The sequence below is a fragment of the Emys orbicularis genome, chromosome 1 (assembly GCF_028017835.1).
Source record: "Emys orbicularis isolate rEmyOrb1 chromosome 1, rEmyOrb1.hap1, whole genome shotgun sequence".
In the NCBI taxonomy this organism is placed as follows: Eukaryota; Metazoa; Chordata; order Testudines; family Emydidae; genus Emys; species Emys orbicularis.
The window spans coordinates 95,259,228-95,330,116 of record NC_088683.1 but is presented as its reverse complement, the minus strand read 5'-3'; the positions used below and the strand labels follow the sequence as shown (position 1 = coordinate 95,330,116).

Sequence of the window (70,889 nt, the reverse complement as noted above, 5' to 3'; positions counted from 1 at the left end):
GTTTCGCCCCGCCCATGAGAGGGAGGCGGGGCCGCGGCCCGCAGGGTGCCTCGCAGGTTGATGGACTAGGGGTAGCCGCGGGGGGCCGGCGCGCGTCGCTCTCACGCGCTCTGCTCCGCCTGTCCCGCCCCTCTCTCCCTCCCCTCGGTCCTGACACGCGCAGCGGTGTCACGCGCGAGGGGCGCCCCCGGGGTCTCGAGGACCAGAGGATCGTCCGCGCGGTGCCCGAAGCCCCCGCGCGACCCACGCTCGTGGAGCCCGGTAGGTGGCGCGTGCCGGACCCTTAGGCGGGGCGGGCGAGCTGCGCCCCCTGGCCAGCCCCGTACCCCCGTCCCAGGTTTGGCTGGAGCCTCTCTGTGTCCGGACGTCTCCAGCAGCACCCGAAGGGCGCGCTGCGGCGGGGAGGACTCGGGTTTCCGTCTCGGAACCACAGCTCGACATCTTCCCTCCCAGACCTGGCAGGGGAAGAATCCCGCTGCTGAACATCTGTGCCCCGGCCAGGGCCCCTAGTGAGCCAGCAGCCCTCTGCGTATCTCGCTAGCACGCCTTCACTTGGCCAGTGGAAGGAGGCTCACTGGCAGGTGTCGGGCGGCCCTTGCAAGCTCTCACCGGTTCTCTGCTCCCCGCCTCCTGCCCAAGTGGATTTTGCTCAGTCCCTTGGGACTGGTGCTCAAATTCCTGGGAGGCCCAGTATGCCATCATAGCTATTTCCACAACACCTCCAGCCAGCCTGGTGTCCAGCACAAATGATCAATCTGAAGAGGTGCTGCTGCAGGGGGTTGTGGAGGGTGGGGTGCATCATGGGTTTTTAAAAGGAGGAGGGATCCCCTTGAACTTAGTTAACTGAAATCTCAGCTCAAATGTAGATGATGTTTTTTACCTTTAAAAAGGCATGAACCTAAGTGAAAAAAAACACTGAAATGTTAGCACAATGGGGGTTAAAGCCTGCTTAAGGTCAGCAAACCCACGGTGTAAAACCGACACATTCTCTAGTCTGAATATCTGCTCTTGAGTCAAAACAGCTCATTTCACTGACCAAAACAAGAGCTGACTGCAGAGCTAGAGTATCGCTGTGGGAGAGCGAGGTGGGTTCTAATATGCCTCACAGTATGTCCAGCCAAGATCTGATTGCAAAATTCTTCATTTGGGATGTCGAAGGCAGAGGGAGTAGAAGGACTGGCAAAGCCAAGGTGGAGTTTCAGTTGGAAGCAAATAGAAAAATCATCTTTTGACTGGTGAACTGCGGATAGATGGGAATCTGCAGGTCACAGGGGGAGTATAAATAGAGAACTCGTGGTGCTATTTTTGCTGTCACTTTTTGGACTATAACTTCACTTTCAGATTTTGAAAGTGGACGAAATGTGGGAGGGAAATTACTCATGCAGTCAGCCTTCCCCCCACCACCTGTGGTAGCTTAGCAATGGTAAGTTACCTGTTCATTTTCCCTCCCTCTCCCCATTGGTGTCACTTCAGGCATCCATTACATTAGCTGTGACTTTATGTAATTTCCTCTGACACCTTTGGAAGTTGGTCCTGGCAACTTTGGTCCCCACTCAGATAGCTCAGTAAGTGCCAAGGTGAAGAATGCAGGGTCATTTGTTGTCCATGGGTAATATGGAAATTTCACTGGCATAATTAGCCTTTGAAGAAGTAGGTTCCACTGGTAGAGAATGGATAAACAGGCATCTAGATTGAAGGATCTTCTACCATATTTCAAATCCCAACCTGATCGGTGTTTCCTGACATGGGGGACTGGTTCCTTTTCCACCACTTATCTCTCTGCCACCCTTCATTACAAGACTGGGAGTGAATGACATTCCATTTTTAGATGTAAATTTCCCCCCTTCCCACACAAAACTACTGTTGTCCCAATGTGGAGGTTTTTAAAGTTATTTATATAAGATGTCTAGAAATGAAGCTGAGGTAGAGACTACCTGTTTAATTCCAGGGTATGAGGAGGAAGTCATATCTCCTGTCACTGAGAGGTTCCCTCCCTCTAGCTGATTAAGGGGGATGTTGGGAAGCTCAGTGAGGAGGATAGTGGACAGGACAAGATGGGAGCCTGCAATCAAGTCAGAGGAACAGAAGAATGCTCAAGGTCTTAACAAGGAGATGGGGATACCAGGGAGGTTGCAGAAATGTTGAGTTGTAGGAACATGACCGAAAAAGGCATGCAGGAATGAAATCTACCAATGCATCCCTCAGCATGTAGGATAAACCCACCTGATCCCTCCCCCTCAAGGCTTTAGAAAATGGATAAACTTCCAAGATCCCTGTGAATAAGACTGGGGAAGGGAGATTCCTTCCCAGCCTCAGATCTGACAGTTTGTTGTTTATCCCTGTGCATGTGAGTGAGAATCACTGGTGGTTTGATATCTAGTCCTGTGAATCTGAGGCGATAGAAAATGCGATTGATAGGGTTGAAATGAACATCATGTTCACTCTTACACTTCCTGCTGACTTGCTCTGTACTAGCGGGAGGGGAGGGGGATCTTGGTAACTGAGGGAAATCAGCTGACAGGTTAGGTAGGGGAAAAACAGTCCCACACATGCACTCTTATGCAAATTTGATTTGGTTGATTGCTCCAGTATTAAAAATCAACAAGAACTGTATGAAATCAGTCACTATGGTACCAAATTAGCTAAAACACTTAACGTGTCATAAAAAATCAGAGATGGAAGCAATCTGTCAGGTCACATCCTGTCCATTCCTCCACTGTGGTTTATGCAGAATTGTTCAGTACAGCACATTTTCCAGGACATTGTCCAATTTTGAATAATATCTGAGTGATGGAGTTTTCATCACTTTGCTTGGAAAATGGTGCTGTAGTCCAATGCCACAGAGGTCCCTGTTACAAAAAGGTGTATTGATCTCCATCTTAAATTTCCCCTTTGCTCAGATACTTCCTGTTGCTCTTTGTCGTATTCCTGGATCATCCTTAATAATTTTTCTCCCTGCTTACTGTTTACACCCTTCACATTTCATTTTCTCGCAGTCTCCTCATCCTTAAGAAGGCATTTGGCTTAGTTAATTTTATGCTATATAATATTTTAATTAGATATATTCCTGGGTGACTGGCAGTCAGATCCAGCTGAGCTAGCAATTTGGGGATATCCCTAAGGGATTTTCAGAAACTCTTTGATGAGATCCCAGTAGCAATGATACACCATCTGCTTTTAAATATACTGCCCTTCATGTATAAGATCACTGAATACATCTAGAGAGAGATTTAAAAGGAAATTGTGGAACAGCACAAGAGAAGGAGTGATTCCCATCCACTTATCAGTTAGGGAGGATGTTGGGAAGGTTTGACTGCTAACTTCCTGGATTTGTTACACAGAACAAGCTAAGTGTATCATGTGGCGTCTCTATAATCCAAGTATTATGTTCCTTTGTGGTACAATCATGCTGCAACATAGTATCACGGGGGCATGACATACATCTGCTTTGCCCATAGGACAGATATGTAAGAATATTATTGGCTGGGAAGAGAGGAGAATGTGTCTCACCTGGTTTGGAGGTAGGAATGGGACAGAGATAGATGGGCAGTAGTAGCAGCAGAAGTTAGTGTGACAAATCTCCCCCCCTCCCTACCCTTGACTAACTCTGGAAAGGCCCGAGGAGTGGGACAGAGATAAGCAGCTAATAGTGTAGTAATAAAGCCCAAAAAATAATCAGGCTCTCTCTTTGATGCAACTGTCACAGTTTGTAGGTAACTGTACCTGTATTCTCTGCTCTGTGGTCCACTCCAGGAGTGCCCAGTCAGGTCTTCAGCCATCAACTGTCTCTGGCAGGAATCCTTGTCCCACTCCCATCTGACTGGGGGATTTAAGGCTGCACAGCTTCCTGCCTTACACTGTGATAGCCCCAGCAAGCCAGTCTGCCTGACAGCCGGAACCTATGCATTGCTCTCAGTCTCTGAAGGTTATGACCAGTGTGCAGCCAGCAGTAACAAGTTAATACACTGTTATTTCTAAGCAAGCACAACTATTCTTGAAGTAGAAGCAGTACAGAGAAAACATAAGAAACTAATAAACAGATTTAAACACACACTAAACATACCAAGAGTCACCCATCAGTCTTAAGGGGTCCTAGTTGGCCAAAGTGTTTCCAACTCTTGGACAAAAGGTCCTGTCTGTTTGCTGGATCATAAAGAAGGCCCTGTGTCAGTTCAAGATCATCGTCTCATAACAAAAAAACCCTTTGTCTGCTAGTCCCTAGAAAACACAGCTTGAACCAGTATATGCAAACCATTCCAGGGAGTGGTACTCTGCAGAGCTGTTTAGACTCAGTGACTTGCCTTAATCACCCCCACTGTTTTTAGCTCCAGGAGACACTGTGGTAACCTTCCCCCATGGAGTGGAACACAGTCTTACATAAACCATTCATAAATGTAATACAGTGGCCCCCAAAGATACTGCAGTGTCTGTCACAGTGTCATTTTCACATACTCAACATTGGCCTAACTCTGCTCCCGTTGAAGTAAATGGTCATTTTACCATTGACTTTAGAGGGAGAAGAGTTAGGGCAATGCTGAGTGCTTTTGAAAATCCAACCCTAAATAGGTCTCCATTGTGACTTCCGTCTAACTGCAGATGCTTTCTATGCTTGTCTTGCTTTCCAAGCCTTTTCTCTTGTGCTTGAGGATTTTTGTTTTGGTCACCAAAACGTATGGTGGTCAGAAATTAAAATTAAACCAAAAATCCCCCGCACAACATTCAGAGCTGTCTTCGGTGGTGGTTGGTCCTGCTTGGGAAAGGGCTGACTTTGGTCTCCTTATTCTACCCCTGCTTGCGAAACACTTAGGGCAGTGTTTTGGTAAGAGCAGGGGACTGGGAGTCCAAAAACCTGGTTCTGTCCCTGGCTCTGACATAGATGTCCTGTGTGACCTTGACCAAATCACCTCTCTATAAACTTGCTTTAAATAGGGAGACTAATACTTCCTTGCCTTGTAGGGGGCCCCTGGGAATGGATTTGTTACTGTTGGTAAAATGCTTTGTGTTATGAATGGTGAAAGTTGCAGGAATGATAGTGCTGGAGGATGGGTCCCCTATTTATGTAAAGATCAGTAAGGTTACGATTTTGTCATGGATATTTTTATTAAAAGTCACCGATAATAATGAAAAATTAACAGAAGCCCGTGACCCGTCCCGGGGGGAGAGGGGGCAGGGAGAGAGCTGGGAGCTCCAAGGGTCCGTCCCCACCCATGGGGTCTCGGAGCTCCAGGATCCCCGCCCTTGGCGGCTCCCAGTGCGGCGGGGAGCTGCGGGGTTCCCCACGGCTTTCTGTGGCCACTGGGAGCTCTGGGGGTTCCCACACACACACACTGCCTGTGGTGGCTGGGAGCTCCAGGTGTCCCCCTGGCTGCCTGCGGAGGCAAAGAGTTCCAGGGGTACCCCTGCCACCCATGGCGACCAGGAGCAGCAAGGGTCCCTCTTGCCGCCAGTGGTGGCCAGGAGCAGCGATGGTTCCCTGCCACCTGCAGGGGCCGGGAGCGGCGGGGATCCCCCTTGCCGCCTGCGGCAGCTGGGAGCAATGGGGATCCCCCCCCGTCGCCCGCGGCGGCTGGGAGTGGTGGAGGGCTCCCACCGCTTGGGGCAGCTGGAGTACCCCACAATTCCCAGCCTCCGCAGGCAGCAGGGGACCCTGCAGCTCCCAGCTGGTGCTGGCTGAAGTCACAGAGGTCTTTGGAAGTCACGGACTCCATGACCTCCGTGACTAAATCGCAGCCTTACAGGTCAGACATCCTACAAGCAGCGGCCATGCAAACTTCCACACCCTCTTTCTCCAAGTGCCTCATCTCTGATGTGAATGTAGCTGCTCTGGGAGATTTTGGTCTCTATAACCCATTCAGCTCTTGGCCTCTCTGTTGAGACTAACAAGGCAGATAGTTAACGCCAGTGGTGATGGGTTTTGTGTCTGGGTAAGTTGAGTGCTTGTTGTTTTGCCTTTCTTAGGGGTATATTGGTTTGAAAAGGGAACATCACAAGCAACCCAAGAGTGAAGTCTGATAAGAAAAATCAGCTGTTGGAGGTAAGTCACTTTTTAGGCCCACTTAAGCTACCGGGCATTCTATGAACATTTCACATCAGTTTAGATGCATTGCAGCCAGCAAATGATCTGAAGTCAGAGACCGAGTCAAATGAAAACCAGAAGTTAAAAACATGAATATGTTAATGAGAATTAAAAAAAAAAAATCCAACCCCGCAACCATTGCAGTCTAAATGCCTTTGTTTGTACACACTGGGAGACTAGAGAACATGCCAGTGCAATCTGAGGGCGAAGATGCTGCTTAACCAGGGCAGAGTGGGGCATAATTGGTGCTGAACCTTACAAAGTAGAGTGCCAAACTGGGGCAAAGCAGGGTACTAAAGGGCAGAACTAGGCATTAAAATAGGGCAAAGCTATGTTCTAAACTGGATGCAGATGGGTTGTAAACGAGGATGGAGTGGCCTGGGTACTTTTAGTTAGGTAATCTCTGCCACGTCTCCTTATGTCTGATCAGTTTCATGTTGTCGCTCACCTTAATCCATCTACATCTGCTTCCCTCCCCCTTCTCCAGCAGCCATGCCCCACTTCTTGGATTGGTTCGTGCCAGTGTATCTGATGATCTCCATTCTCATCTTGGTGGGCTTCGGAGCTTGCATATACTACTTTGAGCCGGGCCTACAGGAGGCCCACAAGTGGCGGACGCAAAGGCCGATCATGGAACGAGATCTTCGGAAAACACTGATGATACGGGATAACCTTGCCTTTGGGGTGCCTGAGGTCTAGTATTCTGCGTGTGGGGTGTTTCTAGAGCCAAACAGAGCCTTTTCTGGATGGGCCCTGGCTAACAAGATTCGGTCTGGATGCACGTTTCTCCTCACTCAGGAGAGAATCTTCTACTGTCTAGTGACTGAAGAAGGGTAGTTTTACTCTTTGCTGACACGGGTCTCGGTTAATCACCAGAGTTACCTCTTTTTTCCCCCCATCTTCTTCTCCCTTTCTAAGGCAAGGTTTGTGCGCCTCTATTAACTCAAGGCTTTCAGGTCTACCCTAGACAAGATATTCATCACTCAGCAAAGGATCTCCTACACCACTCCATGACCTGGATTTTTGGATCCACCAAAGGTAAAGGTCTCTGTTATTCATTATCCAATGGAGGATACCTGCACCTATACATTACCTTTAAAAAAAAATTCTTATGGGCACCAGATCATAACAGATAGACTTGATATGGGACATAGATCCTTTTACTGCTAGGTCACTGGTTTAAATCTAGCCCAATTTGCTAGGGTCTGAAAGGTGTTATCATCGAATGCCTCTTTGGTGACTTACGTAAAATGAATTTGGTGGGTCTCAGGCCAGTTCTTCGTGGATAACTGCATATCACAGAAATCACCAATGCCACTGAATTGCCACCTGTGCTGGGAGTCTCATTAGGGAGGCCACAGATTGAATGAGCCATGGAGAGTGAATTCCCTACTCATCCCTAGAGGTGATCTTCCCAGCTCAGGAGTGAGACACACAGGAGGGGCAATGGGAGTAAAGATTGCTTTATTGGTGCCCATGTTGTACCTGTTTCGGGGATAGAGGACTTCAGTCTCCAGGGCTGTCAATCTGGTACTTTTATAGAATCATAGAAGATTAGGATTGGAAGAGACCTCAGGAGGTCATCTAGTCCAACCCCCTGCTCAAAGCAGGACCAACTTTCATGAGCACTAAATTCACACACAATTTTCAGCTAAGGAGGTCTGTGTGGATCCTGCCAGGAAATCTCTTGCACCTCTCCTTGCCCCAGGGCTCTGGATTTATCGCATAGGCCTCAACAGATTCATTACTAGACATTGGATCTTCTGCACCTGTCCATGACCCAGGGATCAAGGGTCCTTTATTATGAATAGATTTGCACTCGTTCAGTCCTCTGGTCTACAGCATTTTTTGAAATGGATCCCTTAGTGCATCAGTTCTGGTGCTGCACCCTCTTGACTGTCATCCACACTGAAAACTGTGAAATGCTCCTTGGAGAACCCTTCACTGTGAATCTCCGGTAAGGGACGCTGAGCCAGACAGGTGGAGATGGGGCACTACTAATGACTGTGCTTTCTAGATCCCACCTGTATACCATATAATGTGTATATGTACACTGTTTTTGCACTTTCCTCCACGCTTCCCTAGGGCTGATTTGCTAACAAAGTACTGTAAGAAAATGTGACTCCATGGGAGTGTGGGAATCCAGCACCTTTTTCTTCATTGCGAACAATGTGCAAATCATAGCAGATAACGTTGGCCCAACTCAGAGCCTATGACTTAAGGTATTCCACAACAAGTACTACTGTGCCACACCTGCTTAGAAATCTAGTAAGACACTGGCTCCTGTTCCATGGTGCTCTGTATCTCTGCTGATCCATCATGCCCCTGACTGTTTCTCACTTACTCTGCTAACATGCCCCTGCTACCCCATTGTCCTCATTTCTATACATTATATATTATAAAACTCCACTCTTGACCAGTCATGCCCAGTTATCTACATTCCATACAGTACCACTGTCATATGGCACCGCTGTGCCATTGTCAGTGCATTCCATACCAGTGCAGCACAGCCATGGCCACCTTTTGATATACCCTGCTGCATATTTGATGATATTATTACACAGCCATTGTTGCCCTATCGGCCACCCTTCTGTACATTCTATATCATTGTAACACAGTCCCTGCTGCCCTACTGTGCACATGTCTGTACATTCCATACCATATGCACACACAAAGTGTTGCTGTTTTGTACATACTTCAGTACATTCCATACCATCAGACTGCTCTTGGTGCTGGTTCAGTGCCACGTTCCCTGATGGCTCCACAGTGCAGCAGGAGCCATTAGATGCAAGGGTGCAGACAGGCTCCTCCCCTCATCATGGCTGCTGGATCAGCTCACAACATAGAGTCCCTAGGATGAGAGTTTTGGAGCCAGTGATAATTCTCACTGGAAACAGTTGACAGCTTTTTCATCCATTACTGAATGAAGGATGGAGAACATCTTATGTCGATTTAAGCGGGTGACTTGTCATTGGGGGTTGCTTGGGGAATAACATTTGTTAGCAGTGATGGCTGTGGTACAAATGGAAACTGTCCTCAACACCTGGCAAATGTCGTTGGCCTTTTCATCTGCCCAGGTCAGATAAGGCATCATCACCCACACCAAGGTCCCAACTGATGGGACCTTCTTGGGTCTGTCAGTGCGGGACAGTTGAGTCCCTACATTCAGACTGGAACATGGTGATCTTGATGCAGATAGCATAACATGGGATCTGATTCAGCAAGGTACTGAAGCATGTGCCTAAATGTACGCACACGAGTTGTCCTACATGCTTCAGTACCTTGCTGAATCAAGGCTGTGAAAGTGCAAATGTCACAGTGCAGCATCACCGTATCATCCGGTGATGATTTTGTTCCTCAGTATGAATACAGATAAATGGCAGCCCTCAATCACATTGACAATATCTATTGCCCAAAGGTCACTCAAATTAATAAAGCCATAGTCTCTGAGTGTCAATTTAGAGACCTGCTTCTTGGGCCTTTGACTGTTGTAACCTGGTGGCTAGGCCACCAATGCAAATGGACCCCAGGTTGAGCAACGGGGTAGCAATAAAAACCCTTTTCACTAGAGGTCAGGAGCTCAGAGATGTCAGGGACAGGTTAAAATATCCCCATAAGATTGAGGTTCCATGTTTTGAAAAGACTCTAGATAAGGAAATCTCTCTCTCTCTGGTGATCCCAGTTTCTTTCTCTATGAAAGAATCCCTATTACTGTGTGTATGGCAGTCATCCCACAGGTGCAGTCTGCCCTCCAGAAATGGCTGGGAGCCAATTCAACCACCCACTTACAGTCAGAGGTCTAACAGTTCCTATGGAAAGGGTCAGGGAGGACCCAACCACAGAGACTGACCTCTCGTCTCCACCACAGGCGATCCCTCCAGCCCTGGATGGATGTATGTTGTCAGGAAGTGATGGGGAGTTTGTACTGTGCTCCAACTGTCCATGGGCGGGAGAGGGGGGGGGGAGGGGAGAGGTGTGGGATGGAGGATTTCAGTCTCCATGAATGTCACCAGCATGAACTCCACAATCGCTCTTGTATTTCACCAGCAGAAAATTCACCTTCATAAACTAAGTCAAAAGAAGGGGGAAAAAAAAAAAAAGGAAATGAGTGATTGAGTCTTGTGCCAATGCTCTGTGGGATGTGGCAGGCAGAATGACTGTCTGGAACAGCCCCCACCTTCAGTGTGTGTGGGAAGCCCTATCCGTGTGCACCTATTCTGGCTCGCAAAGGAATCCCCACAGACCCCCCTCTCTAGGAAACAGAGTTACAAAGTCCTGCTGGAGTAGGGGCTGGACCAATTGGTCTGTTATTTCTCTCCCTGTATCCTCTGGGCCTCTTTCCTGTTCTGTGCCATTCTCTGTGTGTAGTCTCAAGTGTTTTAACCCCACCTCCCCCAGGCCCTGGATTAACTGGATGAAATTGACCAGAAAGAAATTTAATTGTCAGAAATGGAAGAGAAAACATTTCCCAACAGTGGGATCCATTAGGTCTTGGAATAGTCTCCCAAGGGAAGTGGTGGAAGCCCTGTCACTTGGGACTTGTTAAAGCTAGACTGGACAAGGCCTTGGAGATTCTAGGGAACAATCCTTCATGGGCAGGGGGATGGCCTACTTGTGATATAGCAAGTATCTGCCATCTTTAACTTGTATGATACCTCTCTCTATTCATCTGTCTGATACACCAGTACTGTGAACACCCCACCTTTAACCTAAGAGCTAAAATAGACACAACCTCCAAAGCTGTTAAATGTTTTTTTTTGCAGCATGTGTTTTGCACTGTCTGGTCCTGATGAAATTATCATTAACCGTCAGGAGTTTTATTCTCATTAGAGTCAAAAGTCTATATAATAAATGTATGTAATAAAATATCTATAGAGACATGAGTTTTCTGGTGCTTTATTGTCCTTGGGGTTTATTTTTAACATCATATTTTGGGGTGTTTTTTATTCTCTCTGGGATTAAACAGGTTACCAAATATGAAGGTACTGGAGCGGGGGGAGTGGGGAAATGTTATCCCACCCTCTCCCTTAGAGGTCTGTTAGCAGGGAGCTTGGTGATGGTTTTTTTTACCTTCCTTCAGTACAAGGCCTATGCACCACTTAAGCCCCTATGGGCCTTAAGAGGGACTTAGGTGGTGCATAGGCTTTGTAGTGGCCCCTTGCACAAGGGGGACTTTCATCCATAGAGCTCAGAGCAGGGATCACTCAGAGTAGGTGTTTTGAATCCCTCATGATCATTCTCTCATGACTTCAGGTGTGGGAACTGGTAGAATTCAGTCCTTTATCTTCTATGCCTCTGTCACCATTTGCACATCTCCCAATGATGCTAATGGTGAAGATATGTGCCTTAGGCAGGAGGAGAGAACCCATATAACTGAGCATCCCAGTTAACTAAGCAGGTATGAGAGGCACAGGTGATATAAGAGGCTAAAGTATGGGACAGGGAATTGGGAGATTCCTAGCTCTGACTCCTGTATGGCCTTGGACAAGTCACTTAACGTCTCATTTTCATCTTCTAGACTGATAGGATTAGTTGATGGCTGTGCCATATGTCATTGGAAAGGTAATTTTCTCGACTGTGCAATTGCATCTCAGAGTTGACCCATAGCCTTGATGTTACAATATTTTGGCCATTCTTAATGTACTAGCTCCTAGAACAGGTGTCTCCAGAGGTAATTGACAGGTGGCAGCAATATTTGAATAATATTCCTGGGGGAGAAAGAAAAGGAAGCTGTAATTTCTCCTCTAACATCAGGCAGTCACAGCCTACTCAAGACATCAGGTAAGGATGTTTGTAGTTAATGCAGGCCAATTCTTTATCTCAATGGTTTCAGTAATGGATGGTCTGAGTATATCTTGGAGTAATTAAGCAGAAGGAAAATTGCTGACTGTCAGGAAATATTTCCTCCCTGTGAGAGAGAGCCAACTGTGGATGATTCTCTCAAGGGAAGGGGGAGTAGCCCCAGTGCTTGGAACATTTATAACTACACTGGAAAAAGCTCTAGAGAAAAATACTACAGGACTGGGAATAGTGCTGCACTGGCCACAAGAGAGGGGTGGACTAGATCAGTGGCTTTCAAACTTTTTTTCTGGCGATCCAGTTGAAGAAAAATTGTTGATGCCCGCAATCCAATGGAGCTGGGAATGAGGGATTCAGGGTATGGGAGGGGGCTCTGGGCTGGGGCAGGGGGTTGGGGTGTGGGAGGGGGCCAGGGCTCTGGGCTGGGGGCAGGCTCTGGAGTGGAGTTGGGGATGAGGGGTTTGGGGTGCAGGAGGGGGCTCCAGGGTTGGGGGGCTCTGGGCTGGGGCAGGGAGTTGGGGTGCAGGAGGAGGGCAGGGTTCTGGGCTGGGGGTGCAGGCTCTGGGGTCAGGCCGGGGATGAGGGGTTTGGGGTCCAGGAAAGGGCTTCAGGTTGGGGGGGGGGCTGGGGCAGGGGACTGGGGTGTGGGGTTGGGGCGTGGGCTTACCGCGGGCGGCTCCCGGTCAGCAGCGCAGGGGGGGTGCTAAGGCAGGCTTCCTGCCTGTCCTGGCACCGAGGACCGCGCTGTGCCCCAGAAGCGGCCAGCAGCAGGTCCAGCTCCTAGGCGGATGCGCGCAAGCAGCTCTGCGCAGCTCTCACTTGCAGACACTGCCCCCCCAGCTCCCATTGTCCGGGAACTGGCCAATGGGAGTGCGGAGCCGATGCTCAGGGTGGGGGCAGCCCGCAGAGCCCTGTTCGCCTCCACATCCCGCCTAGGAGCCGTACCTGCTACTGGCCGCTTCTGGGGCACAGCGCGGTGTCAGAATAGGTAGGAACTAGCCTGCCTGAGCCGGGCAGCACCGCCGATGGGACTTTTAACGGCCCAGTCGGCAGTGTTGACCAGAGCCGCTGAGACCCAGTGCCTGACATTCCGTGACCCAGTACTGCGTTGCGACCCACAGTTTGAAAACCACTGGACTAGATTATCTAATAGTTCTATTTCCATCTCAATTTTTTTCTCATGGGACCATAGAAATTAATCAACCTAATAAATTATTCACTTAGAAAACCAGTGCATGGTAATATTTTATCTCTCCCCCTACCTCTGCATGTGCTGGTTTAGTGTAAATCCAGGCATTCAATAACTAGCAATCCAGTTATTTCCATTACAGTTGGTAATTGGTTGCACTACAAGGAGTACATTTCTCTCCTTATTTTCCATGTGCTGAATCCTGGTCCAGGGATCTAAAACTTCTCTTGTGCTGGAGTGTTTGAAAACAACCTCCAAGAATCTGAATCACCATAGCTTTAGATTGTGGGCCTATCTATTCAGAAGGGTCTGTCTGACTGTATATGACTGGGTTGCTGTGGTATACGTTTGCCTCCTCATTTTCTTTCCTTTTTGTTTGTATTTTTCTATGTATCTTGCTTTGTTTTGTCTTCTGGGTTGACCTTATGGAACACAAAAGATTAAATAAAAAGACTGCATTTAAAAAAGGACCTGCAGTTGTACCAGTGCAACAAACCACAATTGCACCAGTGAAGTAAGGCTGGGAGTGGCCAGTACTAGGATGACACACCTCCCAGGAAAACAAAGGTGCTGATGATTCAGCAGGTAGCATTGAACCAATGCTGCAGCAGGCTGCCAGGTGTGCTGTGCTGCTGAAAGTACTAAATTTCCATGGAGACATGGAATCAAACTCCAAGACACTTGGCACTTTTCATAAGGAAAGCGTTACTAGCTCTGATACTCTAGCCAAATTCCAGTGTGGGTAATTACATTCTGCCCACCTACAGTAACCCCAAGGCAGTTTCAGACAGAAAAGTTATTCTTCACTTCCCCTTCTAAAATACCTATTATGTTGTTTGTTAAACAGCTGTTAGGTTGCACACCAGCCATGGCTGCACTGGTAGGGAGAATGCATGATTCCTGTACAGTATATATCCTTGATAAAACACTTTGGGACCCTTCTGGATAAGAGATGCCACAATAATAACAATTAATAAAATCTGGTTGAAAATTGTATTTATTCATGAAAAGATACCCTTTTTAAAAACCCCAACTTTTCCACAATTAAAAAAAATATTTTTTTTTGCAGATTTTGGTTGATAGCAAAAATTTTGAAACTTTGCCATTTTTTATTTTCATTTCATTTCCCTCCCCTTCTCTTTCTCTCTTTATTCCTGTTTGCCACCAAATTCAGCAGAGTGAGTGCTCTCTACATTTTCCATTTTTTCATTTTGCCACATTACAATGTTTCAAAACTTCCTCAACTTTGGAAAAGTTACAGAATAGCATAATGAAACTCGGTAACTTTTCAAAAGTTGGAGAAATTTCAAAAAGTTACAAAGTAGCAAAAGGAAGAGAAAAAAGTGTGTGTGTAGAATACAAACCCTGGACATAATTAATTTCATTTGATTTTTTGCAAGGGGAGGGGAAAAGGGAAGAAAAGGAAAAAACAAAAAATTAAAATCTTAAAAATTTAAAACTTTTCAAAAATATTTGTACTAAATAAATAAATACATAAAATAAATTTTGTTCTGTTTTGGCCCGTGTGAAACAGAAACAACTGAAAATGTTCACAGAATTGGTCCTTTAATATAAATAATAAAAATTCTCATAGTGTGCCATCTCAGTAATACATGGAGTATATAGGTTATTGTATAGATACATAGAAGTGCAGCATGTTTTGATAATTTCATCTGTCTCTGAGGAATCCACACCTCTGGTTATGCCATGTGGATGGACTCAGCCTTGGCCGGGAATGACAGGGTTAGGGAGGCAAGAATGTGCTAGGGTCACAGGGCAGAAATGGCTGTAATGCTAAGATTCCAAGCCCTTCAGGCCCTCCACAAACAGCTCATTGTTCCACCCCCTGCTGCTCTTGTCTCCTGTCAATGCTGGGTGTGGGTAGGGGAGGGGATGATGATGATGGGGGTGATGTTCCTCTTCCTCCCAATTACTGTAAGTAGGTCAGAGGCTGGAGGTGGTCCAGGATGCTCCGCCGAGGCTTTGAAGCTTGATTCAGGCAAGGCACGCAGCTCGAACAGAGAAGCCAAGCCAAAGGGATCCAGAAAACCAAACAAGGGCAAAGCTGAACAGGAAGAGGCTTATACACATTGATAGGGAATATATTTAAAAGCACCCCCTGTACAGGGCTGTTAGGGCACTTGTAACCCAGCCAGCTGCACTCACTGCTATTCCAGTCTCAGGATCCCCTAACACAGCTCAATCAATGCACGTGAATCCAGCAGCTCCCCTTCTTATCAATCCAGTGCCCGGGACTCACAGCTCTGGTGATGCATCTCTTTGTAAACACCCAGTTCTGGCCCTTCTCATGGTGCTGCTTCATCCTGACCGGTTACACTCCATGTTACTCCATCCTGGGGACCCCCAGTTCACACAGCTCTGCCAGTGCACCTCTGTCCTGACCTACCACGCCTTATGCTTTGCCAGTCCCTCGCACAGCTCCTGACTTTGGAGAAAATTGGTGGGAGTTTTCAGGAATGCTGACAAACCAGATGGAAGCAAAGGTCTCACCATTCAGTACAGAAGCAGGATGGTAGAGAATGGAGGGGAATCCAGACACTTGCACGTTTCCTTCCAAACATCTTTCTCAGATTCACACACCATTCTGTTAATCTCCACAACTGGGGTGAAGATTGAGAAACCCACAGCCAAAAAGGGCATTGGGAGATCCAGAACCAAGATTAAGAGTCTCATTGTCCTTGCTAGAGCTTGGCTTGGATCAGGGAAGAGAACCATGGCACCTTGGCTTATGATTGTGTCAGAGTTCATAGATTAAGCAGGGCTGGGGCTGGACAGTGCTAAATTGGTGAGAAAATCCCCAATGAAAAACCAGGGGGCTGCAGGAAATGCCAGGAACTCAGCAGGTGACATAGTTCAATTTAGGTAGTATATTTGCAATGTCCCAGTGTGTTGCTAGGGGATGCTGTACTGAAGGAGGTGCAGTTTTTCAGATGAGATATAAAACCGAGGCACTGAAGCACTCATTCTCTTTAAAGATCTTATGGCAAAATTGTTAACCCTGACCTCCCAGATATAGTCTAACTTTGATCAATGCATTCTGCTGGTCTAAAAATCTTCCTTTGGTGTCAGGTGAACATGGTTATCCTCAAATTGTCATGCAGCATTGCTGGCTCAGAATGTCCGCAACATTCCTCCCCAGCATAAGGTAAGAGAGTGTTGGGTGGGAGGGATGTAGGGTGAAACACAGCTCCCCCTTCTCTCCTTGTCTTGGTGGAGCAGCATCCCCAGACTACTCCCTCTCCTTCTTGACTGGAGCTCCCCTTCCTGTTTCAATCTACTCTAACTGCTGCTCCCCAGAAGTGGCTGCACTGTAGCAGTAAGTAGCCTATGTATCTACTAGGCTGTACAGTGCTTTGCAATCCCGCAGATGAAAGATTGTATGTAGAAATGTCAGCCATGAATATTCCCATGTGCCTCAAGGCTTTTTTGATTCCCTTGTCCTTGTTTTTCAGTTCCTAGCCTGACTTTTTATGAGTGCTCTCATTCACTCTCTGCCCACTCCCTCTTGCTGTTGGGGCCAGCTGTGTTCCACCCCAAGCTCTCCAAGTCTCTTTCTCTCCCACTTACTTTTAACAAAGCTGGGGAAAACTTCCTACAATGAAGAGAGAGAAGGAGAGAGATCAGGAAGGATGGATGGCAGGAGGAAGGGCTCTGGTGCATTTTCTGTGGCTGCCTCAGCCAGGACAGAAGCCAGGAGATCTGAACATCTTGTGATCAACGCTCCTGCTAAGCACTGATGTGGTTAAAATCTCCCAGCTGGATCCAACACAGTCTGTGGGAGATTTGGTCACAGCTGCCCCCTCTCAGAAATGTGGAATATTCCTTTCACTGGCTGAGGGAACTGGGACATCAGCTGCTTGGTCCCAGCTGACAGTCTACCCTCAGTTGCTGCGGTCCAAGAGCCAGGTAAGCTCTTAAATTTCCCCTTCATTACACTAACCCCCAAATTCGAACTAAGGTACGCAACTTCAGCTACGTGAATAACGTAGCTGAAGTCGACATACCTTAGTTCGAACTTACCGCGGTTCAGACGCGGTCCACACGCGGCAGGCAGGCTCCCCGACGACTCCGCGGTACTCCTCTCGCCGAGCTGGAGTACCGCAGTCGACGGCGAGCGCTTCCGGGATCGATTTATCGCGTCCAGACCAGACGCGATAAATCGAACACGGAAGTTCGATTGCCAGCTGTCGAACTACCGCGGTAGTGTAGACCTGGGACTCTCCTCTGAGAGTCAGCTGAAGAGGACAAAGGGCTGGGTAAATCTGAGCCTTCCTTGAGCTGATTTTGACTTGACCTAAGAACTGCTGCACCTGATCAGTATCCAGGATGCAGGACACTGCAGAGAAAGGCAAGGTAACACTTCCTCCCCATAGTACAGTTATGGAGGGTGTGGGGGAAATTCTTCCTGGTCCCAGCTGGGGATTAGTGTGTGCCCAGAAGCATGTGGCTTGAAGCCGCTTGACAGCTCTTATATTTGCTATCTGCCAGGGCAGAGCTGAGGCACACTGGGCAGAGGACAGCACATGGGGGAACCTGTAATGTCACTGCCCGGCCAGTCCAAGCCCTTCTGCCAGCACTAAGCCTTGTAGGTGAAGACTGATGCTCCCTTTGAATTTGTTTATTTAGGAAGCATAAAGGTGCCAAGAGTTTAGGATGGACAAGGACTTCGCTCCTTCCCCTCACAGGGTCCGCAGATGTATTCCAACTCTGGGAGCCTGCTCCAGCCCCAGCCGCATCCCAGGTTTATCAGCCCGGCCGGTGGGAGGCGGGGGACTGGCGCCTCTCAGCCCCAAGCTGAGAAAGGAAACCCATCCTGACTCCTTCAGCCAGGACACCGCAGGGCAGAGTCGACTTGCAAAGGGGAGAGTGAGTGCCAGGCCTAACTCTAGGCTTGCAGGCCCAAGGGAGCTGAGTAGCACCGGGCTGCCCATCCCGTGCCCTCTTCCCCCTTCATCCAGGTCCCTTCCGTGGACTACTTCCAATGGTTTGGCACCACGGAAGCTGAGCTCCATCTCATTTACCCTCCGCCGGAGCGGCTGTGCACCTCCACCTGACCGGCAACTGCTCCCACCAGCCTCTGCAAGGAGAGAGCTCCACTGTCTACTGGGGAAGGAAGCACCAGGAGGGGAACTGCCCTTGTCGAATCTGCAGCCATTACCTGGAGTACAAGCCATGTCCCCAAGAGTGCCTCTTGGCTGCATGGAGGAGCAAACAAATATCTGGCATGATGGGCAAATCAGTGCTGCATATCCAGGGTCAGAGATGCCCACCACATTGCTTCCCTCAGGTCCAGATTTCCAGAGATGCTTGGCCCGTGCTACCCTACTTCCTCCTCTGCCACATCCCCAAGTCAAGGGGAAACATCCCATGAACTCATCCATGACAGCAGCTGGTCAAGAGGACCACATGGCTACCAAGAGATACAGTGACCCACTTGGCATGGGAATTCTCCAAGGGCCACTTGGATGTGGGAATACGCCAAGTCCCATTCCTGAGCTGTGTGCTCAGGGGCCGGCTCTGGGGGGCCGACTCTCTGCTGCAGATACCATGATGTCTCCTGTGATGAACACAACTGGGCCAGCATGTAAGTCCAAAGAGGGCAGCTAGACTGGGTTGAGTTTGGGGTCTTGTCCTGAAACATGCTGGGGCATGGAGGTAGAAACAGGCATGAGGGTTTAGCCCTGAGGTTTCATCTTTCATGGGGTCCCATTCTCCCATCATGGTGTTTCATGTGGTGAAGTCCCAGCTACCAGACAGTCCTGACGGAGCATTACATCAACCGGGAGTGGGGGTGGCAATTTTCCTTCTTCACATTTCCAGTCACACTGCATAATCTTAACGGTTCATCATTTATAAAAGTATATAAAGGGTTGATAGATGATTAATAGATGTTGTGAGCATGGTGCAGACACATCTGTACTGTGTGTAATAGATGGTTACCAGCACATCAGAAGAAGTTATTCTAGATGTTATTCTAGTTAATCTAGCTAGCAATTGTTTTTAAGCAACTTCTGAATGTTCCCTTAATAGAAAGTGACATCTAATTTTCTTTTTTCTTTTTACATTTTAAAAAAGGAGGTTTTCAAAAACCTCACAAAAGAACTAACCCTGCCAGCCCTGACTGGCATCTCCATGGGCCAGCCCTGTGCTCCCCCCGGATCGCACAGACTGGGAAGTTGCAGCAGCACAGGATCTCAGCCATTGTGACTGTGTGTGTGTGTGGGGGGGGGGACCTGAAGTGAAAATACAGTTGATTCTTTTTAGGCGGCAAAGCGCTGAATGCCCCCTTTAGCCAAACAGGGGAATGCTCTGTAGTCCTCACTGGGTTTTAGGCCCTAGCTATCTCAGAGATTCCTGTCTCACCACATCGAGACAGCTGCAACTGATGGAGACATTGTACCTGATGGAGCCCCAGGTGAGGTCTGGGGCATTCTCAGTGGAACGCCCTCCGCTGTGGAATTCCGTGCCACCGGAGATCAGGATGAGCCTTCATGGCCAGGTTTCATACACCTCTCTTTGAACAGACTATCCTCCAGGCACGGCGATGGCAGAGCAGCTTGGCAGTGCTTCTCTGGCAGATAAACAGCAGGATAATCCCACGTAAGAAAGTGGCACAGATCATGGGAGGAACGGAGGGTACGGCCTTGCCAGATGGACATTGGTTTTCTTAATCTTATCTGCGGTGCCTAGATACTGCGTTGCCAGGCACATCACAAATAGACGGACAGGCATCATATCCCGAAAGTGGAATGTAGAGATTTGATTTTCAGTTGGTCTCTAAATTCCCTCTCTTGGGCCACTATTTGGCAGACACAAGAGGCCTGATTTTTGTGCAGCTGTTTGCTGCTGGGCACAGTCAGTGTACAGTGCTGCCCTTGTGATCTGATAGTGTTTTAAACCCACTTTGCACTCCCTGGCCAGGGGCTATGCTCTTCCATCCCTGTGCTGGTCACAGAGCCACAGTACAGAGCAAAGCCACCTTTGCATTTCCTGATACGCTCTGTGACAGGTGGCCTGCTCCTTTAGGGGACAAGAAGCCTGGGCCAGCCAGGCCTGTTCAAAGAGCCCCACGTGTGCCTTAATTATCTGCCTACCAGCCTAAGGGGGCTGGACTAACTGGGGTCGGGTGACTGCCTTAAACACCTGGGCTTAAAACAATTGCTGAGAAAATTCCCTTTGGAGGAACCATAGGGAGTAAGTTGGGCTCCTGTGGCAGGGTCTAGAGAAGGTCTGTAGTAGCCTGGCCTTGGAGTCAGTGCCCTGGTGCAGGGCAGGGAAGAGAGAAAGATTGCTCAAAGGGGCTGAGACTGAGAGGAAGACTTTAGGGAAGGAGGCTGGGAGTCAGGGCTGTATCCCAGAGCCAGAGAGACTTAAAGGTAACTCAGAAGGGATGGGGAGCTGAGCCAGGCGGTGGGGTGAAGAGGAGCCCAAGAGGACGGAAGAACCTTTTGTTTGTTTGGGACTTTTGTTTGGATTTTTGTTTCCCCAGAAAGGGACTGAACTCTGAGAATGGCACAGTCCAAGGGCAGAACCATGTGAATCCCTGGGAGAGACAGAAAAACTGGATGAGGGGAAACTGAGGCATGGGTGTGCCTACAGCACTATGCTTGGCCACTAGGGGGTGCTAGTGTGCAGACACACCCTATGACTCTGTCCAAGCACCTGTGCAGCCCCCAGTGTAAACTAGAGCAGACTTGGGGCTATTCTAACTCCTATTTGGACTGCCCTTGGCCCTGCAATTGTGAACAAGTGGAAAGCAGTATTCTCAGGCTCCCTCCCACTTCATCTCCGCCCCTGGCATTTCCTTTATCAGAAGCTGCAAGGAAGGGTGGCATAGAATTGTTCTGCCAGCTGTATGCCAAACAGCTGACACCTGTCCTGACGGGGGGCAGTGGGTGTCAGTTTTTGGCCACTGGATGGCCTTGTGTATCACTGGAGCAGCATACAGACCACAGCAGAGTAGAGAATCAGGCCAGTTTTTCACAGGATTACACCAGGAGGAAGACAGCAGAGATCCAGACCCAACATCCCTCACAGAGATACACGCTAGTCACATCCACGTAGATACCCATCTTCAACCACATGCATATACTCACAGTGACATGTGCACAAAGACCCAGACAGACATAGATGCCTATAGGCACCTGGAGAGAGACAGTGTGTGCACAGTGACACAAAAACACGTGTCTCCTTGCCCTGGCTGACACACAGGCATTGGCCTACAGACACTGCTTCTCTCTTCCCTCCCGCCCCACAGAGGATGGCCCACTCTCTGCCTCTGGCCAACAACCAGACATTCACTTACTAGGCAAAAGGCTTTGAAAGCCCCCCAGCTGGAAGCCTGATTGGCTTCAACAGAGTGACCCCTGATTGTCCCTGGTGTAGGTGAGATTGGAGTCAGGCCTTGGGATTGACACTCCCCAAATGCTTAAAATCTCCCAACCTGTTCTCAGTCCTCTCTTTGCGAAACCCCTTCAGCAGCCCGGCGAAGGGTTAAATCTCTCTGCATAAACAAGTGACTGTGGCTAGAGATGCTCCACAGACAGAAGCATATGAAAACCGCCTGGGAATAGGGAAGGAGAGGAGGGAGGGAACGAGTTTGTGTATGGCGGGGGGAGCATATTCAGGGCACATCTAATCCATTCATCACAGCACCTCCCGTCCCCAGCAGCAAGCACACCCTCTTGTGCCCACCAATCCAGCCGGGGTCTTGCAGCAGCAGCTGGGATGAAGCTTTGGATCCTAGGAGAGGAGGGAGGGAGAGAGTGGGGGAGATTTTGCAGGGATGTTTAATATTCAGGTCACATGATATGACCATGGCAGCGGCAGCAGCAGCAGCATCCCTGCTTATCTGAAACATCTAGTGGAGGAGAGAAAAAAAGAGAGAGAGAAGGAGAAAGTGAGAAAGAAAAGCAGAACCTCTGAGGCAGCCACACTGCACCGGTGTCAGGAGAGAAAAGTGTGTGTCGGGGGGGAAGCCACCGCTCTGGAGCATATTCAGAGACAAAGAAAGATTCATGTTCAAAGGTAGGTGGTCCATGCTGATGCTTGCACACTGGCATGGTTTTGTCAGGGCTCAGGGATGCTGGAGGGATCCCCTGATGTTGCCGGCATATCGCTCCCTACACGCGCACACACACAGAATGGTGACTTGCCAGTGCTGCAGAGAGGAGAGAGAACGTTTTCTTTATGCCTTTTTCCTCTTGATGGCAAAATTCTGGTGTCCAGGAGAGAGCGGGGCGGTTGTGCTGGTGATGGTGAATAGCAGTCACCAAGGCTGCTCCGAAGGAGGGAAATAACCCCAGCAGCTGGCCCAGAGGTGGGAGAAACCGCAAGCTGCTTTGTAGCTGGCTTGGCCCTTGTCGATTGCAGATGGTTGCACTCTGGGCAATGGGAATGTCTTGTTCTAATCCCCAAGCATCCAAGTGGGACTCAGTGGACAGGCAAGGAAACCCAGACACGGATGCGGGCCCTTAGGCTGACATGGGATAGGAAACCCATGCTCCAGGGCAGAGCACTCTCCAGGCTGCCTCATGGCACAACTGTGCAACAAACCCTTTGGGGCATGAGGGTGGGAGACAGAGTGCAGCCAAGAGCTTGGGGGCTCTGGGGAGATTGGCAGCATGGCGAAGAGAGGTGTGTGCTGATGTGGGGCTGAGGGGCAGGCATGGGAGAGCATAGCTTCCTCCTGAGGACTGGCCCAGGGGTAGGACATGCTCGGGGGGAATGCCCCAATGGTGAGATCTTAGAGACACAAGGTGGGTGAGGTAATATCTTGTATTGGACCAACTTCAGTTGGTGAGAGAGACAAACACTGGCGCTTACACAGAGCTCTTCTTCAGGTCAGACCTGTCAGAGCATGGAACAGCTTTCCAAGGGAGCCCCGTCGCCTGAGCCATTTCAACCTAGAGAATCGAGAACCCTCTTACTGCAGCTGAGGTGGAGGGGGGGGGGGGTGACCTAATAGTTCTTCCTCCTTTCTAGTTTCTGTATTTTCAGTGAGGCTTCAGCATGCTAGATTTCACTGCAGATTGGAGAGAGATGGGCTACGGTCTGGCCCTGGTACACCAGGTGGTTATTAAAGGCATATTAAGGAAGGCTGGGTTTGGGGAGAATGTAGCAGCCCCAAAGAGCTGGAATAAGTCTCTCTGTCCTACTCAAGATACCCTTGTCCTTAGTGGGGGGGAAAAATGAACTGATTTGTGGCCTCCTAGTCTAATGATTTAGATTGGATTGTCCTGCACTATAAATTGTTTGTATTGTACGGACGTACATGCTGGAATAAATGACCCCCTGGTAACCCTGGGACCTAGATAAAAATGAAAGGCATCTCTTCTAAAGCTTAGACAAGCGAGAAAAAATGATTAACTATGACATTTCTCTAGGTCTGAATTAACGAATGTTAATGTCTGCAAACCACATGGAGATTTGGCTTAAACAATAGCCACTTGCTTTCTCAGGGGCATACACTAATGCGTGGAGGGCCAGATTCTGATTTGCACACTAAGAAGATCCCTTTATTCCACCCTGGCAGTGTAAAAAGGGCCTTAAAGTGTGTGTAGGTGTAATTACGTTGCCGGGGCAGTGTAAGGGAGCTGTAGTGTAAATGGGAATCTGGACTATTGGGAGCTTTGCTCTTGGCTTCAGTGTCAGGATCAGGCCCTTATTGAGTGGAAGGAGATATACTGTAAAGCTATAGATGTATTGCCTGAGTAATAAATAGCAGTTTGTTCCTAGAGGCTGGATTCTTTGTGGTTGAATGTTTCCACCCCTCACTCCTTTTGCCATTCAGACAAAGAACAGGAAGGCGGGGGGAGGGGATAAGGAGCCTTTCATATCTAGGTTACTGGTTCTAATCTTCCCCTGGGGCAGTGATGACTGAAAGTCCTTACCATCTGATCTCTGTTCAGCAGCCTATGTGTAATGAGTTTGTGGGGCTACATCCAGCTTTGGGTGGCTGCTGTAAATATAACAGTGATGGACATGCTAGATGAATGAATATTAATTATGTTGAATAGTAGCAGTCACTATTATTCATTATTCATTATTAGCACTTATGTAGTGCTTTTCATCCATAGATCTCAATGTGCTTTAAGTGTCACGGTCACAGGGCTAGCTGCACCTCAGTCCCCTTTCCGGTCTCTTTGAGTGCACCCCCTCAGTGTTCAGCCTTGTGCCCTTATCTATCCTTGAGTGGCATCTTGCAATTCTCCCTCTTGGACCGGGATCTGGGTACAACACCCCGTCACCGTGCAGGTCTGACTGGACACCTGCATCTCTTCCCTTGGGGAATCGGTGCTATAGTGACCAACAGCCTTCTTATAACAACTATGTTTATTAGGCCTCTCTCACCAACAGAAGTCTCACCCACCTTGTCTCTCTATGTTTATTAGCACATGGAACAAAGCATTAGAGAAAAGGATGTAAAACAAAGAGTCAGCATGTATATTTGGTCTCATCTAAGCCTATACTTTACTACCAATTGAATGCAAGAGGCTTCCCCCTTGAGTTCCAGAAAAGAACAGACCCAACTTCCATTTTGTTGGAAAACCAAGGAACTCTTGAAAGCCAGGCTGGTCCCAGCTTGTGTCTCAGGGCTTGTCTACACCGGGACAGCCAGGAAAGCTAAGGTGAACTAACATAAGGTATAAAGTTAAAGCACATTAGTTCAAGTGCATTTAGTTCCTGTGTGGATGCTCTCATTCAGAAGGAAAGTGGCCTTAGTCCTCTGTAGCTTAATCCACAGTGAACTAAAACCACTTTCCTACTCAAACTAGGACAATCCCAGTTAGCAGGGATGTCTAGTCCCCTGCTGCAGCTCAGGAACAAGGTGCAGTGGCAGCACTTTGTGGGCTTGGAGACAGCAACATGATATTGGGGAGCATCTGGGTGAGGACTGATGGGCATTGGCAGAGCTGCAGGGATGCCCATGACTGGGATATCAAGGAGAAGGAGTAGCAGGTTAAGCAAAGGGAGCAGGAGAGCTGGATGGTTGAGCTCTGCATGTTTCATCTGATATCTGGACTTTCCTGGCTGACAACAGCTTTGAGAAAGCTGGAAAAAGACAACAGCAGCCTTGAGGGATGCTTTGTCAGCATAAAAATCACAAACTAGTTGTGATGTGCAGAAGAGTGACTTCCAGCTGAGAAAATCTCAGCTCACCAGCTATTGCCTCAACCTTGGGGCTACTGCAGCCTCTCTTTTGTATAAAGAGATGAGAATTGCTAGGCTGCGTCAGACCAATGGTCCATCCAGTCTCCTGTCCACCCTGCACACCAGACTAATGTTGGATGCTCCAGAGGAAGGAGCAAATAACTTATAATGCACCTCCTCAGTTTAGAAAAGCAGGGAAGGTTGATTTCTTCCCGACAGCCCTTTCCCCTGCAGGCAAGGATTGGATGAAGGCTAAATGGATCTCGGATCCACCAAATGTTTGGGTTTCTCTTCCCCACCAAAGCTGTAGGAAGCTGTGTGGGCTGGAGTGCAGGACTAAGCATCAGGAATCCACGAGTCCTGATCTTGCCTTTGCCACTGACTCACTGGGTGGCCTTGGCAAGTCATGTGTGAGGGACTTTTCAAAGGGCTCCTATGAGTGCTCTGGAGAAGACTTGGGCCCTCAGACAAAAGGGATGTTTTCAAAGCAGAGTGTGGGCAGTGCCGGTTCCTTGAAAATCTGCTCTTGGTACTGGGGTGCCTAAACTACATTGGGTGCTCAGGTTCAGCCTGGTACTCAGCCACGCTGGGGTTATCGAAATCTCACTGCGATATGATGCCTGGCTCTCCGGGCACAGCTATTATCCCTGGCTCGGAATGTCCTTGCCTCCTTCCCCCGCCCCCCAGCTTCAAGGTTCACTCAAGACATTTCTGCAATCCTCTCATCAGGTGCCCATGGCTTGCTGTGACAGCACAATGACATCAGCAGTACTAGCCAATCAGGGCCCTAACTAGGCTCCCAGGTTGGGACTAGGCATAGAGCTGGTCAAAAGTTGGAATTTCTCATTTGCAGGAAATGTTGACATTTTGAAATGTCTTTTCTTCTGATCTGGAATCAAAACCAAATATTTCTGAAATTTCCCACAAGACAGAAAATCTGAAAAATGTCAGTTCTGGGAAATTTGAATTTTGTTTCCAAATTTCCTTTTTATTTTTATTTTATTTAAAGATTTTTTTCATTGTTATAGCTTTATTATTTATGCATTCAGTCATGCCATGTCGGTAGTAATATGCATTGCTACAGGCATGTTATAATATGACATCATAGCTGAAACTTTCAAAGTGTTGCACTGTTTCATTGCAACACAAAGAGGAGTCGCTTTGCTCGAGAAGAGCAGAGGTTCCAATCAGTACTAAGTAGCAGCTGCCCTTAATGAGTTTAAAAATAAAATAAAAATAGAATATTTAAACTATTCTATGATGTCATACCATGACACGTATATCCAGACACCTCTTTCACCATGTCAGCCTCAGTGTTTCTCCCTCTGGCAGGGGGATGGGATGAGGGAGCTGGAGTAGATCAGTCCTACTATGGAGGTTTTTAATTCTTAACTTTGGTTTATTCACAGTATTTACAAGGTGGGCCTCAGGGCTGGCCTGAGTAGTTCTCGTAAGCAAAAAACCCCACAACACAAAAGAAATACATCTCCTTGCCTCCGCCTGAGCACTGCTTCTTATGCTGGCTTCTGGTGGCCAGCACTTCCCAAAACAGAAGTACAGGGAGGAGAACAGTTCTTTTCTCCCTGCTGCCACTTGTTTCTTCTCTCTCTTCCCCATTTCACTGGAAAGGGGATGTTTATAAAGATCGCCAATGGGTCCTAATTGGACTCAGGTGTCTCTAACTAACCTGAGGTAACCTTTTTTCAGTTCCTAGGAACTTCACCATTCTAGGATGGATATATCTGCCTTCCACCACTCTTACAGTGGGGTTGGAGGGCAGGGTGTCTGAGCGGCTGTGGAGGTGGACGGGGCTACTCCGGTGCCTCTCCCTGTGAGGGAGGGCACTGGTTCTCAATCAGCTAGTCCTGTCCAGCATGGACAGGCATCGGCTCAACACCCTGGTCCCAGCCCCGGGATTCCTGACCGATATTCAGAAGCTGGTTCTGGAGTTCTTTTGGCCAGGACAGCACTGGGTCTCTGCAGGGGTTCTCCATCTCCCCCTGGAGGAGGGAGGACAGGGCCTGACATGTCTGCGCACTCAGGTCCATGTCTTCCGCCTCCAGGCTCTGCAGAGACTCCTCTGTGGTGCAGGTACTCCGGCTTGGAGCACGTTGGCGCATGCCTTCCTGCGCCGCTTCCAAGGGCTCCGATATGACTGGCAGCTCCTTTATCTCCATCCAAGAGGTCTTCCAGGAGACCTCTCCAGGCTGCCGGTCTTCTACAAGGACCTCCTCTGGACCTGGAAGCTGTTTTCAACGACCAGGTCCGTGGCGGCCACCGTGGGGGCTGATCTCCTCGCGGAGCCCCTGCTACACAACCCCCAGCTCCGTGTGCAGGTGGCAGAGTCCCCCGCGGTGCGCCAAAGGTTGGTCCTGGCAGAAGTCACCAGGGTCGGAGACCTCCTGGACTATGACCGGGGAGACTGGGTGTATCCCCTGATGCTCACTCAGCGCGTGGGACTCTCCACCCTTCATAGTCCCTGGCGCGTACTTCAGGAGGTGAGGGCAGCCTTACTGCCCGCTGCTCGGGTTTACCTCGACTGGGTCCTGTGGGAGGGTACTCCTCACCCACCCTGCACCCCGGGCCCTCTGGACCTTTCCATCAGGCCCCTGCCCCATGAGTCCCCCTGGCTGTCCCACCCATACACCGGGAGCCGGCTGCACGATTTGCAGCCGGTTCACTTCCAGACCACGCCAAGGAAACATCTGTACACGCTCGTGCTTCTCATCCTTCATTTCCTCACCCTCGTGTCCCACCCCGATACGAAGCGGCGGGACCTATTGCCACCTATTGAGAGTGAGGAACCCCGGTGGGCCAGACTATATTCCACCCTAGTCCCAAGGCCTGCCAGGGATATTAGTTGGTGGCTCCTCCATGGAGCCGTGAGCACGGGCATGTACTTGGAGCGGTTCACCCCCATCCCCGACATCTGCCCCTTTTGCGGCATGAGGGAGACCCTGGTGCACGTATATCTGGAGTGCGCCAGGTTGCAGCCCCTGTTCCGGCCCCTGTTCTGTAACATCCTTTTACATTTCTGGCTACACTTTTCCCCTCACCTTTTCATATACGCACACTCTATCTGTGGCCCCACAAAGTCACGGGACCTCCTCGTCAACCTCCTCCTGGCGATGGCCAAAGTGGCCATCTACAATACCAGGGAAAGGAGGTTGGCTGATGGGGTTCTTTGCAACTGTGGGGCCTATTTCCGGTCCTCCCTCCATTCATGTATCCAGCAGAGTTACTCTGGGAGGCACCCACTGGCTCCCTTGACATCTTCGAGGAGCAGTGGGTGCTGTCCGGGATTCTCTGCTCGGTGTCCCCTTCAGGTTCCCTTTCTTTGACCCTTTGACCTTCACATCTGCCCCTGTTACATTTTTGGTTTCCCCCCATAATTATTCGAGTTCCTGGACCTTGTGGATCCTCCCCTAAGGCTGCGGAACCCAATAGGACCACTCTTACAGCTGCCAGGTCTGACTTTGTCAGCAATAGTGCAAATTATTATATTATGCACTGTTCCCACCGGCATGTCATGAAATAATGTAAACATACAAATAAAATGCAAATGGAAAAAAAAGAAACAAAATGTCAAAATGCAGAAACAAAAATGACAAATTACAAAACAACATTTTTCCAGAATGAAAATATTTTCACTTCAAAATATTTTTTCTGCAAGAATTTTCATTGGAATCTACACATTTTTTTAATATATTTTGATTTTTGACAAAAATGGCCTTTTCTGTCAGAAAATGGTTTTGATGGAAATTTTCCAACTAGCTTTGATTGGGAGCTCAGGGGGCTTTCAGAGGGGTGTTTGGTTGCCCCCAAGATGCCTGAGCATACAGGACCAGATCTTGAAAGATATGTAGGAGCTTAACTCCCATTGGAAGTTGGGTTTCTAAATACCTTTGAAGACCTGGGCCACAGAGTGCCTGGCAGGATTTTCAAAGGTGACTGTGAATTTCCTGGGAGTTCAGAAATATCCACTAGGTTTATATTGGCATGTGTAAATCACTAGTTTACATATTCTAGTGAAGCTGAGGCACCTAGATGTGAGCAGTTTAAAAGCAGCCTATTTTCAGATGCAGTTGGGGAGAGACAAAACCCACAGTATCTGGGGCAGGTGACCAGGGGGATGACAGAGAAAGGGACATGGGGGGGGGGGGGGCGGGAGGAAGTGGCAAAAAATGCCCCTGAGCCCTCTCTGCCACCCCCTTTTCCCATCTCTGTGGGCTCAGGCTATAAATGGGGTAAGTGCTGTGGGGGACAATGGCAGGACACATGGGTTGTGGCAGGGTCCTGGGTATCTAGCTACCATGGCTATGAATACCTTCTTTGCATCACTGTAGTGGGGTAGTTACCCCGCTCCGGCCCCGAAGGGGTTACCCTGGGAGAGAGCTGGGGCTGCAAGCCAAAGATGAGGCTGATTGGGGAAGCAGCCACAGCTGGGGCCATGCCCCAATCAGGCCACAGCTGGCCCTATAAAAGGCTGTGGGCCAGGAGCACAGGCAGTTTCTCTCTAGCTGTGGAGAGAGATGGGCCTGGCTGCTTGGGAGCTCAGCAGGGTATGTAGAGTGGAGCAGGGCTGGGGAAAGGCCAGAGGAGCTGGGGAGCTCCAGGCTGCAGGCCTTAGTAAAGGCCAGGAAGGGTACTGGGGTTGCAGAGGTGCAGCCCAGGGTAGGCAAAGGCAGCAGGTCCAAATCCCCCTTGCTGAGGATGAGTGGTATAGACTGCAGTCTGCCCCAGTGAGAGGGGACTAGATGGTGACTGGCAGTAGCCACTGAGGTGAGGTGGGGGTAGAGGGTTGGGGGATCCCCTGGGTGGGGAGACCCAGAGAGTGGGGGGCACTGCCAGGGGGTGGCACCCAAGGTAAAGGGGCACTGGGGTCTGGGAGGGACATGGGGGGCCTGAGGCAAGCAGGATACCGGCCGGCAGAGGGCGCTCCAAGGCTGGAAAAGCTAAATCCCTGGATGACCAGCAGCAGGTGCGGTGCCGCTGAGTCATTGCCCACTACAATCACATACAGCTACCTACTATAGACTGCCAAATCAAGAAGAGGAGGTGGATGAGGTATTTCTAGAATAAATAACAGAAATACCCAAAACACAAGCCCTGGTATTAATGGGGGGCTTTAACTATCCAGACATCTGCTGGAAAAGTAATATGACAAAACACAACATTTCCAGTAAGTCCTTGGAATGTACCAGGGACAACTTTTTGTTCCGGAAAGTAGAGGAAATAAACAGAGGGCTAGTATGTTAGACTTGATTCTGACCAACAAGGAGGAATTGGTAGTGAATCTGAAGATGGGAGGCAATTTGGGTGATAGTGATCATAAAATAATAGATTTCATGATTCTAAGGAAAGTAATGAGTGAGGGCAGCAGAATAAAGACCAGGGGCTTCAAAAAGTAAACTTTAACAAACTCAGAGAACTGGTAGGTAAGGTCCCAGGGGGAAAAAAAAATCCAAGGGGAAAAGGAGTTCAAGAGAGCTGGCAATTTGTCAAAAAGACTATTAAAGGCAAAATTGCAAACTATCCCGATGCAAAGGAAAGATAGGAAGAATAGCAAGAAGCCAATATGGCTCCATCAGGAGCTCTTTAATGACATGAAAATCAAAAAGAAATCCTGCACAATGTGGAAACATGGACAAATTGCTAAGGAGGCGTACAAAAGAATAGCATAAGCATGCAGGAACAAAATCAGAAAGGCTAAGGCACAAAATGAATTACACCTAGCCAAGGACATAAAAGGCAATAAGAGATTCTTTAAATACATAAAGAGAAAGATGAAGGAAAGTGTAGATCCTCTTAATGAGGAAGGAGAGTTAATAACTAATGGCATCGAGAAAGCTGAGCTGTTTAAAAAGGTTATTGGTGACCAGATACTCAACACAATTAATATAAACAACAAGGGGAAAGGAATCCAAGCCAAATTAGGGAAAGAACAGGTTAAAGCTGAGTTAGATGTATTCAAGTCAGCAGAGCCTGATAAAATGCATCCTAGGGTCCTTATGGAGCTAACTGAAGCAATCTCGGTATCAGTAGGAATTATTTTTAACTCCTGGAGGACAGGTGAGGTCCCAGAAGACTACAGAAGGGCAAACATACTACCGATCTTTAAAAAGGGGAACAAAGAGTACCAGGGAATTATAGACCAGTCAGCCTAACTTAGATACCTGGAAAGATACTGGAACAAATTATTAAACAATAAGTTTGTAAGCACCTAGAGGATAATAGGGTTATAAAGAATAGTCAGCATGGATTTGTCAAGAACAAATCATGCCAAACCAACTTAATTTCCTTCTTTGACAGGATTACTGGCTTAGAGGATGGGCGGAAGCAGTAGATGTGATGTATCTTGATTTTAGTAAGGTTTTTTTTACACAGTCCTGCATGACATTTTCATAAGCAAACTGGGGAAATGTGATCTAGATGAAATTATTATAAAGTGGATGCACAACTGGTTAAAAGACCATTCTCAAAGAGTAGTTATTATTGGTTTGCTGTCATACTGGGAGGGTGTATGTAATGGGGACCCGTGGGGGTCAGTCTTAGGTCTGGGTCAATATTTTCATTAATGATTTTGATCATAGACGGAAAGCATGCTTGCAGGTGACCCCAAGCTGGGAGGGATTTCAAGCACTTTGGAGGACAGGATTAGATTTCAAAATGAACTTGACAAATTGGAGAACTGGTCTTAATTCAACAAGATGAAATTCAATAAAGACAAGTGCAAAGTACATCACTAAGGAGGGAAAAATCAAATGCACAACTACAAACTGAGGAATAACTGGCTGGGTGGTAGTACTGCTGAAAAGGATCTGGGAGTTATAGTGGATCACAAATTGAATGAGAGTCAGTAATGTGATGCAGCTGTGAAAAAGGCTAATATTATGGGGTTTATTAAAAGGAGTGTTATATGTAAGACCCGGGAGGTAATTGTCCCACTCTTCATGGCACTGGTGAGGCCTCAGTTGGAGTAGTGTGTTCAGTTCTGGGCACCACACTTTTGGAAAGATGTGGACAAATTGGAAAGAGTCCAGTGAAGAGCAACAAAAATGCTAAAAGGTTTAAAAAAACTTGACCTATGATGAAAAGTTTAAAAAAAATGGGCATGTTTAGTCTTGAGAAAAGAAGACTATGGGGGGACATGTTAACAGTCTTCAAATATGTTATGGGCTGTTATAAAGAGGACAGTGATCCATGTTCACTGAAGGGAGGACAGGAAGTAATGGGCTTCATCTGCAGCAAGGGAGATTTAGGTTAGATATTAGGAAAACCTTTCTAACTATAAAGGTATTTAAGATCTGGAACAGGCTTCCAAGGGAGGTTGTGGTAGCACCATCATTGGAGGTTTTTAAAAACAGGCTGGATAAAGACCTGTCAGGGATGGTCTAGGTTTAGTTAGTCCTACCACAGTGCAGGGGGCTGGAATTGATGACTTCTTGAGGTCCCTTCCAGCCCTACATTTCTATGATGCTATAAGCATATGCATGGCATAGGTAGGATTTCTATCCTTAGAGGGAGCAATGTCTTCCGTGCGTACCCACCCTCTGGGAGCTACGCTCCTTTAAAGAGTCTCAGGTAGGACACTCAAACATTGATACACGCTCCCTAAATCACTGCCACTTTTGGCCTTAGGGCTTGTCTGCACAGGGAAATTTACCAGCGCGGCTGTGGTGGTATAATTATGTGGCTATAGTTATAACTAAGGCTACATTTATGTCACGGCATCCCTGACTTCCAGAGACCTCCAGTGACATTCTCTGCTTCAGCCCCAGGAGCTGCAGGACTTTGGAGCTGACAGCCAGTGGGGCCCTGGCAGGGTCCCAGCGACAGCAGTGACAAGCGACTGAACCCCGTGCAAAGTTCCAGTGACAGGTGACAGACTCCTGAAGGGGCCCTCCTCAGGGTTCCAGCGACGGGCGACAGACTCACGCAGGGGAAGGGGGACGCCTCAAGCAAGCGGCTGGGGTGTCCCATTTTCTCTTTGGGAAATATGGTCACCCTGCAGCTCCCAGCCACTGTGGGCGAAGCGGGAACCCCACAGCTCCCAGCCCCCACGGTGGTGGGGGAAACCATGGAGCCGCAGCAGCAAAAGTCACAGACAGGTCATGGCTTCTGTGAATTTTTGTTTATTGCCCATGACCTGTCCATGACTTTGACTAAAAATAACCATGACAATTTAGTTATAAATTTATACTGGTATAGTTATGCCAGTAAATTTCCCTGTGTGGAGAATCCCTTAATGTTTGTACAGTGCTTTAAATGAGGAAATGTTAAGCAGTTCCTCAGTCACCCAGACCGGCTCTTCCTCCCAGACCATCTCTGTCTTGAAACACTCCTTGAAATTCTTCCTATCCTGACTCCTTCCTACCCTGTACACTTATTTTTGCTGCAGCCCATGATGTTGGTCATTGGTGCCTCTGGCCCTTGGCATGGTGTGTGGGCCCTAGATGTCTCCTCCTCCAGAAGCAGTGGCTGCAACATGCCAAATGGTAGTCATGCCACAAAACTGCTCACTTGCCACTTTGGATTGCCAACTTCCTCAGGTGTGGCTGGGGCAGGGGAGAGCAGAGGAAACAAGAGGTGGGAGGGATTGATTTAAGGGGATAATCTGTCATTTATTATTTAGATTGGAGTAGTGCCCACAATGTGCTGAATGCTTTGCAAAGGCCAGACAAAGGAAGACACTGCCCCTGCCCTGGGAAGCTGGCAATCTAAAAACATACAAGCGAAGTGAGCGGAGTGGTGATAGCACAACAGCTTACAAGGATCACGACTGTTGTTGGTTTTTTTAAATAAAGATATTAAATTATTCTGCTTCCCTTCCAAATTCAACCCTTATGCATTCCCCCCATACCAATTCCCAGCGCTAGTTCCAGTGTGCATACACTCCTCCCTCCCAGCAATCCCACCCGCCATTCAGCCCCCTTCCCTCCATGTATGTGAGCAGTTCATTAATGAGATAAATCAGTGATTTAGAGAAGCAGATGATTTACTATCCCAAGCAGAGCTTTCTCTAACCCAATAAAGAAAAAGAGCCAGAGACTCCATGAAACCCAGTAAGGACTTCACTGTTGTCTCTCTCTTTTACATGGAAGATGGGGGAGAGAGAGATTGAGTCAGCTAGCTTCTTTCTTTGTAGGCACTGCAGAAGTAGTGGGTCTTCAAGCGTACTAGAAATGAGAAGATAGTGGCCTTGTGGACCAGTTCAGAGAGGGCGTTCGTGCCTTGTGGAGAGGGTGGTATGGAAGAAAGCACAGAGATGTATGTGAGGGGGCAGACATTCCAAGAGGTGGTGGTGCTGAGGCAGTGGTGAAAGTAGAATTCATTTCATACTGGTACACTGCACCAGCTAAAAGGGGGAGGCACGTGACCTCCTCATGTGACTCTGCCCCACCACCAGCCCAGGCCCTGTGCTCTCCTCCTCCCCTCCCCATGATCCATCCCATGTTACCTGGCGGGGGGAGAGGGGGCTCTGTCCTCCTCCCACTTCGCCGGAGACTTCTCAACCACAGGGCTCTCTGGAACCACGGTGGCAAAAGGAGCAGACAGTGGCCCCACGCCGGCAGCTCCTCCGCTGCGGCTGCACCAGCCCCACCCCCAGCCCTGCCCTCCGGTGGGGCTCCTGTACAGACCCTGGACAGGAGACACAGGCACACAGCTGTGTGGAAGGGCTGGGGGCGGTACAGCCATGCCGGAGGAGCTGCTGGCGGCCCCACGTTCTGCTCCTCCTATGTCTTTCCAGTACGCCATGCAGGCTATAAATAGCTTACTGGTACGGCGGACCGGACTGGACCGCCCTCCTTGCACCACTGTGCTGAGGTCAGATGATCTGAGTGGCTGTGTTTTGGTATGGGCCGGAAGGGTATAATGTGGGTGTCAGGCTGGCCAGGGAGAAGGAGGTTACAGTGACCCAGAGAGGCAATCATGAAGGCCTGGACAAGAATTTTAGCTGGGTGGACAGAGAGAAAAGGTCAGATCTTAGAAATCTGTGGGACCCTGCCTGGATGTGTTGGCTGAGAGAGAGGGAAGTGATGAAATAATGACAACACCTTGCACTTCCCTTGTCCCTTTCATCTGAGGCCCTCAAAGTGCTTAACAAACACTAATGAAGCTTCACAATGTTCCTGTGAGATAGGTGCTATTAGCTCCATTTTTGGCTGAGCTTGCGAGGCCCTACACTGAACTTGTCTGACTGTCTGACTGTCTGTCTATAACATGACCATTTTGAATACTGAATCCAATCGCTTCCCAAGTGTCAGGAAGGTTCTAGGGAGAGAAGGTGGGTGAGGTAATATCTGTTATTGGACCAACTTCTCACCTTGGCTCTCTAATATCCTGGAACCAACCCGGCTACAATATTGTATACAACAGGGCATGTTCAAGGCATCCACAGCCAGATTTTGTTGAAAATCAGAAAAACCAAAAGCAACGGAGGAGGCACAGAGCCCCTGGCATCTGGTTAGCAGATCTACTTCTTCAGCCACTTCTGTGTTAGCTGATGGCAGCCATTAACCCCTTCCAGCATAACAATACCCCTCCTCTCAGCTCTGCCCATCACCCCAATACTGTGTAAAAATGCTGACACCCTGAAAGAGAAAGAAAGAAGAAGGTCTACACTGCCACGTATATCGGAATAACTTATGCTGTTTAGGGGTGTGGAAAAAACATCCCCCTGAGTGATGTAAGTTACACCCACATAAGCCCCGGTGTGGACAGCGCTATATCGGCAGGAGAGCTTCTCCCACCAACATAGCTACTGCCGCTTGCTGGGGGTGGAGTAATTATGTCAATGGGAGAGCTCTCTCCCGCCGGCATAGAGCAGCTAGACAGGAGATCTTACAGCGGCACAGCTGCATTGGTACGGCTGTGCCACTGTAAGCTCTCTAGTGTAGACATGGCTGGTTGGGACCTTAGACCTTAGTCCATCCCATGCTTTGCTGCACATTAGGCTACCCCCATCCTTTGCCTCTCAATTGCCCTTCTCTCCAAATCTTCCCATTTCATGTTGAGGTGCTTGATGTCGTTCAGAACTGTTCATTTCCATGTTATTCGCGGTCTTCCTCTCTTTCTTCTCGCGTTTTCTGGCTTCCATTCAAGGGCGGTATTTGGTAAGCGTTCTTTTTCCATTCTCAGCACATGTCCGAGCCACTGATGTCTTCTTTTGTAGATTATTTGTGAGAGGGGGCCTTGTCCAGTCATTCTTCTGACTTCTTCATTCATCTTCCTATCTCTATATGTTATTCCCAATGTTCCTCTCAGACATTAGTGATGAAATGCATCCAGCTTTTGCATATCTTTCTTGGTAAGTTGCCAGGTCTCACTGCTATATGTTGTGATGGCGATAACAATTGCTTTGTACACGTTCAGTGTAGGGACTCTCCCTACCAGCCACATTAAAAAAACTGAACGTGGCTGGTAGGGAGAGTCCCTGCAATAGAGGGGGATTGGAGGGTGGCACAGGGAGTCTGTGGGGGGAATGGACGGATACAAGGAGTCACTGGGGTGCAGTGAGCTCTGCCTACACTACCTACAAAGCGGGTAACCCCATATAGATGGAAGAACAGGCACAGAGAGGTTAAGTGACTTGCCCAGAGACATGCAGTGCGTCTATAGATGAGTAAGAAATAGAAGCTGGATCTCCGGCTTCCCACGCTCCTGCTCTGATAATTAGCCTAGTCTCTCCTTAAAAGAACGAGAAAGTGACAGCTAAAGAGGGCTATGATAGCAGAAATACGGTGTTACGTTTAGGTAGGGCCGCCTTTTCAAAAGTGCTCCCGGATTTTGGGTGCCTTCATTGTTGAGTACCCATAATTAGGGAACACTTGAAAATTTAGACCTACATATTAAAAACCATACGGTTAAACCCACAAGATCATCTAGCAGCAGTTGCTGAGAGCCAGTTTTCAACCTGATGTTGAAGGGGCTGATTCTGGGGACATTTCTAGGTCAAAGGGGAGGGCATTCCATAGCCCTGGGGCCACAGAGGCAATGAGACAGACGTTTTCCCTCCTGTCCCCCCTGCACATGCCATGCTCTAGGGGCCCCATCCCTTGGAGCTCCCAGGATGCAATGGTGTATAACATGGAGCCAGAGCCTCAGAAAGTTAACTGTCCAGTAAGGGCCGTAAAGCTCAAATCTGTAACCTAATTCATGCCCAGCAAGCAGCCAGTAAAACACACATCCGAGACCCAGCACCAGAGAAGGGCAGAGGGAGATTACTAGTGGTGCCACCTGAATGACAGTTTTCCCTCCTTTCTCCCGGGCAGGGTCAGCAGACAACAAGACTGAGGCAGCTATGTCTGAGCTGGTGCCGGAGCCCCGGCAAAAACCAGCAGTGCCAATGAAACCTGTTGGCATTAACTCCAACCTGCTGGGCTACATTGGGATCGACACCATCATTGAGCAGATGCGCAAGAAGACCATGAAGACGGGCTTTGACTTCAACATCATGGTTGTAGGTAGGAGGGGTCATCAAGGCCTACGGAGCCTTTGGAGGGCATAGAGAGAAGCTTTGTCGGGCTTTGACTTCACTCTCACAGGCACAAGTACAAGAGGTTATAAGGGTACAGGGGATCATTGGGAGTATGGGTGAAGGACAGATGCTTTAATATCAGGCCATGCCTAGTTCCAGTAGATCCCTAGTCCCTGTCCTTGTGATTTTCCCTTAAGGTACATATGAAGGGCAAGAAGATCCCGCACACCCAACCTGGCAACTTCCCTGGGTTTAAGTTCTTCAGCCTATTGTCAGGGTGAATGCTACACCTAGCTGTGGTGAATGCTACATTCTTCCCCTTTACGTTTATCAGGTCAAAGTGGGCTGGGGAAATCAACACTGGTGAACACCCTCTTCAAATCCCAAGTTAGCCGCAAGTCTTCAGGCTGGAACCGTGAGGAGAAGATCCCTAAGACAGTGGAGATCAAGGCCATTGGGCATGGTAAGAACCAGGAAAAGTATCCCGAGGACCACCAGTACTGGCTGAAAGAGCATAGGGGGTGCTGGTGTCTTAGAACAGTCCTGTCAAGGACTTTTACTAGGGCTGGCTGGAAAACCAGAATTCGAGATTTAGTTCCACATTGAGATGAAACCGAGACCTTTCCAAATTTTTGAGAGCGGGAGAGAGAGACCCTGACCCACTCCAGACTAGCCAGTAGCCTGGTGGTTAGGGCACTCATCTGGGAAGTGAGAGACCTAGGTTCAAAGTCCCTGCTCTGAATGAGGCACGAACTGTCTCTCCCTTGCTTCTGTGGTGGTGGAAAGGGCAGAACATCGTCATTCCCACATGTGTCATAGAAGCCTACACAGAGAAGCCGATCTCGAGGGAGATCATAAGGTCTTTTCTGCTTTCTTCCCCAGTCATTGAAGAAGGTGGTGTCAAGATGAAACTGACGGTAATTGACACCCCAGGGTTTGGTGACCAGATCAACAATGAGAATTGGTGAGTGTCTGACCTCCCCATCTATCTTCCCCCTCTCTCTGTTTGCCTCTTGGGTGGCTGACCTACTCATAGGGCTGGGGATGCAGAAGAGATGGACCCCACCCCTGGAACACAGTAAACAGGTTAGTATGAGCTCAGCTCCAGGCTGAGTCAGCGCAGCAGGATGGGATGTTGGTGTTCCTTCTGATTCAGTTCTGAACCAGTCCCCAGCATGGGACTGGGGGTACTCTGTGGCTCCAGCTGTTGTCTTTCATACAAGATGTATTCGTTACAGATCCCATAGTAAATCTGAGAAGAATAAAGGTGTTAGAGTAGCATCCTGCCAAACTCCAATCTGGATAACGATATTCGGGGGTTCCAAAGGGATGTGATATTCTTCTTCTCTTCCTCGCTTAAGGCCTGATCCAAAGCCCATTGACGTCAATGGAAATATTTCTATTGCCTTCAATGGGCTTTGGATCAGGCCCATATACTGCTGTGAAGTGTTGCTGTGAATTGTTAAACTACCAACATGTTCCACTCCAGAGGTGGCTGCACTTCAGTGGCAGGTGACATGATTCTTATATACACAGCTTATAAAGTGTTTGGGATCCTACTAGATGAAAGAAGCTCAGGAAATGTTAAATCCTTATCATTATTATTTCATTTATTTTACTTAGGCATACACATGCTATAAAAGAGTGCCTATTGCCATGCTCTAGGACCCTAGGCATAACTTAAAAACTCAACAAAATTCACACCCCAAGTGTAATTTTGGTGCAGCAGTGCAGTCAGTATAATCCACTACCAGCAAACCAGGCAACGCATCCTTCTCAAGTCCCCCTCCCAGTCCAGCAGTTCCCCCCGCCCCGCTTGCAATCTCCTGCTCCCACCCCCCCCACCCCAAAAATTCAGCAGATTCTGCCTATTTTGGATCAGAATAAGGCAAATTCCAAAGTCACGGGGGGCCCTCACAGAGAACGCCTTGCCAGCAGCCCCTTTCCACGTATGCCACTGGGGCTTCAGCTTGAGCACCTCTGCTGATCAATAACCCTGGCAGGATCTGATCAGGCTAATGGATGATACCCTCCCACCCTGTAAACCCTCTTAGTTCCTGTAAGTGCCAGAGGCACTGTATGTATGAAGCATGAGGAAGGAATGTGCCTCTCTCTCTCTCTCTCTCTCTGACCTTCACAGCTGGGAGCCCATTGAGAAATACATCAATGAGCAATATGAAAAATTCCTGAAAGAGGAAGTGAATATTGCAAGGAAAAAACGAATCCCAGACACGAGAGTCCACTGCTGCCTCTACTTCATCTCCCCCACGGGTCACTCGTACGTATCCCGCTGCTGACTGCTTCATCTCTCCCACTCATCACTTATATGTATCCCAGTGTTTCCCAAACTTGTTCCGCCGCTTGTGTAGGGAAAGCCCCTGGCGGGCCGGGCCGGTTTGTTTACCTGCCGAGTCCGCAGGTCCAGCCGATCGTGGCTCCCACTGGCTGCGATTCACTGCTCCAGGCTAATGGGAGCTACAGGAAACGACGCGGGCCAAGGGACATACTGGCTGCTGCTTCCAGCAGCTCCCAATGGCCTGGAGCAGCGAACTGCGGCCACTGGGAGCCACGATCGGCCGGACCTGTGGACGCGGCAGGTAAACAAACCAGCCCGGCCAGCCAGGGGCTTTCCCTACACAAGCGGCGGAACAAGTTTGGGAAACACTGATGTATCCTATCTCATCTCTACCTTACTGCACCTCTACTTTAGCTCCCCCTATGGACCAGTCATATGTATCTCACTACTCCCTCTACTTTATGTCCTCCACGAGTCTCTCCCGGTATCCTATCCCATGCATCACTCCTATATACATCCCACTCTGCCTCTTTCATCTCTCCCATGGGTCATGCGTAGGAATCCCACTGCTGTTTAACTTTTCCCTACTGGGCTGGACACTGGAAAGGCTGTACAGAAAAGCATTAGAATGGGATAGACAGGCCAGCTCTCCCCATAGGTTTTTTTTCTAGGCATTGAGTGAGGAGGAAGGAGGAGAAGAGATCTAATGGGAGCATCTCTTGGGGGATACACAGGAGAGCTCTCCCTTCCCCCTCTCGTCTGGACTCTGGGAGGGGGAAGAGCGGAGCCAGCATTAAGGGTGATGTGGTAAAATGACTCTCACTTATTCCTTTTTATCGGGCTGCAGCTTGCGACCCCTGGACCTAGAGTTCATGAAACATCTCAGCAAAGTAGTAAACATCATCCCTGTTATCGCCAAGGCAGACACCATGACCCTGGAAGAGAAGACTGAGTTCAAACAAAGGGTGAGTACCACCACGCCTGTGTGGAACGAGTCTTTCCCAGCCTCACCTGTCCTGGCAGGAAGGTGGGAAAGGTGGTTTTATCCTTCAGACTGTGATTATATTGTCTTGACCACTCAGACATCCTGGTGTTTCCCTTCATGGTTCGGAACAGCACTCAGCTGCTGCCATGGGATACAATATTGGATTCTTCTCCACTGACAGAGTCCAGCTATTGTGCAACCTTAAAACAGGACCTGGTTCTGTGTCAATGTGGGGCGTGTGCGATGATCTGGGTGTGCTCATATGGCAGAAGATTGCCTAAATCGTTCAGACTAATATGGGGAAGGCCACCTTTCCAGCTGGTAGGATATCACAGCAATTCAGCTCTTTCCCAAGTCGCCGTACATTCCTGACAATATGGCCTTATCCAAGAACACGCTTGTCCTTTAAATGAACCTTCGCAAAACATGTGCCCACAGCGGGTCAGAGCTGACATTAGCATGTATCTGTGCTAGTGAACCCTACCTCTGAACTCAGACTAATTGATAGGAGAATGTACCTTCCTAGCCCAAATGAGCCTAAGGAAATGATCAACTAAGACCACAAAGAATAATGCTGAATGGTCTGCTAGGGGCACCACAATGGAGAATTAAAAATGGGTGGATCTTCTGGTGAACTGAAATCTACTAGAGATCACCCTGGACAAAAACTAACTGATGGGATGCATCTATTGTGGAAGAGCAGCTGTTTCTATGCTGAAGTCTCTCAAAGGGCATCTGTCACAGTGATGGCAAGGGTTTCACACCTGTGCTGTGACCTGCCAAGATGTCTTTCTGCTGATCCCTGTTCTGTGACTGGGGTATTAATCCTTCATAACCCTGACCAATGGGGCCAGTGAATAAAGTCCAATCTCTTGCCAGCACTGCTGTGTGTCACAACTGTATCACACACTCCTTCAGGAGTATTCCCTGCAGGCGCCTTCCCCTCGAGAATGTTGCAGTAGGAATGTAATACCACTGCACTCTGCTGTCTGCCATAATTCAATGCTTGCACTGCTTTTTACTTTCCAATGTTTCCCTGCCCAGGTGCGCAAAGAACTGGAGGTGAATGGGATCGAGTTTTACCCCCAGAAAGAGTTTGATGAGGACCTGGAGGATAAAACAGAGAATGACAAAATCAGGGTAGGACACACCATATCATGAGAGAGTATTGAGGAGTGGTTAGATTTCACTGAGTGCAGAATGGAGACAAATCACTCTAGTTTTCAAAGTGCTTTGAGATCCTTGGATGAAAGATGCTATAATGCAAAGTATTATTATTATTACTGTTTATATCCAGTAGGGAGGATGGGTTCTTTTATCCTTTCTAATTTAATTTGCATTGTCTCCGTTCATTATCACCATAGAGTGCTGTGATTGCTGAATTTAAGAGGACTGTTTGTTTCACTTCATCTTGGTGAACTGAAATCTACTAGACACTGGGTTTGGGCTGGGTTTAACTTCCCATGTGAGCTGTTGCTATTTAAGCCCAGCTTGTTCTTAGCTTGACCCCTCAAACTCTTATTTTTGAGAATCTCCCAAGTAAAAATTTGATCATATTTCCCCTTCACGTCAATCATCATTGCAGCCATCTCCTGTAGAAATGCTGGGGATATCTGCAGACCAACCTCTAGGAAGCTGGGGACATCTGTAGAAGACATGTAGGGCTTTTCCTTTTGGGGGTTTATGAATTTAATTTGCAGGGGGGTTATTTTTAGCAATTTTTGAGTTTTGTGTAGATGTCAAAAATCTGTGGTTTTGGGGATTTCTCTATGTATATACTTAGGCATTGCAGAATTCGATTTTTTATTTTTTCATAATTTTGATGGATAATATCAGAGTTTATTTTTAAGCAGTTTTTTCAATTAAAATTTTCACAGTGGGTGAAATTGGGGTGCTGGTCAGATGATAGGGAAGATAGGACAATAATTATTTAATGACAGTAGATGTTGAGATTCAAAAAGTTAAAGCTTTATAACCGTTCAAACACAAATTGTCAATATCACATGTCAAAATATAAAAAGTAAATATCCTTAAATCAAACCCTAGTAAGTTCTCAAGCAGCATTTTTCTTACTTTGTCTATCTGTAAATTTCAATTATTATCAGTGGAAATATTTTTCATCAGTTTGTGTGTCCCTTAAATTGATGTTTACCTACTTTTACCAATAAAAATCTAATTCTTCCATGCCTATATATACTATACACATTACAGTAGTATATACTATAGAATCATAGAATATCAGGGTTGGAAGGGACCTCAGGAGATCATCTAGTCCAACTCCCTGCTCAAAGCAGGCCCAATCCCCAGACAGATTTTTGCCCCAGATCCCTAAATGGCCCCCTCAAGGATTAAACTCACAACCCTGGGTTTAGCAGGCCAGTGCTCAAACCACTGAGCTATCCCTCCCCCCAGGAGGAGGAATGAGTAAAAGGCCAATCTCTTTGTAATGTTCCCTAGTGCACTTTAGTGTAGCACTATTTCAAACAGCTTTACTTTAAAGTGCACTAGGGAACCTTTAGTGTGCACCAGCAGGGTCTACACAGACCAATTAATGTGCAACACATTAGTGTGCTTTAGAAATTATACCTCTGTCATCCGCATTACTGCTCCGTGTAGACAAAACCTTAGATCCAACTAACCATTTCCCATGTTTTTCCCATGTTTATTGAACACTGATTTCATTTTTTATTGGGATGTTTTACTGGTGTTTATCAGTTAATACTGAAAATCAGAAGCCCTAAACTTATGGAACATTGTGGAGACCTGCAAAAACCTATGGAAATATTGGGGGATCTCCAGACTAACCTATGGAAGCAAGGGATTTCTACACAGGAAGTGTCGGGTACCTCTGTGGACTGTCACATTTATAGAACTAGCTGCACCTCTGCCCCCTCTTGGTATTTCTTCACTGCAGAGTAAACTCGGAGGATCAGCACCTGGGTTAGCCTAGTCTAGGGCTAGGTCTACACTACCCGCCTGAATCGGTGGGTAGAAATTGATCTCTCGGTGATCGAATTATCGCGTCTCGTCGGGACGCGACAATCGATCCCCGAATCGACGCTCTTACTCCACCAGCGGAGGTGGGAGTAAACGCCGTTGACTGGGAGCCGCGGAGGTCGATTTTGCCGCCGTCCTCACAGCGGGATAAGTCGGCTCCGATACGTCGAATTCAGCTACGCTATTCGCGTAGCTGAATTTGCGTATCTTAAATCGACCCCCCCCCGTAGTGAAGACCTGCCCTAGGTGTGAGCAGCCACTCCAAAGTTATTGTGTCCTCATTGATGCTGCAGTCCCCTGTGCGTGTGTGTTGCTAGGACTTGGGGGGGGGGGGCATCTCCCATGGTTCTTTGTGCTGCAGTGAGATGAGCCACTCTATGATTCTTTCCCAATGAATTGTAGGAGAACTTGTCTGTCCTTCTGGCCAGATGAGAGGAATTGTGGGAAAGCGTTGGAGGACTATCAGCACTGGAATGATTTAGTCTGTGTCCTCACTGCAAAGTGAGTGGGTTATCAGCCTCACTCAGCCTTTAGCCCAGGGGTCGGCAACTTTTCAGAAGTGGTGTGCCAAGTCTTCATTTATTCACTCTAATTTAAGATTTTGCGTGCCGGTAATACATTTTAACATTTTTAGAAGGTCTCTTTCTGTAAGTCTATAATATATAACTAAACTGTTGTTGTATGTAAAGTAAATAAGGTTTTAAAAATATTTAAGAAGCTTCATTTAAAATAAATTAAAATGCAGAGCCATCTGGACCGGTGGCCAGGACCCGGGCAGTGTGAGTGCCACTGAAAATCAGCTCGCGTGCCGTCTTTGGCACGCGTGCCATAGGTTGCCTACCCCTGCTTTAGCCTATACCCCAGGACAGGACAACTAGTTGGGGTTGAAAGCACCACTAAACTTGGGTGACAGAGTTTTGTGTGTGGAAGGGAGGAGAGTTAGGGGCAACACCTGAGTAAAAGGCCAAGTTAACTCTGCAGTGAAGACAAACTCCCTGAGTGCATCTCCTCAGGTAATAGGTACAGGCAAAAGGTCTATCTCAGGGTTGGAATCATGTGATTCTTCCACTCTGAGCCTGGGACGTGGGTACAATGCTCCATGTATAGCAACCTCTTATCACCCAGTGATACAGTGACCTGCAGCCTCCTTAAAACAACATATAGCTCATGGAATGGACCACTAGAGAAAAAAATAGGATTTTAAAGTAACAAACAGCCTTCCTGCACATCTGTCCTACCTAGAGTCCTACCATCCCATACTGGTAGGCCCCAAACCTAGGTAGGCCTAGCTTCTTCAGACACCCCCATAGGTTCCTGTGTCTGAGTCTTTTCAATCTCGTGCACCCCCTTGCAGTGTCCTTGTTAACCCCCCCATACACACACACACACACTCCCGAGCTCTTTGTCTTGCAGGAGGCTTGGTCAAGTGTTGGTGGCTTTTGCCCTCTGGTTGAGAAAGTTTCATACCCTGGCAGGAGACTGAGTAGAGTTGTCAGAGCGAACAGTTCTGGCATTGTCCCTTTAGGACTCATAGGTGACCATCTTGAGCCATCTCCTCTTTCCTTCTGGGAACCACCCCAGAGAGACCCTTGGGGAGAAATACTTACCAAAATATGAGTGCAGCAAACACCAGGCCAAAGTCAGGCCAGCATACAGTATTAATAAATGATTTTAGAGAGCTCCATATTCATCACTCCTATGATTCAAAAATGCCGGTCACATTTGAAGACTCACCTAGAACAATACTGCACCCATCTGCAGAACCCATGGAATCACTGGGAACCTCTGCAGGCTCAGCTCTGGCAACAGCTGTAAACAACTGTTGAAATGCTTGGGATATTGTCATAGTCTGCAGTGGCCAGTCATTGGATGGTCATTGGCAATGAGTGCCTCTTGTTCTGCAGAAGACCGTATGCTGGAGGGAAGAGGGTAACGGGGAAGGGTGGAGAGAGAGGAGTAGTACTACAGCCCATATCTCATTGTTGTCTAGTGCGCAGAGGAACAGCTTGACTAGGCTTGTCTACCTGTCTATCTCCAGCAGGAAAGCATGCCGTTTGCAGTGGTGGGCAGCGACAAGGAATACCAAGTAAATGGCAAAAGAATCCTGGGCAGGAAAACTCCCTGGGGCGTCATTGAAGGTAAACAGGTCCATCCTTTTGAGATGGATGTATCTACCTAGGCTCAGGCACGCAAAGCTCCAGGTACGCGGCAGAGCACTACCCCTCGCACCTATAGTTAAACATATTTTTTAATCAAAATAAAACAAAGATATTTTCAAACACCTCTGCTGAGGGGAATTGGAGCTACCACTGTGGTATCAGCAACTGGCAGGGTATTGCTGCCACTCTAGAATATGAAAGGTGCCACGTTGGGGCCCATGAGGTCACCTCACTTTTCAAGTGAACCCTCCCTTGTGGTTTTAAGAACTGACAAGCCCAATAGACAGCATGTTATGCACATATAGCACTATATGCCCTGTTTGAAATATAAGTTCTGTGCCCGTCTGCCCACTGTCTTGACCACCATCCCATGCACTGTACTAATGAAGGATTTTTTTAACACCCCATTTCCCAATTTTCTCTGTTTACAGTGGAAAACCTCAATCACTGTGAATTTGCCCTACTTCGAGACTTTGTCATCAGGTGAGGCCAGCGGTTATGTAACTGTCTATTCCTGATGAGAAGGGCTACAGTACTTACTGAACGGACTTTCAGATAGAATTTCCTAGTGACGAAAGCCATGATAATGGAACAATCTCCAAACGGATGAAAGTCATATTTCTTAAGACAATTCAAGCTGGGCTGACTACTATAGGGAACATTCTTAAATTAACTAATGGACAGGGCAACCTAGCTGATCTTTAATGTCTATGATTGCTATGCCAACAAGGGGGATAGTTGTGATGGTGCTTGGGTGATGTGGATGGCCTGTGTGACAAGGAACTGGAGTGATATCCTCCCCCATGCCCCATTATGCAAACACACAATAGATGGGAACACTTTTTAGTTGCTCCTGACTTAGGGCTGAGTTGGAATCAGTGACAAAGAGGGAAAGACTCTTCAGTCCATTTCCAATCCTCAGACCATATAATCCTCCTGATTTGGGGATGGATTAGAATTGACCAAGAGATAAAAAGCTCCATATCCCCAATCTCCAGTCCCCCTTCTCTCAAGTTCATATATGGATTGAAGCCCTTTCAGGAGAACTGACATCTGGCCGAAATTCTATGGGCAAGTCCCATAGTTTGAAGGCGCTGGAACTATGGGACCAGGGGTGCTGCCGCATCCCCTGGCTTGAAGTGGTTTCCATCATATCCAGGGTTTACAGTTTGGTTCAATGGCTCTCAGCACCCGCACTATACACATTGTTCCAGCCCCCCTGTTTGAAGGTAATCTCTATGCCCTATAGACTAACAAGGTAGGTTTTTTTAAGAAGCCCAATGTAAATATACATCAAAGTTAAAAACCAATCCCCTGTATGCTTCCTGTTGTCATGGTGTTTTGGCATCTGGGAGTGATGAACCCTCAGATTGTGACACAGTGATGTCATGGTGACATTACAATATTGCATTGTTTGTCCCTCACAACAAATTCCTAACGCTGGTACCACCTAGCTGTCACTGTTGGGCTTTCCCCAAATCTTTCAATAAAAGGGGAAGTTTGGAAAAGAGAAGACTAAGGGGGGACATGATAGAGGTATATAAAATCATGAGTGATGTTGAGAAAGTGGATAAGGAAAAGTTATTTACTTATTCCCATAATACAAGAACTAGGGGTCACCAAAAGAAATTAATAGGCAGCAGGTTTAAAACAAATAAAAGGAAGTTCTTCTTCACGCAGCGCACAGTCAACTTGTGGAACTCCTTACCTGAGGAGGTTGTGAAGGCTAGGACTATAACAATGTTTAAAAGGGGACTGGATAAATTCATGGTGGCTAAGTCCATAAATGGCTATTAGCCAGGATGGGTAAGAATGGTGTCCCTAGCCTCTGTTCGTCAGAGGATGGAGATGGATGGCAGGAGAGAGATCACTTGATCATTGCCTGTTAGGTTCACTCCCTCTGGGGCACCTGGCATTGGCCACTGTCGGTAGACAGATACTGGGCTAGATGGACCTTTGGTCTGACCCAGTACGGCCTTTCTTATGTTCTTAAGGTGGTCATTAAACAATGGTGGTCAAAGCCCAGGCGTTTTCTGGCGGTTAATGACTGGTTGGAAGGAGTTGTGGCTGTGGGGGACTCTTCCGGGGGGCTGGTGACGGCAGCACAGCTACTGTGGGCTCCACTGCACAACTGACCAGATGCATCATGGGCAGGGCCGGCTCCAGGCACCAGCCGAGCAAGCTGGTGCTTGGGGCGGCAGATTGTTCGAGGTGGCATTCCGCTCAATCCTAGGGCGGCACAGCCGCTTTTCTTTTTTTTTTTGGTTCCGCTCTGGCCGCCCTGTAGGGGGCGGCGGCGCGGAGGACGGGAGCGCCCTGCAGCAAGTCCGGCAGGGCAGCCCGCGTCCTTCCCTCTCAGCCGACCGGAGCGGCGCGGAGCTTCCCGTCCCCCTGCACCCTGGCTCCGGCCGCACCGCAGGTTTTTTTTTTTTTTTGCTTTGCTTTGCCATTCTGGATGCCCCGGGTTTTTTTTTTTTTTTTTTTGCTTGGGGTGGCCAAAAAGCCAGAGCCGGCCCTGATCATGGGGAAGTTTTATCTTCTTTGACGCATCATGTATTAACTGCTGCTGGAAGACTGATGAACCAGATGTCTTAACTGATACAGCAGGATGCAGAATAGCTGACTCAATGGACCATTGATTGGTCTGATCTGGTGTAGCAGGAGATAGCATACTGCACTGGTGAGGCCAATGATCTGAGCCAGTGTGACATATCCTGTGTGCCTATTTTATTTTGCTGACTGATGCAGTTTCAATTGGCTAATGTATTATGGCTTCCATAAAAAATGAATGTCCTGTTCATTGGCCAGCCAGACTGGAGAAACCGTCCCATTTATCTTAGGAAATAAAATAGACCCAGAAAGAATAACATTGACCCAGCTGATTATTTTTCTTATCCTCCTTCTCTCTGTCTCCTGCAGGACCCACCTCCAAGACCTAAAAGAAGTGACGCACAACATCCACTATGAGACCTACAGGGCCAAGCGGCTGAATGACAACGGGGGGCTCCCCCCGGTGACCGCCGAGACAGAGGAGAACCACGAAAGTAATCTGTGAATCACTCCTCCCACTGTCTGGATATTACAACCCATCCCAGCTACCCTTGACTTTACTATAGGCCTGTCTTCAAAGCATGTGGCACATCCTCTGTGTGTGTGTATGGGAGAAGGAGCAGGGGCATACCTTTCTCCTTCCTAGAATGTCATCATTCTTGTTTTTTTGCACAGCAGGCTGTTTGTTGTCTTCCCCTCTCTCGTGTTCTGTGGTTCAGTTGCGTGTCTTGGTTGTGGGAAGTAGTGGAGGGAATGCTGGGAGATTTGATTTCTGGGGTTTGGGGTGTTTGGAGAGGATGACTTGGTTCTGTGTTTGCACATTTGAAAAGCATAGAAAGACTCCAAGGACAGACAGATTGATCAATGAGCACAGTGCCTTCCGAATGGTGGTGGCATCGGAGAACCTCTTCCTGCATGTGAGTGGAGTTCCCTGGTGTGGATGGGGAAGGTAGGCAGTTGATTAGGGGGAGTGATAGGTGGCTATGGCATATCCCCTTTTCTCACTGAGGCCTGTTAAAAAAGGGAAGGGGGTGGGGTTAGTGGTAATTTGTGTCTGGGAGGAGAGATATTATCATATTTTCCAGTCCATATTCTAACTGGAAGATGGGTGGTGGTGGGAAGTGAGCACAAATTAGATCTTGGACCTTAGGGTTTCATTGTAAGCTCTAGAAGCTGTTGTTTTACCTTCCCATCACAGGTGTCTGGGAGCGGAGAGACAACGAAAAACCAGGAACACTAATTGAGGGACAAATCCTGAGGTCTTCACTCAGGGCCAAATAGTGGCATTTAGCCACTGCCCTGGAATTGGCAGGGTATCTCCCTACCCCAGCAGGCAGGGGGCCTGGGTAGGCTGCCTCATCTTCTAGGATACTTCAGCTTACACATGACACACAGGGTAGGTTCCTTGTGTAGTCACCCATGCAAGGGCCACCCATAATCTGGCCCCCAGGAGTTTACTCAGGCAGAACTCTCAACTAAGCAAATGGGCCAAGCCCTTAGTCCTCACTCAGTTTTTACCCAGTATTTACTTGGACAAACTTGTCTCTGAAGCCATGGGAGATGTGCCTAAGTAAAAAAATGAATGAGGGCCTTGGAATGTGCCCTAGAGTTAATCGCTTGAAACTAAGCCAATACCAGTAAGCATGAGTTCCACGTACTAATGTGAACATGAGACCATCCCTTCTTCTTTCCTTAGCACAAAGAGCTGGGTTCACTGGAACTAGCTCATGGACAAACTGGGCAGAATTTTGGCTGGCCTGCTGGTCTTGGGTCAAGTGATCCCCTCTACACCCACCAGTTCTCGGCACACTCTCACTAGTTAGTTATTGAGGACGTCAGAGGATGTATAGAGGGGGAGAAATATGTGCTAAGGGAAGGTGAATGAGAAGGGAAAAGGGACGTTGACAGCAGAGAGGAAATCATCTTTCCCAGGACTGGAGTGAGTTTCCACACAAGAATACCTCCTAATTCTGTTGGGAAACATCATGGGATCCCTTTATCTGCTGTATAGGATTCTGCTTTTAGGGAAGGAAGAGAGAAAAATACACATGACCCTTGCCCCCCACCCCTCCCCGGCCAGGGCCACCCACTTTTGACAGTGCTGGAGGATACCAGTCCTTGAGCAAGTGAGAACTGTGGATACCTTGTGAGGTTCCTCGCAGATTTTCCACACTGGGAACCTTTCCACTGGCTTACCCTGGGGCCCAGAGCCTCTACTGTGCTTTTAGTTCCTTTGGGATGAAATGTGGGCATTATAGAGATGTAAAGTTCATATCTTATTTAATTGCTTTATGAAGAAATGCTTTTTAATCCCCTGGATTTCTAGCACTAGGGATCCCTTTCCCCTTCCCAGTCACAGCTATATCATTCTCCAGCTGTCAAACAAACATGGTCAGTCTCTGCACAGCTTCCAGATGTGAATCGCGACTGCTTTATCAGTTCCCCCTCTGATCTTCCAGGAGACGGCCTGGTATTTGATTAAGGGACTTGTCTCTTTCTCAGCACTGAGCCTGAGCCCTAGATTAGGGGTAGATGTAGTCACTGAATGGTTATATCAGTTTTCTTAACACTAAGGCCTCTACTTTGTATTTTACCTGTGGAGAAACAGCATTACATAAGAACATAAGAATGGCCCTACTGTGTCAGACCAAAGGTCCATCTAGCTCAGTATCCTGTCTTCCGACAGCGGCCACTGCCAGGTGCCGCAGAGGAATGAACAGTGATCCATCTCCTGTCGCTCATTCCCAGCTTCTGGCAAACAGGCTAGGGACACCATTCCTGCCCAGCCTGGCTAATAGCCATTGATGGACCTAGCCTCCATGAATTTATCTAGTTCTTTTTTTAACCCTGTTATGGTGTTGCACATCACAACATCCTCTGGCAAGGAGTTCCACAGTTGACTGCGTTGCGTGAAGAAATACTTCTTTTATTTGTTTTAAACCTGCTGCTATTAATTTCATTTGGTGACCCCTAGTTCTTGTGTTATGAGAAGTAGTAAACAACACTTCCTTATCTACTTTCTCTACACCAGTCATGATTTTATAGACCTCAATCATATCTCCCCTTAGCCGTCTCTTTTCCAAGCTGAAAAGTCCCAGTCTTATTAATCTCTCCTCATACGGAAGCCGTTCCATACCCCTAATCATTTTTATTGCCCTTTTTTGAGCCTTTTCCAATTTCAATATATCTTTTTTGAGATAGGTCGACCACATCTGCACACACTATTCAAGATGTGAGCATATCATGGATTTATACAGAGGCAACATGCTATTTTCTGTCCTATTATCTATCCCTTTCTTAATTATTTCCAGCATTCTGTTCGCTCTTTTGACTGCCACTGCACATTGAGTGGATGTTTTCAGAGAACTATCCACAATGACTCCAAGATCTCTTTCTTGAGTGGTAACAGCTAATTTAGACCCCATCATTTTATATGAATAGTTGGGATTGTGCTTTTCAATGTGCATTACTTTGCATTTATCAACATTAAATTTCATCTGCCATTTTGTTGCCCAGTCACCCAGTTTTGAGAGAGCCTTTTGTAGCTCTTTGCAGTCTGCCTGGGACTTAACTATCTTTAGTAATTTTGTATCATCTGCAAATTTTGCCACCTCACTGTTTACCCCTTTTTCTAGATCATTTATGAATATGTTGAATAGGACTGGTCCCAGAACAGACCCCTGGGGGACACCACTATTTACCTCTCTCCATTCTGAAAACTGACCATTTATACCTACCCTTTGTTTCCTATCTTTTAACCAGTTACCAATCCATGAGAGCACCTTCCCTCTTATCCTGTGGCAGTTTACTCTGGTAAGAGCCTTTGATGAGGGACCTTATCAAAGGCTTTCTGAAAATCTAAGTACACTATATCCCCTTGGGCCACATGCTTGTTGACCCCGTCAAAGAATTCTAGTAGATTCATGAGGCATGATTTCCCTTTTCTAAAACCATGTTGACTCTTCCTCAACAAATTATGTTCATCTATATGTCCGACAATATTGTTGTTTATTATAGTTTCAACCATTTGCCCGGTACTGAAGTCAGGCTTACAGGCCTGTAATTGCCAGGATCACCTCTGGAGCCCTTTTTAAAAATTGGCGTCACATTAGCTATCCTCCAGTCATCTGGTACAGAAACTGATTTAAATGATAGGTTACAGACTACAGTTAAGTATCAGAGGGGTAGCCGTGTTAGTCTGGATCTGTAAAAGCAGCAAAGAGTCCTGTGGCACCTTATAGACTAACAGACGTATTGGAGCATGAGCTTTCGTGGGTGAAAGCTCATGCTCCAATACGTCTGTTAGTCTATAAGGTGCCACAGGACTCTTTGCTGCTTTTACAGACTACAGTTAGTAGTTCTGCAATTTCACATTTGAGTTCCTTCAGAACTCTTGGGTGAATACCATCTGGTCCTGGTTACTTATTGCTGTTTAATTTATCAATTTGTTCTAAAACTTCTTCTAATGATACCTCAATCTGGGACAGTTCCTCAGATTATCACCTAAAAAGAATGGCTCAGGTTTGGGAATCTCCCTCACATCCTCAGCCATGAAGACCGATGCAAAGAATTCATTTAGTTTCTCCGCAATGGCCTTATCGTCCTTGAGTGCTTCTTTAGCACCTTGATCGTCCAGTGGCCCCACGGGTTGTTTAGCAGGCTTCCTGCTTCTGATGTACTTAAAAAAAATTGCTATTACTTTTTGAGTCTTTGGCTAACTCTTCCTGCTTTGGAGCGGAGTCTCTAACACTGAAGCCCAAGCATTCCTCTATCTAGCTCAGCCGTTTAGAACGCAGCAAGACTGACAAAGATGGCAGAGAGCTGCTGGAATCAGTCCAACCTGACAACAATTGCAATGACTTTGGTGATTTCTGATCCTAAGAGGATGCAGGTCCCATGATTAGTGGTCATCCCTTAGTAGTAGAACAGCAGGTCACATCTGAGATGCGTTAGCTGTGCTGAGTCATGCAGCACGGCAACCAGCAGAAAGAGCTGCAGGTCAGGACTGAGGTGTTCTGGGAGTGTTGCAGTTGAGGTATGCTGGCAGAACCGTGTGAAACCCAGGACTGGAAGAGCAGGGAGCGCTCTAGAAGTGACATGCATTAGCAGAGCTGCGTCAGAGAAGCCTGCGCTGGGTCTGTGGTGTTAGCTAGTGCTGTCACTGCAGGCCAAAGGGCTCTTCAGCATCGCTCTTGTCTGTCCATACAGATCAGCCATTCTCAACATTACTAAGTGTAAAGGCCCCATCAGCCCTGCTCTGTCCATCCATCCGTATCAACTCCTCCCAGCTCCATTGCACGGAGAGGGCCTTCATTGCTGCTCCCATCATTCCATCTGGGCCAGGCATTCTCAGACCTAGTGTAGGGCAGACCTAATGGAGGGTGAAAACATCTTCTGTAGTGCTTTTCTCCATCCAGCCATTCCCAGACTAATCCAGGGCAAAAGCCTCCGCAGAACAATTCCTGTTTGTCCATCAAACTCAGCTGTTTTAAACCCCACTGAAGGGCAAAAGCATCTTCAATGCCGCTTCTGTCCATCAATCCGTCTCAGCTGTCCTCAACCCACCAGGGGCCTCTGCTCCTGAGCAGCCAAACATATCAGCTGTCCCCAGCCCCGCTGCAGAGTGAAGGTCTCTTCAGTGTTGCAGCTGCCCATAAGCCTTCATCTCAGCTGTTCTCAGCCAGCTGCTGGGGGAAGGCTGCCCCTGCCCATACAGCAGGATCAAGATTCCATCAGTGCTTCTCCTAGCCATCAGGCTGAAGGATGGAGCCTAAGCCCTGCCATGCTGGGGAAACTAAGGCTATGTCTACACTGAGATAAAATGCCTGCCGCACAGCTGTGGCTGGTCTGGGTCAGCTGCCTTGGGTTCAGGCTGCAGGGCTATAAAATTGCAGTGTAGGTGCTTGGGCTGGAGCCCGGGCTCTGAGACCTCATGAGGGGGAGGGTCTCAGAGGCCAAGCTCCAGCCTGAGCCCAAATGTCTACAATGCAATTCAACAGCCCTGTAGCCCAAGCCCCATGATCCTGAGTTTACTGCCCAGAGCTCTGAGACTTGCTGTCGCAGGTTTTTTTATCGCAGTGTAGATGTACCCTAAAACACTCAAGCTGGCTTCCCCACTAACCGCACCTGTTCATGCTGAACATACCGGGGTATTATCAACTCCAGTGACATCAGAGTTTCTTTGTGCAGTGGTAAGGTCATTTCTGCGACTTTGGGGCCTGAAGAATGGTCATTGCAGAGTGTGGATACCTCCCTGGCTAACTGAGGAATGGCCAGTTCCAGGCCACATGCACAAAGGTGACCGATTTCCCTTTGTCTGCCACTTGGATTATAAGTACTAGGGCCATGCTCTGTGATCTGTGTCAACGGGGCTCGTGTATGTGGAAGGAGGGTAGTAGATATGGTCTTCTGTGGAGGAACTTGGGCCTGGTCGTCCAAGCAGGGATTCCAGTTCTCTTGTGCCACTCACGGACCCGCTGTGTAAGATGATCTTCCTTAATAGACATTATTTTACTGGCACCCACACAATATGCTAAGCATTTTCCTAACATATAGGGATTGATTGTCCAACCTTTTCTCAAGCAGGTGAACACTTGCTCATGCAAGCAGCCCTAGTGACTTCAAAGTCTCTCTGACTCCTCCAGTTAGGAGGTGTTCACCAAGATGAATATGGGTTGCACAACCTAGCCCACATGGGAAAGGATGGTCCAGTGATTAGGGCACTGGCTTAGGATGTGGAAGATCTGCTTTCAATCCCCTGCTCTGCCCAGACATCCTGTGTGACCTTGGGCAAGTCATTCAGTCTCGCTGTGCCTCAGTTTCCTGTCTGCACAATGGGGATAATAATGCATCCTACCTTACAAGAGGATAACTGCATTATAGATTGTGAAGTACTTTGAGATCTACTGATGAAAAGTGCTATATAAGAAATAGGTATTCTTATTATTACTGTACTGGGAAAAAAGTGTCATGTTAGCATGTTAATTAACATGTCTTAACTAACATGATGTTAAACATGGTTTTACCCTTGGTGTGGACAAGGACAGTTGTGTTAAAAAATGTGTTAACACATAATGGGGAACTAACCCTGACCAGCTCATGTTTTTAAACATACCTATCCTTGTTCACACTAAGGACAAAGCTGTATGTAACACAGTGAGGTCCTATTCCAGGCCTATGGCACCTACGTGTTATGGTTGGTTCGTAAATAAGTAAGTAAATAAATAAGTTAATTAATTAATAGCAGCAACATTGTGTTAGTCAACACATTCTCTAACAGGATGCTTTCATTCCCAGTATAGACAAGGCCTAAGAAGGCATCTGGAAAGAGGTAAACATATAAGTGAAGTGCTCAAGGACTGAACTGGCCGTGTCTTGGTAAGAGAGAGTGTTTTCTTGGGGTTGGGGTTTTTTGTAAAATGTAAAGATTTTCCCCCAAGGACACTTAACATTGTCCATCAGTAAATACAACTGGGAAAATTTTGAACCTCACTGGAAACATCAGATGCTGATGCAGATCAGATGCTGCAGTAAGCTCTTCCCTGGAGAAAACACATTATAATAAAATACAATAACTATTAAATTAAATACAGTAATTAAATACAATAACTATACTTTGTAAGTATGTAGTGCTTTTTATCCAGAGATCTCAAAGCACTTTACAAAAGTGGGTAACAATTACTCCCATTTTACAGACATAAACTGAGGCAAAGAGGTTACACAACTTGCCTAAAAACACCCAGCAAATCAGGGGCACAGCTGTGACTAGAATCCACACCTCCTGAGTACCATAACTATGCTGCCTCCCCCATCACCATGTGCTTTTAAAAACCAAGGATGGGGAACATCCTGTACCTTGAATGAACCACTTGTTGTTTGAACAAACCATAAGGAACCTAGGGTCACTTCTTAACAGGTTATTTCTTCCCCCAAAGCATGGGCCAACTTCTGAGCATGCCCCTCTGATGTTGGCTGTCATGCCCACCCTCTCTCCCCTTTCCAGCCCCCATATCCTTTATGCAGCACCTTCCCGTGCAGTACCCTTGAGCTTAAGAAAGATATAGGGCTGCTGATTTCAGAGCAAATGCCAGTGCAGTGCAGTGGATGGATCGGTGATACCCAACAACAAAACAGGTGACTCCACTATTAAAGCTGGATGTTCCCGCCCAACATATTTCAACTAATAGTGGGTGACAAAGCACCCCGAGTTTTCCTTTCTCCCTACTGCCAACCTGAAAATCATTTGGTGCATACCAAAATCTGATGTACCTTATTACAGAACTCTACAAAGAAGAATGAAAAAAGCCCCTTAGCAATCAGGGGACATCTACTCCCCTTCGATGTTACTTATGAATCTGTTTGGCAGCTCAGGACACCAAGGCTTACAGGGCAGAGAGAGAAAAGAAATAAATGGTGACTCCTGCCTTGGTTCTGGAAATACTGTGCCACCATCCACCATTCAAGACGCACCCACAGGTTTTCAGAAATCTAGACTCCACTTCTTTGTTTTGGAAGCAAGTGCCGTGGAAGACAGTTAATTTTACTTGAGAGATGGTAGAGCAAGAAATGGAAGCATGAACAAGCAAATGAAACCGGGTTCCTGGCACTCCCGTACACTGACAGTATCATGATGGAGTCTTCTTGTATCAGTCCAGCGCTGGTCGAGATAGAACGAAATCACACAAACTTGTGGTGTAAATGTCGCTAGACTTAACTTTCTATCTGTGTTGTATGATTAAACAAAATGTCGCCATTTGAACAAGTGCCTGTCTTGTTTCTTCGTTTTGTTTTTTTACACTTCGTTTTTTTTACTTTCCCTCCCCTGTACAGTTAGAGTTGCCCCAATATCCATCTGGCACTTTCCTTGTGTAGCACAATCCTGCAACTACAGGCAGGGGCCTGTCCAGGTAACAGGAATAATAAAAAATAAGATCTGGAAAAAGAGCTGTTAGGTCACAACTTGCTTGCTACCTCCCATTTAGGGTGACCAGATGTCCCGATTTTATAGGGACAGTCCCGATTTTTGGGTCTTTTTCTTATATAGGCTCCTATTACCCCCCACCCCCATCCCAATTTTTCACACTTGCTGTCTGGTCACCCTACTCCCAGTCCCCCATCCAGTGCTCACTGATTCCTTACATTTCATATATTATCCTGGACTTTGTCCAATCTGATTTTAATCACTCCAGTGATGAGACTTCCCCCTCTTCTCTTGGGAGAACATTTCACTGCCTAATAGACTAGGCAAAGTTCCTTGATATTTGTCTGGGATATTCCTTTGCTTCCTTTAAATTACAGCAGAGAAGACCTATTAGATAATCTTCTCATGCAGGAGAGTTTCCAACTAGAGGATGTGTCATATATTAAAGTGGTAACCCCTATTATTCCTACTTATACTCCCCTAAAACATCCTGACCTATTCTCGCTGCTTGGTGTTTACACCCTTCAGAGTCTCTCAGTTGTCATTTAGCAACACTAAATATTTCTCTCTCTTTCTTCACAAGTCAACATGCCAGCCTCTTTAATGATCCGGGTTGCTCTTCTCTCAACTCCCATCAGTGTTTGGATGCTTTTCTGAAATCTGGTGATGTCATGAAGACCAGAGCTTGACGTAGGAAGGCTAGATGGAATCAGCCCTTCTAGAAGATCCCCCTCCAAGCTTCTTCTCAATTCAAAGTCTGGCCTAAACCTGCACAAGCCAGGGTCCTCCCAGGCAGGGAACTGGTGGAGATGAATCGGATCTGCTCACAGAACTGGAATTCTGGGTGGCAGAATGGGATTGAGTTTAACCTCTATGTACATACAGTTGGAAATCTGGAACAGTCGTGAAAGCTAGGCTCACAGGGGTGTGGGGCAGAGCCAGTAGATTGAGGACTGCCTTCTGAATAGTAGGACAGTCGGAGAATCCTTTTCCCGCACATTTATAAGCGGTCCTTCTGTCATTGGCTTGGAAGGAGTGATGTGAGGTCTCTGCAGAGCCCGACTGAGCAGGAGGGCTGTACTGAATAGCTTTTTATGGAGGGGATGGTATGACGTGATTGTCTACAATGGCATGTAGCCGATCTGTGACTGGCAAATATCCTCTACAGCCAGAGATGGGCCACTAGACGGGGAGGCCTCTGAGTTACTACAGAGAATTCTTTTCCATGTGTCTGGCTGCCAGGTCTCACCCACATTCTCAGTGTCTAATCACTAGATCTAACATCCTTTGGCTGATTTGCTTCTTCCTGTACCACATGGGACCATGCCAGCTGCTCAGGCAGTGTTTGAGAATGGGGAGCCCAATAGCCACTGTGCCTGAGACCTTGAACTCCGGCTTTTATGGTCTGTGTCCCTACCTCCCTGTTAGTCAGAAGTCAGATTCTCTCTGAGGTGATTATCCCCGCTGAATAGTATTAAAAACTCACTTACGGTACTTGCAACTAAAAATAGATTTTATTGGCAAATTATTGAAACCAAGAGAAGAAACCATAAGAGGATAAGTAAAATCTGCACTCACCTGCACAGCTACTACAAGAAAGCCGGCCCAAACCTTAGGCTACAGAATATTGGGTTAGATACATGAAAAACTGTACACGGTAGAAGAGCCTTTGGTCTAACAGCAAAGCTGTCTCTGTCTTTCAGTCTGTCAAATGTCCCGAGGAAGGTCTATGGGGAACTGGAACTCCTTTACCCCTTTGTAAGGAATACATCACTTTGGTTCTGCCAAAAGGCACCTGCTGCCCTTCTGAATCAAGCTGGTGGTCTGCACATTACATTGCCTTACAAAACCATATTAGCAAGGTGAAACCATCTGGAATCTGGTTCAGTGGCCTCATCCTTCTGCTTACCCTCAACCTGCATTACGCTATTTTTCTTCTCAGCTGTCCTTTCCCATCAGGTTAATATTCTCCTACCTCTTTGAGTTGGCATTTTATTAACAGGTTATCAAACCGGCCCTTCTAGACCAATGAGAAACAAGCAAACAAAAATGTGGATTTCACCAACCTCAAGAGCAAACAGCTCTTTGATCAAAAAGTTTACGAGACAGAGAAATTAGCCATTCAGATACAGCTTTGTCACAGCGCTATAAAGCTGGAAAAGACCCATCCTTCTATCCCTGTCTGTCCATCGCCCATCCCTCCCATCCTTCTGTCTGTCCATCCCTCGCTCCGCCCCTCTGTCTGCCTGTCCATTCACTCCTCTGTTTGTCCATCCACTCATCCCTCCACTCCTCTGTTTGTCCATCCACTCATCCCTCCACTCCTCTCTGTCCACCCATCCGTCCCTCTGCCCCTACCTGTCTGTCCATCCACCCATCCCTCTGTCCTTCTGTCTGTCAACCCATCCACCCATTGATCTCTCGTCCTTCTGTCTGTCAACCCATCCCTCCACTCCTCCGTCCGTCCATCCCTCCAACCCCGCCCCATCTGTCCAGCCCCGCTTCTGCCTGGTGCTCTAGCTACCCAGCCACGCGACTACCTCCGCCCCCGGCTCTATCCCGAGTCCCCGCGGGCGGGGCTGTGCGCGATGAGGTTACTGGGCGGGGCTGTGCGCGATGAGGTCACGGGGCGTGGCCGCGGCATAAGGCGGGGCGGGGCGGGGGCGCTCGCTACCATTGGCCGGGAAGATGGCGCTGAACAGGAACCACTCGCAGGGCGGCGGGGTCACCGTCCCCCCCGGGGAGAGGTACCGGGGCGCGGGGGGACCCGCGCGTGCCGGGTGGGGCGCGGCCCCCCCCTCCCTCCGAGACTGAGGCGGGTCCGGCCCGAGCCGAACCAGCTCCCCGGCCCGGCCGCCCCCTGCGCCTGCCCTGCCCGCAGCGCGCTTCGCCCGGCTCCCGCGCAGCGGCCCGCCTGGTCCGGCCACTGGCCCCAGTCCTGCCCCGTGCCGGGAGGATCCGATGTCCCCTGCTCGGCCGCCCCGGGCTGGGCTTTTCCCGGCCCGGCGCAGGAGTTGAGGCGCTTCGTTTGTTTACGTTGCGGGCGCCGCGGAGGCCCCGGCCCCGGGGTTCCCCGGCCAGGAGAGCGGAGGGACGGGGAAGGAGGGCTGCCCTGCCGCTCGGGTCTCGCCCTTTGGCCCGGCTGAGGCAGCCCTGCCCGGGACACTTGCTGTTGCGGATTAATCCGTATCTAACTTCAGTTCTTCAAACCCGATCCCGGTAGCTTCAGGCCTGACCCAGGTGCCATCGGTCACTGACTGCCGAGTAATTAAAAAGTTGGTGGGAAAAGTGGGTGTGTCGGGCAGTGAGCGGAGGGGAGACTGAGGGGGCGGGGTGCGTAGCACTGTCCAGCTCTTTGGGGGAACTGCCCAGAGGCCGCTGGGAGATGAGCAGTGATTAGATCATTGCCCGGATAAACCCAGCTTCCTTTAGCCCACTCTCTTTAAGGAGCTTTTCTTCTCTACAGACTGTTTCCTTGACTTTGGCATCAGTTTTTTCCTGTGCTCTCTGACCAGCTCCCAAGTTGGCAGCAGGGCAGTTTGGTTTTTTCTGAAAGCTGTTGCTCACTAATAATGGGCGTGACAACCCCAGAGGAAATGCATAGGCGTGAATCTGTAGTCACATGAGCTGCAGCTTGTCAGCAGATTAGTGTCTGAGCTCCATCACAAGGCATTACCTACACTTTCATTAGCAGTATGTGCAATACTAGGTCATTAGCAACATCTGCATGGGTTTGGGTGTGTGCTGAGGTCTGAATTAAATATGCTCAGGTTGCAAATAGGGAAGTAGTCACTTTCTGAATAGACCTGCAGTAAATAACTCCAATAAACATACTCTTAAATATTAAACGTACCTCTAGTTTGAGACCTAATTCTCCCTATCCACAAATCTGCACTAGCTTTAAACAACTGAGGTATGTACAGGAGGTACTGACTTTCTAGCTCCTATTTTGCTTTTTCCAGATGGGATGTAATTCTGAGTCTGACTGCTCATGGCCATTAAAGATTCCATAGTATTCTTATGGGACTATGCCCAAAACAACCCACCACCAAAATCAGTTCAAACTCTGGGCCTCCTCACTTCATTAGTGTACCTCTTAAGGAGACTACAGGAATACTGCTATTTTGGTATCCCTAAAGATACATCTAGACCACTTCTCATCTCTCTTCTGGTAAATAGTGAGCTGGAGAGGAGTGATTTGGACGAACCCTGTGTTTTCCTGGTCTAATTCTATATTAAGGTTTGGCACAATTATTCACAACTGGTGAACCATCAAAATAAAGCAGCACCTTTACAGACATTAATCTTTTGCATTAAGCTGCACCCATGGTAGTAGTATTAGATTGTTTATTCAACCTGTTGTTCGTGCTTGGGCTTTCCCAAGCTACTGAACGTTTTTTCTCTCTCCTTCTTTCTGTTTATCTAGTGTTCTTCAGGGATGGGTTTACATCTCAAAACCCAAAAACTCCAACATAAATTAAATAAACCAGGTCCTGGCCCCTTTCCAGATCCTTCCCCATATCTGCTACTTGTTGACCTCTTAACTAAGAGCCAGGTGACCTGCCAGAATCACTTGATCTCTGACCTCAAACCCATTACCTGGGATAAAGCTTAGTCACGGGTGGGGTGAAGCCAATTTGCGTTAAGGGGCCAGCCCTCCCTGTGACAGTCCTATATTTATAAGTAAAATTGTTCAGTAGGTTTAGTGTAATTACCACTGCACTGGTATACTAAAAGTATTAAGTGCTGTTTTACCTACATACGTATAAAGTATGATTAAAAAAAGCTCTTTAAAAAGGCACATTTTAAATTGGATACATGACAGTTATTTTTACACAATGTAAAAGTGACCTATGAAATTTGCTGCCATAGAATATTGCTGAGGCAAAGAGTTTGGTGGGATTCAGAACTGGATTAGACATGAGCAATTGCCCTAGTTAAGAAGAAATGTCTCCCCATAGCATCTCAGATAGGAGAGAACCTATTAGGCCTGTGGCTCTGGAGCCATATGCGGCTCCTTACCTAGGCACTGATTCCAGGGCTGGAGCTATAGATGCTAACTTTCCAATGTGCTGGAGGGTGCTCACTGCTCAACCCCCTGCTCTGCCCCAAGCCCTGCCCCCACTCCACCCCTTGCCCCAAGGCCCTGCCCCTTCCCCTGAGCCTTGCATGCCCTCACAGCCCGCCCTCCCTCCCCCCATAGCATCCTGCGCACTGAAACAGCTGATTGTGGTGGGAGTAGGTGCTGATTGGTGGGGCTGCCGGCAGGCAGGAGGCGCTGGGGAGCTGATGGGGGGGGGGGTGGAGGCTGCTGATGTATTACTGTGGCTCTTTGGCAATGTACATTGGTAAATTCTGGCTCCTTTTCAGGCTCAGGTTGGCTACCCCTATATTAGGTCATTCAGTCTGTCCCTCCCAGCCTTGCAGGAGTGTGACTAGAGTATTGCATTTTCAGTAATACCCTACATTTCCCTCAGTTCTTGACAGCTACACCTTTCAGGTACTTGTGCATTGTTATCCTGTCTCTCCCTTAAATAGTTCCACTAAATGTTATCCAGCTTTCAGTTGTTTACTTCAGAAGCAAGTCCCTTTAATTCTTCCCTTTCAGTAATTTTGCTGTTTTCTAATTTGCCCATATTTCTGTAGCAGGATCCCTAACTGAATGGAGCATTTGAAATATGGTTTCATCAAGCCCTATGTAGCCACCTTATCTATGATGCCTCTGTACACTGCTCAGTTTTGCAGTGCATTTTTTGTTTGTTTGTTTGCTGGCATAATACACTGCAAACTTGTCACTCCCTAAGTCTTTCAGTATTTCCGCTTCTCTTTGATTGTCTGTCTGTTTTGGATCACTTCCCCCACATTTTCCCAAATTGACTTTTTCTACTCACATTTGTTATCCCTAAGTCCCTCTATATTATTTCCTGTCATTGCTAGTGTTCACGGGGTAGTGTCTGTAGCAAACTTCACTAACATGTTGGCTCCCTGTTCTAGATCATTGAAAAAGTTTAAACCCCACCACTAGGAACAGTGTTTCCCCAGTTCTCCTATCCATGGATGCATTGCTCTTTATCACTAATCTTTGCTGATAGTCCTCGGTCATTTACAGGAAATAGTGACCACATCTGTCGTTAGCCTAGCTATGAAGAAGCGTCGTCTTTAGTACAGTTGACACAACTGGGGTTGCATTACTGGGGTTATGCTTTCCTGTGTAGCATCAACATACGGATACTGGACTTGTCAGACAGGGACTTTCTCTGAGGCAACTCGCTTATTCCAGAAAGAAATATTGCAGTTAGTTGTGCTTATTCTGTGCTGTGACCTTTTGTACTGAGTCTCTTTCAATGAGAAATGAACGATTTCCCCAACAACTGTCTCAAATGGCTTTGGAAATGCAGGGAGAAACAAACTGTCCCGAGGCTAGAGGCTTCCCTTGGCAGAGTAGGGTTGGGTGCTCTACTTATTGAGAGAGTAGCGTAAACGGTGCATGCATACGCAGAGAGAGAAGGTGGGATCCATATTTGAACTGAGCCTTTTAGGGAAATGACCTGTTCCTTGGCATGCCAACTAACGTATGTTGATTGCACGTGCTTTAGGACTGTTTGATACTATGCATCCCTGATGTCTGTCTCTTCCTCCTCCTGCAGTGTTCTTAAGCATTGTAAAGATGTGGAGCTTTCCTTCAGTGATGTGTCTGACAAGGCTGAAATCTTCAAAGGCACCAAGAAGGGAATGGTATACCTCACCCCCTACAGGGTAAGTCTTGAGCCAGCAGCATTCTCCCACAGGCTTCTAGTCCTGGAGGCTTGTAAATGATTGGCTAAATCTCCTAGTTATGAGGAGGCTAGAAATTCAAGATGGGAGAGGGTGGTGGAAATGGGTCATGCTTGTCCTATTCTCCACAGTCCTCTTTCCCAGCTAGGGCCGGTGCCAGATTGTTCTCTACAGCATGTTCTCATGTGTCTTTTACATTGTCCTGTTTTCAGTGTCAGTCAGTGGGGCTTCCACTATTTCCTTTGAAAGTCTCCTTCAAAATCCTTGCTGGGGGGTGGGGAGGAGGGAGAGAGAGAGAGTGTGTGTGTGTGTGTGTGTGTGTGCGCGCGTGCCAAAAACCCTCCATACGCACATCCAAAGTCTCTGTCCTGAACGCCAACCACTGTTTGACTTGGCTTCTCAGTTCTCATGCCTGCTGCTGCTGTATGTAGCCTTTTAAACGGGAACAGGAGTTGACTTATAATGTACTCTAGATCCACGTAAATGGGCATAGGCTTTGACCTGATATGGCTTATCATACAGGCACAGTGGACTAACCTGATTGAAACAAACCCCTTCTTAGTAAACATTTGAAAGCTGGGGGCAAAAAACCCTCTCCTGCTGTTCCAGGGATTACTGAAGGGGACTATGATGCTTCTGCAAGTGTTTTGATGAGTGCAAGTACAAAGGACTAGGGGAAACTTCAGTGTAGTCCAAAAAATGGACTAGGAAAGCCCTGGAGAACCTCCTAAAGGGGTCAGTTCTGTACTGGCTTGAGGGATGGACAGTAAATCTTTCCTGTCTTCAGTCCTGTGGCTTATGATGTGGCTCATGCAAAATTTTGCATGCCCACAAGTATTCCTCATCCCTTTGGGCTGTATCCAGTCTTCGAATGCCAGCAGCACTCTAGAATTCTTCACTTAGCCGGTGCTTCTCTAGAGACAGTCACCAAACGAACTAAGCTGGTCTGAATTCACAGCTTTTGGTTTGTAAGTCTGTAGATGGACACTGCTCATTTGGTTTGAGTGTCCTGTTTTGACTTTAGCTTTAACTAGATATGCTGCACTGAATCTGCCAAAGCACTGGACACACCAATGAGTTAGATCCCGGAAGGGTGTAATAGCTGTGAAAGATGCAAGGCCGCAGCTTTCCTGTACGCTGCAGTGAGTTACACATAGCCTGTGACATTAGACCTTTTTAATGAGAGAGGGAATGTTAGGCCAGGGCACTGCTCTTCTATCCCCTGCCTTTGGTTTTCCTTATTTAAGAATGATCATAGTAACTGCTAAGTTACTATTCAAACAGGCTGCTAGATTTGAGCAGAAAGACCACACATCTAAGCAGTCCAGAACTTCTGGTCCACTTCAGTGCAGTGGAACTTCAAGCTGCAGTGCTGCAGACTGTGGCACAAAAATAGTGCAGTGATTTGAGGTTTTAAAGGGAGAAAATATTTCTTAATTTACATGGTGTCAACTGCGCGCGACTGTGGAAGTGACACATGTTTCAGGTGTGGGAGCCCTACATATGTGATTGTCAAAGTTCTTTTGGATCTCTCAGGATGAAAACTGCTATGTAGCTGTAGAATAGGAACTTGCATGTATAATTGTTCCAGAGCTGTAGTTTCTCTTTACCAGCTTTTTAAAGCAGTCTCTGCTTTGAACACTCTTGAAACTGCCTCTTTCACTCTAGGTATAAAGACTGATTGTAAATTAACAACTTTAAACTGTCCCCTCTATCTTGCAGATGATCTTTGTGTCTAAAGGCAAGGACCCCATGATGTCCTTCATGATGCCATTCTACTTGGTGAAAGGGTGCTCTGTCGAGCAGCCTGTCTTCGCTGCCAATTACATCAAAGGCGTGATCCAGGCTGAGGCAGGAGGTGTGTGTTAATGCGTTGCCGCTCCAAGCACACTTAACTGAGCTTCCCAAGTACTTTTTCCCTTCTGCTGAATTTCTAGCCCAGGGCTTGTCCACATGAGAAATTGACAGGCATAGCAATAGTGAAATATGCCAGTCAATTTCCCCACATAGGCATGTCCTAAGTTTAGTGGAAAGCCCCCCAAAAGCCTCATAATGGATATTTTTGTCCAGTATAAACTTGTAACCATGATCCAAATGTTATAAGAAAATTACTTGATCTTTGAATTTCTGCATGTGTTAGTTGCTTCCTAGGCTCAGCTTGAGAGGGAGTTGGAGGGGGTAGGCGAGTGATGGGTTCACCAACTTCAACTGCTGATCTTGTTGGCTGCTATTCACGACTGTACAAAGTGAGCACGCTTCTCTGGAGATCAGCAGACCTTTCTTCGCTGAAATGCAGGCGTGTGCATCTCTGTATATCGCTGGTTCAGACTTGACCCCAAGCTAGTAGTGGCTGAAAATTGTTACCATCTGACACTTGTGATGCCCTGTTTGAAATGACTTGGTGGTCTTGTTCTAGTTCCTAGTAGTCATCTCAGAAACAACAGTCACAGTTGGCACTAATTGTTGGCACTTACAGAACAAAAAATCAGGACAAAAAAGGGCCCGAGACAACTCCCCTCAGTCATAGTACTAGCTCCTCTGGGGTCGAGGCACCTGGGTAGGAGAGGGCGATGTGTTGGGAAACCTTACATCTTTGCTGGCTGCTTCTGTATTTGTTCTAGTGAGGACTAGGTCTCCAGGCTGTGAATCCAGCACCTTTCCCTGGCAATAAAATCACTCTTTGTGGAGAATAGTAATGGTGACTCATGTCCGGGTTACTCTGGCTCTTGAGTAGCTAGAGCTTTCTGCATAATCTACTCTGCACGTACACTGCAGTGGTCTCAGATACCTTTTTTACTATGCCAGTTCATTTGTCATGCTTCTTGAAATCCTTTCCTTCTACCCCAGCCTTTCTTGCTGGCTTGGGGTGTTGCTTCATGATGGGAAGTATAGCGGTAGGTTGCTGATTCATTGGGTAACTTTCCCAAGCTTAACTACCAAACTACTACTGATAAGACAATAGGAAAGAATAAAATTTGAGCAACGCAGTGTTTAAGTGTGTTGTGGAACCAGCCATTCCCTTTCAATTTATATGCCTGATGGTTATTTTTGGGGGGGTTTCTGCACCTGATGGTGCAGAAAAACCCCAAACTTCTCATACAGTCTCTCCGGACAACTTTTCTTGGCAGAAGTTAATCAGACAAGGGATTTTGGAACCTGGGCTTTTCATTTTAAAACTCAAACTTTAATCTCCCATCTGACAACTTGTTTTAAAAACTCCCAATTTGCTTTATCCACGTGTCCTCCAATAAGGAAACCCACCCTTTTGTACAGTTTGGGTGATTTATCTTGGGGTTTTAGCATGTGCTAATGAATTTCTAAAAACTCCCATTAGGCCTAAAACTGGGTAATCTTTATCTAAGCTGCTCTGCTTCAAAGAGGGTGAAGAGTCTGCTGATGGAATATTTGATTCCAGTCCTGGCTTCTGTTTCAGGCCCTGATTCAAAGTCCATTTAGTTTGGTGGAAGGGCTCCCCTTCAGTGGGCAGGCTCCCGCTGGATGAAATGTGTCCTTTCTACATCGTATTTGTAATTGGATTCTCTGTTAGCTTGCCAGCAGAAAATATAGATCTACAGCAACTCTTGCATGTCCATATTTTAGACTCTCCTTTTAAAAAAAATAAGGAAATTCCCAGATAAACCCTCTCCTGGTCTCCCTGAGATTATCTTGTATACAAGTGGGCTGAGTGACCAGTGCGAAGAAAGCTGGTGGTGCCGTCCTGCTGGCAGGTCTGCAGTAGTTGTCCAAACCCTGTTTGGTCTCTTGTTTAAGTTGGGAGCTTCTAGGAAACAAATCAACTAATAATCTGTATCCAATTTCAAACTAGTTTCTTGGTGTTAATCTTTCAGAGTATATTTAATGGTTTCATTTGTAATTCCCACTTTCTCCTTTAGGGGGCTGGGAAGGGCAGGCTTCCTTTAAAATGACCTTCAACAGCGGAGGAGCCATTGAGTTTGGACAATTGATGTTCAGGGTTGCCACTAATGGTAAGTGACCTTCAGGTGTGACTATTCTTTAGCTAGAAGAGTTGGCTGGAAAACTAACTTGCTGCAGTAAACTCCTTGGGGTGAGCAGGGGGAATAACCCTTCTAAACTTCTCAATCAAAAAAGATTGACTTTTCCATGAGAACTTTTGTCTTCATTCTACACCCTATTGTTGTTCTTAATGGTCTGGTTTTGGAAAACTGAAAAACTTAATATTCCCAATTCTTGGAATGAGCCCCCTATTCCCTTTAAAAAAAAAAAAAAAAAAAAAAAAATCTTTTCCCCTCTGTCTTCCAACTGGAAAAAGTAGGAAAACATGAGATTAGTATGGGGGGAACTACTCTCACACTTAGCTTACCCAACCCTATTTTCCCAAAGGGGAGAAAGTGTATTAAAAATGGAGTGGAGGGAGGAAAACTTCCTATTTTTGGCTTCGAAAAATTGATGATAAATCTAAACAAAAAAATTAATTTTGGTTGGGAACAAACTTCTTGTATAGATTTTCCTGATCAGAAAAACTTCTTAACTGTGTGGGGTTTTTCCCTTAATGAAACCACATTCTTCGGTGGAGACGTTTTTGGCGAGCTTTAGTGGCTAGTATCTGTGTAGATATTGCAGAGCAGGGTTAATCTGAGTCATCTCCATAAGCTCTTCCCAGCTCAGGGTCCAACCCTGCTCCCCAGCGTCCAAGCTGGCAAAGCTAACTACCACAGCAGTGTGTGAACTTGGGAGAAGAAGAGATTATTGCTAGATGGGTTTCAGGCAAAGCCATTGCTCCAGGACCCAGTGGCTCATAGCTCTGTTGCAATGACAGATCAGACTAAATTAATGTGACCATTCTTTCCTTTTCTTTGCTTCTCCATTTTAATTGCATGGCAGTGTGCTGAGTCAGACTTGCTAAACTTAATTCTTTTTAGCTTCCAGAGGGGCTCCTGCCCAGAATACTGGCTATGGCTATATGCCTGCCTTTGGGGGGTACACCCCTGCTCCAGGAGGTTATTCACCTGCACCAGGGGGCTATGCCCCCCAGCCAGCTAATGGACCTTCCCCTTATGTGCCCCCACCAATGAATGGATATGGACCAGCTCCACAACCCATGGGATACCCTTACGCACCACCTCCAGGTAAAGCCTTCTGACGGGCTTCAACCTCTTGTAACATACCAGTGTTGTGTGAGAGGCAGAGTGCACGTGCTGTGTGTACTGGGAGCTGTAAAGGATTGTGTCAGAGTAAAGAACACAAGACTCCATCATAGCTGGGGGATGACTTGTATAGCAGCAGCCCATTCTCTCTGAGCAGCATTGTTAGTCTTATAAGGGCCCTGACTCCTCCGGGTCACTGAAGCATTTCCTTGCAAGGACTGGGGTGTCCTGGTAAAATCCAGCTTGAGTATCGTTGCGTCTCCCTAGAGATCCAGTGGGACAGGTAATAAAGGATACGACATCCTAAGCTGGGTAACACCTTCTGGCAGAGAATGGCAGGCAAAGTCGGGGAGTGATTGTTGTCTGCAAAGCCCTCTGGGGTCAAAGGTGCTACAGCCATATAAAATCCTCCTGTGGAGCTGCTGCTGTTTAAGCTTGGGTGACTTGTCTTAATCTGTGTATATCCGCTCTGGACAGAAGCAACAGGCCTGTAAACTAGACCTGCAATATGTCCCACAGGAATGGTTTAAAGCACCTTTTTAATGTGTCTCCTTTCTACAGGCATGTACCCACCTCCTCCTGACATGAACCCCCTGTATATGGCTCCTCCTCCCCCCTACCCTGGCCCTCCTACTGCAGGACCTTCAGCCCCCACAGCTCCCACAGCCCCTACAGCCTGCATGGAGCCTGGAATGCCAGGTAAGGGAGCGGGAGGGACTCTCAGGGTGCAGTTCCAAAAGGGATTGTCTCTGGTGTAGATGTGAATGATGGAATTTCTCTCGTTACAGGCTCTTTGAGTCACCCTGTCAAGGTTCCTTCCCCACTCTGAACTCTAGGGTACAGATGTGGGGACCTGCATGAAAACCTCTAAGCTTAACTACCAGCTTAGATCTGCTTTTGCTGCCACCACCCAAATTATTTGAGTTATTTGGGAAACTCTGTCTACCTCTCCCCCCCAGAATATCTCCCTCCCAAGTACTATAACCCTTCCCTGGGTAGCCTTGAGAGACTTCTCCACCAATTTCCTGGTGAACACCGACCCAAACCCTTGGATCTTAAAACAAGGAGAAATTAACCATTCTCCCTCCTTTCCCCCCCACCAATTCCTGGTGAGTCCAGATCCAACCCCCTTGGATCTTAAATCAAGGAAAAATCAATCAGGTTCTTAAAAAGAAGGCTTTTAATTAAAGAAAGAAAGGTAAAAATCACTCTGTAAAATCAGGGTGGAAAATAACTTTACAGAGTAATCAGATTTAAAGAGCCCAGAGGAACCCCCTCTAGCCTTAGGTTCAAAATTACAGCAAACAGAGGTAAACCCTCTAGCAAAAGGAACATTTACAAGTTGAGAAAACAAAGATAAACC

The 70,889-nt window shown here is 47.6% G+C and overlaps 3 protein-coding genes across 6 annotated transcripts in view; all 3 read left to right on the top strand.

Annotated features, from left to right (window-relative positions):
• Positions 1-5,980: 5,980 nt before the first annotated feature.
• SMIM45 (small integral membrane protein 45) lies at positions 5,981-6,775 on the top strand. The gene is made up of 2 exons (XM_065401230.1): positions 5,981-6,034; positions 6,564-6,775. The coding sequence occupies exon 2, from the start codon at positions 6,569-6,571 to the stop codon at positions 6,773-6,775; it is 207 nt and encodes a 68-aa protein (XP_065257302.1). The 5' UTR covers positions 5,981-6,034; positions 6,564-6,568.
• A 30,743-nt stretch (positions 6,776-37,518) lies between these two features.
• Positions 37,519-49,211, top strand: SEPTIN3 (septin 3). Its single transcript, XM_065403216.1, has 9 exons — positions 37,519-37,705; positions 38,054-38,182; positions 38,602-38,683; positions 39,860-39,997; positions 40,863-40,980; positions 42,045-42,140; positions 46,036-46,135; positions 46,588-46,639; positions 49,076-49,211. The coding sequence occupies exons 1-9, from the start codon at positions 37,543-37,545 to the stop codon at positions 49,209-49,211; spliced, it is 1,014 nt and encodes a 337-aa protein (XP_065259288.1). The 5' UTR covers positions 37,519-37,542.
• An 11,081-nt stretch (positions 49,212-60,292) lies between these two features.
• WBP2NL (WBP2 N-terminal like) overlaps positions 60,293-70,889 on the top strand; it is a 15,072-nt gene continuing 4,475 nt past the window's right edge. For 3 of the 4 annotated variants that reach the window (XR_010561750.1, XR_010561751.1, XM_065413026.1), the window contains exons 1-6: positions 60,293-60,373; positions 64,274-64,382; positions 66,123-66,258; positions 68,294-68,386; positions 69,302-69,508; positions 70,088-70,225. Coding sequence is in view for 2 of the 4 variants with exons in the window: in XM_065413026.1 (XP_065269098.1) it covers positions 60,315-60,373; positions 64,274-64,382; positions 66,123-66,258; positions 68,294-68,386; positions 69,302-69,508; positions 70,088-70,225 (742 nt within the window). In the remaining 2 variants the exon portion in view is untranslated. The remainder of the gene's footprint in view (positions 60,374-64,273; positions 64,383-66,122; positions 66,259-68,293; positions 68,387-69,301; positions 69,509-70,087; positions 70,226-70,889) is intronic. The other variant, XM_065413038.1, reaches the window with a different exon arrangement.

Bases quoted from the DNA above. Each gene is read 5' to 3' on its own strand.
- SEPTIN3 (XM_065403216.1), top strand. From the start codon at position 37,543: ATGTCTGAGCTGGTGCCGGAGCCCCGGCAAAAACCAGCAGTGCCAATG. The intron at 42,141-46,035 runs GTAGGACACACC...GTCTATCTCCAG, and splicing joins CAGAGAATGACAAAATCAGG to CAGGAAAGCATGCCGTTTGC. The intron at 46,640-49,075 runs GTGAGGCCAGCG...TGTCTCCTGCAG, and splicing joins CTTCGAGACTTTGTCATCAG to GACCCACCTCCAAGACCTAA.
- SMIM45 (XM_065401230.1), top strand. From the start codon at position 6,569: ATGCCCCACTTCTTGGATTGGTTCGTGCCAGTGTATCTGATGATCTCC.